Source organism: Lampris incognitus, chromosome 6 (assembly GCF_029633865.1).
Source record: "Lampris incognitus isolate fLamInc1 chromosome 6, fLamInc1.hap2, whole genome shotgun sequence".
NCBI lineage: Eukaryota > Metazoa > Chordata > Actinopteri > Lampriformes > Lampridae > Lampris > Lampris incognitus.
In genome coordinates, this window is record NC_079216.1 from 59534911 (window position 1) to 59606999 (window position 72089).

Below are 72089 nucleotides of genomic sequence, written 5' to 3' on the forward strand. Positions count from 1 at the left end.
TGCAAATCGTGCTTCTCCGCTAATGCACAGGGTCAATGCGCTGGCAAATGAACCATCTCTGTAGTCTCCTCATGTGGAGGAGGCCCAGGGGAATCACACCATGCCCTGCTGCCATCATGCCCAAGTCGCATGACAGAGAGAGCTGTCACCACCTTGTGAGGTGTGACGCGACAGAGAAGAGCCGCCAGCGCCTCCACTCTCTGTTGAGACAGTCTTGCTCTCATGTTGACTGCGTTCAACCCCACTCCCAGAAAAATGACAAGCTGAGAGGGAAGTGGGGAGCTTTTCTCCCAATTTATTGTGAAGCTCAGACTTGACAGATGCAACACTAATACTGTCATCTGCACAGCGGCTTCCTCCCTGGAGTGGGCTAGCAAAAGCAGGTCGTCCAGATAAAATGATACTCCCTCCCTCTCCCCTTTCCTGCGTAATGGCTCCAGAGCTATCTCCACACATTTGGAAAAGGTGCGTTGAGCCCGGGAGTAGCCACGCGACAGACGGTTGTACTGATATTGTTCTCCCTGGAATGAAAAACACAGGAAGGAAAAACACAGTGTTTTGGCATGATGGAGACGTAAAAATACGCATCTTTCAGGTCTATGGAAGTGAACCAGTCACCCCGGTGAACATCTTCCAGCACCTATTTGATTGTCAGCATGCGAAACGGTCTACTCATTATCGATCTGTTGAACAGAGACAGATCGAGAATGTGCCTCATTCCCCCTGTCTTTTTCAGGACCAGGGAATAGCGAGAGTAGAAAACCTTGATTTTCCTTGCCTTGAGGAACCCTGGAAATGACGACTTTTATCAGTAGCTCTTGCAGCTCCGATATGAGAGCAAGGCAATGTTGCTGAGATGACATGGTTGTTTCTAGTATCCCACTGAGGGGGTGAAGTGAACTGTAGAGTGTAACCTCTGCTGATTAGCCCTCTCATCCAACAGTTCACTGTACATATGCACCGCCACTCAAGAGAGCTCTCCGGTGCAGCACATTGGGGGGGGGGGCTTGCATTGCATTGAAAGGGCTGGTTGGAACAATCCAGAAGCTATGTCGTGCACAAGCTCGCTGCTGGCGGTCGCCGGGGGGGGGGGGCGTTCTGAGCAGAGGCTGCATCATCATAAATTTACCATTCAGGAGAGGAAGACTCATAAATATGATGAAATTGAGCATTCGCATCCAGAAGGGGATGGGAGGAGATGCTGTTGACAGATGAAAGCGTGTGAGCGCTGTCAATATGAGGCGAATAGTCGGCACTCCTGGACTCATCATCACACATTTCAGTAGAAAATATGTGTGGAAAAAAACTCCGATTGAGAAACGGAGGAAATTTGCTGCATAGGAGACGTGAGTCTGGGCTGATGGTCATCCGGAAGGTTAAGGGTTTCCGGCTCACACAGTGTGGGGAAGTGTATTCATCAGCTACTGCTGAGTCGGAAGAACCAGGGGGCAGACTGTTTTAGACAGGATAACAGCTCTTTTTGAGACGATGTTTGTGTTTTATTCAAAACATCAAAACAATCATCGAATATATTAAAATTTAAACACACATCCCCCCCCCCCCCCAAACCGTCATTGTCTCTTGCTCTGCTTCCAGGGAGGCTCCTAGGGAAGGTTGGTCCAAGTGCAGGCCAGCTGTCTGGACTTGGAGCCCTTCTGAGGTGGCAGCTGCTGTGGGGGAGGCTGTGGAGGCAGAGAAAGAGTGGTAGCACGGGTTGAAGCTGCAGTGGGACATCTCTGCCACTGGTGAGGCACTCAGTGTTCATGGTGGTCTCGCCATTGTCCAGAGGAGCGTAGAGGTCACGGAGTTGGTCGAGCCCAGTCATTGTGCCCTCTGATGGTCTCCACTTCCTCCAAGGCCGACTTCATGGTGTCCACCACGTTCTGAAAATCTGATCCAAAAAGTCCATCCAGACTGATGGGCGTTTCAATCAGTTCTTTTTTCAATGCCTCTGGGATGGAGGATTGCTGCAGCTGCAGATTACAATGAATCATGGTCTGCCATGCCGCAACTCTGGCCTGGGAGACCGCAACAGAAGCATACAGTGTCACAATGGTGCTGGCGGCCTTAATGAGCGCCTCTGCTTTCTTCGGGGGCAGCTAAGGTGTCTGGATGGCCAACTTAGTCAATATAAACGCCAACAAGGAAATTTTGTTCACCGCTGCTGATGCTTGGAAGGCGCACTGCTGTGCCCAATCCGCCAAGTGGGCCGTCAGCTGGTCCAGGGAGAAAGATGGTACTGACCTCCGACTGACGACCAAGTGGTGTGTTTTTTAACCCCAAAAGAGGTGGTCAGCTTGGGCTCCAAGGCAGGGACAAGAGGAAAGCCATGCTCCAAAAAGCCCTCCACTTTGGGCATGTAGGTGGAGACGGGTGCCTGCAGGTTCCTTGGGTCCACTGCCGCCCCACCCTGATACCGCTTGACAGCCAGAAAATTTGGCCAGACAGGGTCCCGTCTAACCGCCTGCACCAGAGGAAAAACCCCATTAATGTCATCCGGGGGAGCGGTCTCCTGCTCCGTTGGCACAATAAGGCTCTTGTAGGCCACCGCTGTCTTAATAAGGCCAGGAGCTCGCAAACAAGGCCTCCTATCACCAGCAGACCGGTGGAGGCAGAGAGGGAGACCCCAGGATCCCCTGGGCATTCATCCAGTGGACCGCTGTTGGGACTCTGGGTCCTCTGCCTTGAGGAGGGAGGTCAGGGGTGACCTGCATGGTGATCCGTGAGTGGAGAGGGCGGAGTCGTCCGACTCCGGCTCATCCATCAGATCTAGGAGGTCCAGGGCTTCATCCACCAAAAAAGTGTCTGGCACCAGCTACACATCTTTGGCTGCAACAGTGAAGGCGTCCGCCCTCCGCAGTTTCTCTGCCTGTGGAAGATGTGCGCGGTAGGGGCACGTAGTTTGCGGAGTGAGCGACAGGCCAGCGTGCTCTGGACCCAGGCAGCTTTCACAATGGCTGTGCAGGTCAAAGCCCATAATGTATCCATATTGTATCTATATAAATGTAATCCATTATTATTATCATTATCCTGTTTTGCAAGCAGGACACAACCAGATGCCTCTGTCAAGATATCTTCGCTTTCTGCTTTTTCTTCTCTTCTAAACTCTTCTCCAGTGCTTGCAGCAGTACATTCATTCATTATCAGCCGCTTCTCCGGGGTAGGATCGTGGTGGCAGCAAGCTAAGTAGGGCATTCCAGACGTCCCTCTCCCCAGCAACGCCCTCCAGCTCCTCCTGGGGTATCCTAAGGCGTTCCCAGGCCAGATTGGACATGTAGTCCCTCCAGCGAGTTCTGGGTCTACCCCAAGGTATCTTCCCAGTTGGACGTGCCCAGAAAACCTTGAAAGGAAGGCGCCCACGAGGCATCCTAAACAGATGCCCGAACCACCTCAACTGGCTCCTTTCGATGCAAAGGAGCAGCAGCTCTACTCCAAGCTCCCTCCGGATGTCCGAGCTCCTCAACCTATCTCTAAGGCTGAGCCCAGACATCCTATGGAGAAAACTAATTTCAGGCGCTTGTAGCCACAGTCTTACCCTTTCAGTCACTACCCAAAGCTCATGACCATAGGTGAGGATTGGAACGAAGACTGACTGGTAAATTGAGAGCCTTGCCTTCCAGCTCAGCTCCCTCTTCACCACAACAGTCTGGTACAATGTCTGCATTACTGCTGATGCTGCACCAATCCGCCTGTCAATCTCCCACTCCATCTTACCCTCACTCGTGAACAAAACCCCGAGATACTTGAACTTCTTCACTTGAGGCAACAACGCATCCCCAACCTGGAGGTAGCAAGCCACCATTTTCCGGTAGAGAACCATGGCCTCAGACTTGGAGGTGCTGACTCTCATCCTGGCCATTTCACATTCAGCTGCCAACCACCCCAACGCACACTGGAGGTAGTGTTCTGAGGAAGCCAACAAAACCACATCATCTGCGAAGAGTAGAGATGCATTACTGCTTGCAGCAGTAACTTAAGAAAAATGGGAGCCGATTATACGGCCTTGATTCAATATATACATAGATGAGTTGCGGCTGTAAGTGGAGCCCACAATTAGGTGAGCTGGACTAAAGTTTTTTCAGTGCTGCATGGGGGCGCAAGCGATAAACTCACTAGTGATAGCCTTAGAGGGCAAAGCCTATATGAAATAGAACCATGTTTGCTGCTGCACCAGTGTTCATCCAACACATTGATGTATTAAACAGCTGGTATGGGCTTAGTGGACAAACATAAAACCGTAAGTGACATAATGTGATGGCACTTAAAAAGAATTTTTCCCATAGAGATACTATGGGAAAGAAAGACATCAAAAAAGTGCAAAATCAGCACTTTGAATTATCATTTTTAAAAACATCATGTCTTTGTTTTTTAAGAAGCCACTTTCTATCGTGAACGCACATGTAGTGAACGCTACTACATGTGCGATACACCTGCTCGGTATAGCACTTCCACTTCTGTTGTTCACAATGCTGTGATTATTAGAATACATTTATCAGCAATAATTTCATGTTTTTTCCAGTCACAAATATAAATATTGTGGTACTAGCAGGGTTTTAAACACCCTAATAAATTTTAGTGGGTTTAGCTGCTGGTTCCTGGAAGAGTCTCTTCCATTCATTTCACCCGTTGGGAATTTTTCTTTTAACATTTACTGCAATAATACTCAACACATATGCAGGATTCTCCTATGATACTATTGTGTTATTTTATGACCATAGGTTGTAAAGGCTCTGAGAAATCAGATGTTTTCAGTCGGTATGTCAAAAACTACGGTATCCATGAGCCTTGGTGGCGCCTACAATGGAGAATCCACTACTCCTTCACAGAATAAACCACAGGCAAGCGGTAGAATGCAGAGGCAGTTTAAATTATAGTGGAGACTGTTCACTCTATCAGTTTACAATAGGACAATTTGAAACACTAAAACTGTGGTGCTGACAATGTACTAAAACCGTCCAGAGTCAAGTTGGCAGGAAAACTGGCCAATCAAAGCACCTTTGTCTGCGTATCACAAAGAAAGTCTGCCGATCACACGTTCAATATTCAAATCTTACTGTCAGCAGCGTTTCAAAGATGGTGCCCCCGAGTGAACCGGCTTCATGTAGGGGGGCTTCAATAGAATGCACATCAGTGTATTTCAGACCAGTAGCGGCAGTCAGATACAAAATAATACACCGTTGTTGAATTGATTGAAATTACTGCTGAATTATTTCATCTGAAGAGCTTAATGCTTCACCAGCATAGACAACATAATGTTAGGCCATGATTGTGTAACCCTTCTTTAATAAGCATAGAATTTTACCTCAAGGTCAGGTATAGTATGAGTTGACTGTGTGAATAATCTGGACGAGGCACAAGGTAAGTAGAGTTGCATGGAATTATACTGTAGATAGATGTAGTGAATAACAGTATGTACCAATGTTCATATGATGGTTCGCAAATACAAAAAAAAGAAGAAGCAAAATACAAGTATGAATTATACACTGATATGTTGCAGCACTGCAATACCCCTGTTGTGCACAACGCCCAAATAAACAAAATAATAAACAAAAGGAGATATCTCGTTGGGGCCCTTAACTGGAAGTTTTACTTGAATAAATCCATGAAGTGAATGGCTACTGGAACAGTCTTACTTGAATAAATCCGTGGTGTTTCCTGGCTCACAGTTCATCGAGTTCGCCAACAGGAGGCGCTACGCAGTCAATGATGGACGATTTAGGAAGGATGAATCTGCTTGACCACATCCGGTCCCAAAGTAGAATGGCGGGAAGACGCAACCTTAATGGCTAGGTTGTGGGCCGTGTCCAAACACCAGTTCGCTAATATAAGAAATAAAAAAGTTCAGGCCAGCTCGCATAGAATGTAATGCAGAAGAGTACAAGTTTAACTGCTACTGCAAAATACATACTACGATTGAAATTAACATTAAGGAAATTATCACCTACAACATTTTCTATTCACAGAACATAACAAAACAAACCTAATGTGAACATTTGTAAACATTTCCGAAATACACCAACCTCTAGAAGATATTAAAACCACAGTATAGCAAAGAATTACATTCACTTGTTGCGGCTAACGCTAGCTAGCTACACATAGTGTGGTGAAGGCTAGTAACCGTAGGCTAGTCACATCAACGTTGCAAATATATTTATGAACAACGACATCTAAACTTTTACTTTTCAGGGTACTTAAGATAGTCAAAACAAAATATGTCACACATGGTACTGATAGGTTTACACATGCTTACCTAATATAATAGATAAAAATGTTCAGGCTGGCCATCACGGTAACGACTGGTGATCTGCCAGCTCGCACAGAATGTAATGCAGGAGAGAACCGCCCAGCAAGCCCGACCTGTAGAGTCACGGTCTCTTAAAGTGACAGTACCGAATTAGGCATAAGTACCCATAAACGTAAATGAACTATTGTAATATGATAGGGGATTACATTTTGACGTTTCTTAAACGCAGTGCCCCATTGGGACTCTTAGTTCACTTGTCTGTTATGTACACAGTCTTGTACCTTTTGCTTTTTTTTTTCAAGAAACCCGAATTTTTCAATGCAGTTGCTAATTGCTTTCACGGATGACTCAACCAGGACTTTCAGCACCATCCAACTGTTAGAAACAGCCAGTCACTTGATGCTGTCCATGGGAAAATTAATGGGATTTTTTTCCTCCTGGAACCAAGGCTCCCTGAAATAACTCCGCCCACTTCTGAAAAAAGTCTTGTTGAGTCTCATGGCATCTCGTGACTTGCAGTTCCAAGCTCGGCCACTGAACCAGACCAGTTTCAATCAATCAATCAAGTTGCATTTTTTTAATAGCGTTTTTTCTAGCTGCAACAGCCACTCAAACACTCAAAAGCGCTCTCTCCCAAGACAGACAATATGCAATGGATGTTGTGGTTACACAATTTACAGAATACAACATTGAAAGAGGATAAACAGAGTTATAATGGAGTTTGTGCTATGGCTGTTTCTGGGAGCCTGATTTTCTCCTGCTGGATCTAACGGATGCTGCCATGATGTCTGCAGCCAGGTACCTCTGAGCCCTGTCCCATCAGGTTCCCGCTCTATATTTCGACATTATTTTCCCACCTAATCTATTGTTTAAAAAACAGCTATTACATATTAACTGTTAAAGAAAAAAAACCCATCTAGCTATATGTAAATATATATTTTATCCACCTATTCAAGTTCAGACTTCAGTTACATCGCATCATCACGTTGGAGAGTGGTCTCACCCGCCACCATGACTGACAGACGTATGATAATAATTGTATATGTAGTAGTGCTGAAACGATTAGTCAGTTAATTGATTAGTCAATTGATAGATCGTTATAGGGATGCTCTAATGCTATTTATACTTATTTATTTGTTCAGAAGCTGTCTACCTAACGTTAAAATGTGACCACGACTGTCTCATTACCTGAAGTCAGGCAGACTGGCATGCTCTAGCTTACTGGTTTAACAAAAGACTACAAATGGGCAGGGCTCAAACAGGCTGTCACTCAAATGCAAGGTCTGCTTCTGCGAAGTTGCGGGGAATTAGCAGTAGTAGCTTGCAATAAGCAAGGTTTTTGTTATGCAGTCTTTGCTGTAATTTTCATCCATCTGAACACATTAGTCTTTAGAAGGCCAGGAAGTTGTGGTTCTACAGTGAACCAAATATGTATTCCCTTCTGTGGCGCTGATACTCCTTCACCGACTAAATAGGTAGTGTCAAACTTAAAGCTGCATTAAGCAATATTTTTGATCTTAACAGTGAATCAAATTACTTCTTGTAATGTAATAGGATTGTTAGTATTGAGAATCAACACTGCAGACACAGTAAGAGTTTTCAGACTTTCAGACTAGACAGACTTTGACTTCCGTTTTCATCTCATTGTTGACAAAATCCGGACCATACAAAGGTGCACCCCCACCCACCCCATCCTCACAGAGAAGAGAGGAAGCAAGAGTGATAACATTCAATTATGTATGAAGTTAGCAAGATCTTAGCCTCACATGTCAGCAAACAACTATGTGCTTACACATCGAGAACACAGAGGAACATCAGTGTCTTCATCAGTGTCTTTATCCAGTTGAAAAAATGGGTCATGAGCATGTTTCTTGCACTTCGGCCACCGTAGAGACAGAATGGGATTGGTGAGGAGTGAGTGGCTTTGTGTCAAACAGAAAAAAAAATCTGCCTACTCAGGCAGTATCCGGAGGCAGAAATGCAAAGTTATATCCATGGGTGGATTACCAAACGGGCCTACCGGGCCCAGACCCAGGGGCCCAAGAGCTCAGGGGGCCCCTAAACCAGAAATTCACAGTAAGCCTACGTGAAGTTGCCGTTATTAACATTGCATTTCTTGTTGCATAGTCAAAGGGCTTAGTCATTCATGTCAATAACAGAGCTCCAAAAGTCCTACCGAAAAACTGATGGAAACTTCAGGTGACTGTATGTCTTAGTTAATATGCTGTTGGTGTTAATTGTGTGTATGTGCGCTGTAAATCCTGTTGAGGTACAGGTGAATTTATTAGTTATCGTGCTGTTGGCTGCAAGTCAGTGTACCTGCCCTGCAAGGGGTGTGGGGGCTTTTACGGATCCGTGCCTAGGGGCCCGTTGTCTCATAATCCGTCTATGGTCATGTCCCAATTGAATGTTGGCATAAAATGATGCTTGCTAAGGTACCTCCATTCTGCCAGTTTTTTAGGGCAGCATAGATGTATCCTTCTTATGATATCCCACAATTCTGAGCGTCTACTCTGTTGGACTTGGATGAAGAAAAAATGGAGAATATCGCCAGCTGCAACCAAACGCCCAGGTTTGTCCCTAAATGTAAGTTATTTTTAATTGTTTTAACTTTGCATTTTTTGTACCGAGAAATAGGAAGCTTAGTCACTGAATATTCACTATGTTTAGATCCCCAACGCTTTTAGATCTACTACATGTAATAAGAATTCCTCATTTTAAGAGCAAAAAATTACAAATGAATTAGAAATAGTAAAAAAAAAAAAACTTACGTCAAGTGACCTGGCAGTTACTTTTCCCAGATGCTGCCCCGGAGAGCAAAGCTTAGCTTATTCTTCTTCCAACTCTTCAGTTGTTTGGTGTATTATTAATGGGGGGATGATTCTTTTATTATTTTTAGTTTCAACACTGTGACGTTTCTCTTACATGAAAAAATATCATGACAAGCAGGTGTCAGCAATGAGAGCTGTCGACTGTCAGAATCTTGGCAATTTCGTAAGATATCGCTGCGTAGGAAGACCTTCTAAAACCAGCTTCCTTTCTAGGTACCTTCATGCAAAAATGATGCCTCCTAAGTACACTAACTCACTAGATGACAAGGCAGCTGGTGGCTGATTTCGATTTGAGACATGGCCAGTGTGTTTGGAGTCTCAGTAACCCTGGTGTCTGCCATCTAGCAGGCAGAAAAAGCACTTTAGCGTTAAGTCAAGTCAGTTTTATTTGTATAGCCCAACATCACAAATTATAGATTTGCCTTAGTGGGCTTTACAGCATTACAACATCCTGTCCTTAGACCCTCGCATAGGATCAGGAACAGCTCCCTAAAAAAAACCTTTAACAGAGGGAAAAAAGGGGAAGAAACCTCAAGGAGAGCAACAGAGGGATCTCTCTCCCAAGACGGACAGACGTGTAATGGATTTTGTGTGCACAGAATAAAAACCATTTCACAGAATACAACATTGAAAGAGGATAACAGAATTATAATGGAATTATGAAATATATGAAGAATATGATATGAAACATATTGTGATACATGGCAATACTCCACATAATTTACTGAACATTTAAAAATATAGCTGAAAATACAACTTGCTGTATACCACCTGGGTAGTCTAATATTTATATCACATTATATTTTGATAGCTGACAAATTGAGTCAAAACTATTTAATTCAAAATGTCTATACCAATTTATTAGAACGGTAACAAAACATATTTACTGTGGGTTGACTATCCACATATTTGACTAACAACATAAATAATACTAAACACCAACCAAAAAGCTCAAATCTAGTGAGGAGATTTAAGATCTGGGAGAGGTATTGAATTTTGGAGTACAGAATATATCTGAGCTGCTGAAATAGGGCTCTGTGATGGACTAGCGGTCTGTCCAGGGTGTCACCCCGCCTGCCGCCCAGTGACAGCTGGGACAGGCTCCAGCATCCCCGCGACTCTGATTGGGATAAGTGGCTTGGATAATGGATGGATGGATGATGAGGAGGATGCCAAGCAGTGTCCAGATGAGTTAAGGTTGCTTCGAAGGAACACGCTATTTTTGGAAAATTACATATTTACACCTATGATTTCTCATCGTTTGGCTAAGTACGACAGTGGCAAACCATGGCCCTGGACTTTCAGTAGGACCACATGTGGCAATAAAAAAAATCAAACATAGCAATACAAATAATAGCCAGAGCCCTGTCACATGGACGTACAGTATATTAAAGGTTTCTTTGCCCTAACTGGCTTCACAACACACGAAGGTGATTCTGGAAAACCTTATAATCCAGCTTCTAGTATACCCCTCTGGTCAATCGTTTACAAACACACTAAAAATAATTTACAGATGTCTCATTAGAACAGCAGACATCAACAAAAGTTGCATAATTTCGAGATAGAACAAAAACAGAGAAAAAAGCTGCGTACTCACCAAATGAAGATCACTTGAAAACAAAGTCCATCCTGCGATCCTTTTTTAACAAAGTGTGCAATTGCTAGGTCGTACAGTTTGTCCTTTGACTCCAACTCCATAAGAAGTTCTTTCTCAACTGAGATTAAAGCCAAGGCTGACAGACAAGCCTGTCCAGTGCTGTTTCTTGTATATGTTTTTATCCTTTTCAGTGCTGAGAATGTTCTCTACACGGAAGCTGTGGACACAGGGATGGTTAAGATCAGGCAAGTGAGAAGGTGGAATTGAGGCATTCTTTCGGTCAGTCCCTTTTGCCGGAGGAAGTGGAGGAGATCAGAAGGGCTCTGTCCTTCGAAGTCAGACGGGCTATGTCGCAGTGGCACCCATAACTTTCCTCCAAACTGCAGAGAGCCGTGTTGGGGGAGCTCTGCCTATATGCAGTAAACTGCTGTGGGTTTCGTAGTGTAAGAAACAAGAATCTCTCATGGTCTTTGAACCTGTCCCTCACCTGTGTGTGCAGGTTGTCCATTATCCCACTGTGTAGTTGTTGGTAATGAGTGTGCACGTAATACTACGCTCCAACCTGCCGCCTTCTGGGTACCCCAGTCTCACCAACCGTTTCCTCATAGATAGCATGGAAGCTCACCTTCTCCCTCTCAATGGTGTCACACAAGTCACTAATCCTCTTCAGACAAAACTGCATCTCCAACACTTCAGTCTGCAGAATGTCAAACAGTACATCCTTGCACACCAGAGTCTCATACTTCATATACTTGTCATATCAATACACATCCGAGTGTGCAAAGATGGAGTTGAAGGTAGCCAGAAGGAAACTGAACTTGAAGCTGGACAGAAGGTTGACATACCCATCTGCACAGCAAACAGTCAGCATCAAAGTACTCGTGATGATTTACAATGTGCTCAAACACCGCTTTGTCCTGGGTAAGACGTGAAACTGCAACGGCAGGCTGTAGAGGGGTAGCACCTTACCTCAGCAAGGGCCCTTTGGCTAAGGACGACGTCCCTGCTGATAGATCCGGTCCTCATGCATGCCTGTATGGTACTTCCCATGGTGCCCAGTTCAGCCAACACATTGGGATAGGAGAAGGGAACTCTGAATTCAAATCCCCGGGCACAGTCTACCCAGCTGTCAGTACCCGGTAAGGGTAAACCATGGCGGCTCCGCTCAGTCAACTTGGCAGCGGTTCCGGCAACCAACAGCTCTGTTTGTCAACTCGGCAGCAGTTCTAGCAAAAAGCAACAGGATTCTTCTGCGGCCGTCTCAGCTACACTGTGCCACCGAACAACAGAAAATCTTGCCAAGGGACACTATAGAGCACCAAACAGTGTCATCATCTAGGGTGCAGCCTCACATTTGAATATGGAGACAGTGAATCATGATAATATCTTTGTATTAACTTGTGTTTTACTTGTTTCAGGTGAAGGCGTGTGTGTGTGTGTGTGTATGTATATATATATATATATATATATATATATATATATATATATATATATATATCAAAACCTCTCATAGCTCTTCTCTCCCCTCATACTGTATTGACCAAGAGAGATGAATATGTCCACCATGATGGGGCAACTCTGGGTAGTTGGCGCTGGCATATGTCATCCAATAATTTTGTGCATTTCGGTGATCTTGAGAAAAACACTGCCAGGCCATTGAGATGGGTAAAAAAGATTTTGCATTCCCTGATCTTTGCAGCACCTTGAGACATGACCAAATTCAGTGTGTGCGCATAGCAGTGAACGAACAGTGTCTGTGGGATTGCTTTCTTTACCCTGGCCTGAACACCATGTAGACCAGAGGCCATCACCGCAGCTCCATCATAACACTGAGCAACTACTTTTGAAGTGCATCCGACCTCGTTAAGAAAGGCAAGAATGTGAGCTGCAACAGCCTCCGCCCGCTTGTCTGCAGTGACATCCTCGAATCTGAAAAAACTCTCCTTCACGCCACTGTCAGTGACATTACGTAACACAAGTGACATCCGTGCTGAGTTACTCATGTCAGTTGTCTCATCAGCCATGACCGCTACAAATGGTGTGTTCCTCACCTAATGTCTCATTGCATCCCATAGCACCTCGGCAGTGGCACTGATCAGGTCATTATGGAGTTTGCTTGACGTACCAGCAAACACCGTAGATGTTGCCAGGTGGCATCTCAGGTCACTGTCATATTCAGCTAAGTAGTCCAACAACACCAAATAATTCCCCTTGTTTGCTGATTTTCTGCTCTCATCATGTCCTAAATGGTAGTTCCTGCTCCCCCAAAAACACCACAGTGTGGATGAGCCGTTTCAAAATCTGCCTGTTCTCTCACCTATGGGCTGAGATATGTGTCACTAGAAACTGAATATGAATCATTTATATTTGAATGAATTGCTCAACTTGAACAATTGCATTTAAAAACCGAATTTGAATCACATAATTCGAATTTGTATTGTTTAATTTGAATAATTGCATTGAAAAACTGAATCTGAATAGCATAATTTGAAAGTGAATTTATTAGTTTGGAACTGAATTTCAATAAACTTGAAACTGAATGTAATATTGTGAAACTGAATTCATTTCATCGACCAACTGTCGTTTGCTGAAAACGTTGCATCGGTTGCTCGCTCCTGCAGATTTCTCCTCTATAACATCAGGAGGATTCGCCCATTCCTCACCGATGAGACGGCACAGGTGCTCATCCAGGCTCTGGTCATCTCCCTGCTGGTCTACGGCAAGTCCCTCCCCGCTGGCGCCCCGGCGTCGGCCATCAGACCTCTGGAGCTTGTTCAGAAAGCTGCAGCTCGTCTGGTGTTCAACCGCCCTAAGTTCTCCCATACAACTCCCCTTCTCATGTCCCTACACTGGCTCCCAGTAGCTGCTTGCATCCAGTTTGAGACTCTGGTGCTAGCCTACAGGGCAGTGAAAGGAAAAGCGCCTTCCTATCTCCAGGCCATGGTCAAGCCCTACACCCCCGCCCGACCACTTCGCTCTGCTGCCTCAGAACACCTGGTTGCCCCGTCTCTCAGAGGCCCTTGCTGCCGATCGACCCAGTCATGGCTCTTTTCTGTCCTGGCCCCACAGGGGTGGAATGACTCCCCACTGATGTCAGGACAGTGGAGTTGCTGCCCATCTTTCGGCGCAGGTTGAAAGCTTACCTCTTCAAGAACTACTACCCTGTTACTTGTTCTTAGCACTTACTGTATTCACTCATTTAAAAAAAAAATCTTTCTTGCACTTTTACTTTAGCACTGGTTTTGCTCTTAGATGCTTGTTTAGATGCACTTATGACCTCTGATGACGAGTAGTTCTCCTGATTTCCTACGTTAAATGATGCACTTATTGTAAGTCGCTTTGGATAAAAGCGTCGGCTAAATGACTAATGTCATGTAATTTGCTTTTAAACTATTTGATCCTCACTGAAAATAAGAGTTGAATTTTCAGTGAGGATGAAGATCAAGCCTGACTCAAGACATTTTGTGATTTTTTTTTTCAAGGTGCCAGTGATTTTTTTCCCCTTTAAAGGTAGCACTGGTGCAGCAATTAATGGACGTTTAGGGAAAAAAATGTTTTCGGTATCTGACTGAAACTGTTTTGGTCTGAATGTCAAATCATATGCTGGTGTGGCACATCTCTGCACATCCTCACCTTCTGGTTGTGTGCAATAGTCTCTACGTGTGTTTCCAAATGTTTTCAGAAAAACAGTGGCGCACAGGTGTCTGGGGGTGGACTGAAGTTCCAGAGCTGCTTTAGTTAGGCAACTCAAGTTATTAAATCCCGTGCTGGACCAGGGCCTCTTGTCGGGATTGAAAAGCAAGCAGTCCCAACAGTACAGCATGTTCGTGCGCAGGCTGCCCGTTAGCCACGGATAGCGACTGTAGCTGCTTGTTTGAAAATGCCCGTGGTAGCTCCCGGTAGCTTGCACCAATCCTAGCAAGGCGGGTGATGGACGTCCTTTCTGGATTATTTCTAGTTTTTCCTGAAAAGGCAGTCTAGAAAATGGAGTTTCTATTAATTCAGCCACACGGTCTTCTTCTTCCCTAACTCCCGCCATTTCGCTGCTCTCTAAATCTTTCATTGTCCTTCTGTTGCCTCTTTCCCCCCTTGACTACCTTCGCTGGTCACTTATCAAATTCACGAATACCCATAAGATGTCGGGATATTGTCCCGCCCACAACTCAACAAAATATGATTGGCTAAGATAACTGTCAAAATCAAATTCATGCCCGCATTGACTTGAATTACACAGGCATTCGGTTAAAGCTACCGAAGGTCCCAACACGGGGGAGTCACTGACTCACCCAGATACCATCGGAAGAAAAATTGTGATTGGTCCATTTCCCCATTATATTAACCCACTGTTTGCCAAGACATATTAGTGCAAGTTTATAACGATGACCGAGAAATTATTACTATAATTTCAAGTGAATAAAAATAATTGAAAAATATTTATTAGGAGTACAAAAATTCTTTCAATATTTTTTCTTGGGTATTTACTGAATACCTTGGAAGATGCAGAGGAAGATGCAGAGAAGAGGAAGAGATGGAAACGGATGTGGCGACCCCTAACGGGAGCAGCCGAAAGTAGTAGTACTAGTGCTTTCTTTAAAATACAATACTTTGTAAACTCTGGTACAATAGTTTAATGTTTCCAATCTGACAGTGCTGCCCATTGCACCGTGCAGGGCCCAAACACAAGGAAGACCTTCTTTCCAATGTGGCCATAACTTAGCCTGATATCCTATTTAAAATAGGTTTTCTTTAGCTGTTAACAATATGTGGATGTGATACGAAATCTCCCCATTAGCCAGCAAAAATGATCATCATCAAATAACGCTTAAACATTACCATTCAGACAAAGATGGCCTTCAAATCAGCCTAACTGGGATCTGATAAACCAAGACCACATGGGCTGCACTACATTGTGATATGATTGATTAAAATAAAACGAAATGTTAGAATTTATTGAACATGTTCAATTATTGTATTAATTCAGAATCTTTAAAACCTGCTTGTGAGACAGATATAGTATTTATATTTAGTATATTATCGGCCCGTATACTAGTTATAAAACACAACATTCAGCATGCATGCACATCAGCCAATCCCCGTGAATCAGGGCTCCTTGAACCCACAAATCCCAATTTAACCCCTGCCAGTCAGCATTACGTAGCCTGACTTAATGGCTCAGATGAATGAAATTACAATTTATTAATGGAGAAAAATCCCAAATTTCAGCTAGTTCTTGGCTACAGTATAAGTAAGATCAGCGCATTCTGTTGATGGGGGGCGGGGGAGAATATGTGCAGTGCAGTAGTTGCAGTGTAGTGGGACAGCTGTCCCCTGTATTACATTAACAGTACATGATATGGTTTAAAGCCCTGGCTTCTCCCAGCCCGCATATGAATTACATATTAGCTCATGTAGCGTTGGCAAAATCATGTCAGTTTGATCCCTCCGTGATTAAGCAGCCTCCATTAACTCCTCGGCAACAGTTAACGGCACAGAGTGAGCGCAGGTAGGACCTTGTTTTGACAGACACTAACAGGCAAGTTAATTTGAATGATCAGTTGATAATTTAGTGGTCGGACGATGATTTTAATGGAGCACTCTTCACTAATTATGGTATGATGCGAGTAATATTGAGCATGCATGGAGACTCGCTGCCTGCTAATTCACAGCAAACAAACACAGCCGGGTGTTGGACGGATGCTCAGTGCCTACTGAGACAGGGTTGTAGCTGCACCCCATGTCCTCATCTCTGTGCTCTTACACGGCACTCTCAGCACTGCCATGGGCACGCCGCTTTTGTCATAAGCTTCTCTCTCTCATTTATTACCAATAATGTAAATTCATAACATGGTCTGCTAGGCTTGGGATTGTTGAAAAGTGCTAGAGGATTTTTTCAAGCCAGGGCTTGCCGCAAGTTTGGCTTGTGTGATAATTGGTTCATCATCATATTGGTTGGAGCTATTTTGAAACCGGTGGCTCTGAGCCAGACAGTGAATAGTAATCGTGTGAAACCCTTTGTCGTGTTATGCGAAGACAGCTGGTTTAAATTAGACTTAAGTGGTTTCAAGGGCATTTGAAGATGAAAAAGTGAGGGAGAAATTGTGCACTCGTCCACGCTTTTTTGCTTTAACCCCTATACGGGGGATTTGGCAGATGTTCTGTCTTGTTTGTTGTTTTGTGCCCTTTTGACCTGCCAAGCATTGTCATTCTCGTCTCTCTGACTCTCGTCGGTCCCCACACCTCTCTGAAGACTGTTTGTTCTTGGTTCGTGTGAATGAGCTGGTGGAGAAGTGTGAAAAGTGGAAAAGTGTTAGGATGATGGTTTGAACGTGTGTGTGTGTGTGTGTGTGTGTGTGTAACATCCAGGTCCTGCAGCCATGAGAATCATGGGACTCGATGCCTATTGGAGGCTGTACAGCCCTTCCTTGCTTTCACAGCTAATCCACCTGGGACTCCCTGTCACTCATTGTTTTTCTCATTTCACTTTTCAAGTGTCCCTCTTCCCTGATCCTTTGTCTCACCTGCCATCCGTCATCCTCCTCGAGTTTCTCCAATTCGCAGCTGCCATCTCTGAAATCTATTTTCAGCTCTCAACCCTCTCTCTTTTCTGGGTTCTCTCTATCGTCCCACCTTGCTAAAATTTTTACAACCTTGTTAAATTATAGATGAGTCCTGCTTGATAGCTTGTTTTTGCCTGGTAGAAAAATGAGAGACTCCTGCAACCATAGGAATTTGCTGTTGAAAAGCACAGTGCTGAATTGAGTGGTGTTTGTGGTTTATTTTCTTTTATTTTCCTGTGGAAATGTCTACTGTGCCTATGTAGTAAATGGTATAGCACATCAGGGACATGCGTCAGAGCTTTTGTTGGATGAATGTTGGATGAATGGAAACTTGTTGATGATGTATTATCAAATATTTCATAGCCCTGTTTTTGGGAGGTCATAAACCCTCCCCTGAGCCACTATCCATCCGTACGCCACCAGTCATTTTGAGGATAGAAATAATTTCGGTGGATATTGCCTCTGTAAACTAGCTTACAAAGAGGATTTTCGCTCGAAAGTCATTCTCTACATCGAAGACATGCTTCTTTTGAGGGAGCTAACTGGCCCCCTTCAATATGTGCATTACTGAAGGCTGTGCGTTGACTGGAGCATTATATTTCAGGTTAGAACATATTACTCAATAGAGGAGCAATTTTCTTTCCCTGTGCGTGATGGATATCATTTTTTTCCTCTTACCCTGATATTGTTAGCTTTGGCTGTTTAACAGCTCCAACAATATCCAAGCCCATTATATCCGAGATGTGAGCGATGAATCAAAAATGAAAGTAAAATGATGGTCTTGGTGTGCTTCACAGCTAAGGTCTTTCTACAGTCTTTCTAGGTTCTCTCTGGTGGATGGTGATGCGGGTTGTGGAGGCTGTGCACCAATCTGCATTTTCATACACTCGCATAACCTTATTTACGAGTGTGTGGCTTGCATGAGACGTTGATCTGAGGTCGGTTATCTGTCTACCTAGCAACCCATACACAGCTTTTGGATGACTGCCATATGCCTTTCTCTGCACACATTCCCATGTTAACTGCTTGGTTTCTTCTGGTTGGTTCTACAAGGGAAGACTAGCATATTGGCAGTTGAGTGTGCTTGACATATGCTGCATGGCCATAAAGAAAGCAGTCTGTTCAGTTGGGACGGAGACTGAACTATTGTCGGCATGCTTGCGCTCCTGGTGTCACCAGGAGCTGACCCAGCTGCTGCTGGTGGAGAGGAGAGGTCCAGCTGGCTGATGCTTGGCATGCTCATTTATTAGATCTGGCCAAGCCTTTGATGGAGGCTGCACCTCCTGTAGGCCACCGAGGCAAATCAGCAGAAAGAGGAAGAAGGGAATGGGGAGGAAGCGTGGGCTGTTAACAGCCATCCATAGTCCAGTGTATTGCCTCCTAGCCCTTTGCCCCTAGCCTTTAGCTCCGCTCGCCCCTTGACTCAAGCGAGCCTTTAACAGGAAATAACCCCTCAGCCAAGAAGAAATTCAAAAGGACAGGCAGAGCCAAGGGAGCTGCTCGGTGTGTTTTACTCCTATCTATTTCCTGGGACGGAGAATCCCAGACCAGCCTAGATGTGTATCAGAGCATTACTTTCATGGGAGTGGGCATGGTGTTCGGTTGGGGGCGGGGTGGGGGGGCTGATCCGCTCTTCATCTTCTTTGTAGCAAAGTGTCAATAGAGATTACCTGTGACACACGTAAAACACCTTTAACAGTAATGAGCTTTTCCAGTAGAATGCACTCAGGGGACCTCACCTTTCAAAGCCTTAAAATGGCCATTATTTCCATGGTTACAGCAGGTCGCACTCTGGCTGTTTGAAATCAGGCTGATACAGGACTTTCTAGAGGCTTCTCTCTGATACGCCGCAGATTGCCTTAAACAGGCAATTGGCATGTAAATCTCCGGGTGGCTGGAAATGGTAATCGTAGAGAGGAACGACACTCCACGGCAGATCTGATTTGACTTTGATGAGTGTTATCAGGGGACCATCGGCTAAAGCACTGGCGGCACACTGCTCCCAAGATAATAGGAGAGGCATTTACATTTGAAATTAGTATAGCAAAAACAGCTTCAAAGGACAAATCTGAGCTAACCTTTTGTTTCTCCTTCTCTTTCTCATCCCCTCCCTCTGCTTTGCTCAAGGGGAAGAGAAATAAGCCAGGAGTGGAGACAGCAGACACTCCAGACTCGGCACGTGGGCGTGGGGAGAAGAAAGCCATCAAGTAGGTGCCTGGTAACTAGATGGGGTAGAATGACATTCAACTTGATTTAGTTCAACCTTGCACCCCCCTTCCCTCCACCCCCCCCCCCCCCCCGTAGTGTAATCATGACAAAAACTACCTCAACAAAAGTCAGGGTACAAGGAGGCACCAAAGAATTGTTCATGATTCAATCAGTATAGATTTATCCTGCATACCTCACCTCTGCCAATGAAACGTTGGCTGGGAAGAGTCCGGACGTGTTATCTGTAGTACGCTGCCATTATCTCTGAGCTGAGAGGTATGACCTCAAGTACACGTCTCTGTACAGGTTACAGTGGTACAAATATAGGGAAATGCAGGAGCGGAGAGGCATGTGTATTGAGCTATTTTTAAAAAAAAATTTCCTCTTTAACACTTCTTTTACAGTGACTGCATGAGGAGAGGGGGTGTTTTCTTTTCTGCATGAAATGAGGTTATAGGTCAGTTGCAGAAAATGTCAGCTTTGTAATTTTAAGTCCCAATACTCAATTTCACAAAAATGTCCTTTGAATGTCCTTATTACCCGCTCACCACCTGGTTTACGTCCGTAGACTGCTGTTGTCTGAGTTATTTCAGGGATTGCTGTGCCTGCATATTATTGCAAATTTTTTTCTGAACGCAGACAGTTCAAGCCAGAAGGACGGCCCTCTGGGATTTTTTTTTTCTTGGCTCCTCAGGTCTCCCTTTAATTTTTGCATTTTCTTCCTCACTGATATCGACAGCGTTGATGTGCTCTCTGTTCGTCATTCCAGCTTCAACTCCTCTCTTTGCGTGCTGCATTTCTCTCCCGCTCTGCCCCCCCCCCCGGCTGCAGCTCTGCCCACTGCTGTGTGACTTCACCGCTTTTTGCTGTTTTCTTTCCTCTCCCCTTCCAACTCTTACTGTCTGTGATTTACCTTTCTGCCTTGTGTCTTTTGCTCTCTCATGCTTTCTTGCTTCCTCGCTCCAAGGATGGGGGCCGGGCGGGGGGGGGGGGGGCAGACGTCTTCATGTTCACTCAGATGTTGTATCATTAGTGGGTCTGTGTCAGATGACCAAAATACAATCACATACTGACTATGTTTTCCACAATGACCTTTTCTCTTCTTTCTGCCAAACCCTGTCTGTGCTGAAGCATGTCGCTCTGTGAATAGCTTTGGTGAACACCTTTTTCCCCAGGCTCCCCTTTTTTTATTCTTAAATCAAGCCACCGTGGTGATTTAACAACTTCAGGTGCTAAATTAAACATTAACCTGGACATGTATTTGTTTTTAACGTCCCTTCTGATGCAGCTGTAAGAGCAACCCCCCTCCCTCAAGCCAAGGCCTCTCGTCATCTCCAAAAGGAGGAGTGCCTGTCTGATTTTCCTGTTGTAGACTTTTCCATGCGTTTGGATGGGTGGATGGATGGTTGGTTGATGCCAGGCTGTCCACAGTTGTGTTGCTCTGACCTGTCTCTCTCTCTGGCCACAGCGATCTAGACAGAGACTTTTGGAATAACAATGACAGCAGCACAGTGCAGCAGAGGTGGAGCTCCTATCCGCCCAAGGAGTTCGTACTAAACATTTCTCCCTATGCCCTGTATGGAGACCCTCACCTCACTCTCAAGTGAGTCTTGGTCCAAGGCTGGTAAGAGACTTCCCCATGAGCAGGGCTGTAACGAGGCGGGGGCACCCATACACCCCCCCCCCACACACACACACCAATCCCTCCACTGGCTCTGCAAACACCACTGGTCGCCATCCATCATATGGGAGCCTCAAGGCATTATGACTGTGTTTTATAAAAAATGCATGTGATAATGCCTGCCAACTTACATTACATCCACCTAGTTTCATAGTCTTGCACACAAGGAGCCTGAGGACAGAATCTTTTCATGAGCATGCACAGATATTTGACCCACGGCCTTTCGAAAAAGCCAATTCTATAAATGAGAAGAAGCTACAATAGGTACAGTATACATCTCTAGGATTATGATTGCCGCATACACAATTCGCCAACAACAACAGCGACTATAATAACAATCCATCTACCGTATTCTCTGTGGGGGCTACAGTGGTTACTCACGATTACTAATAATCTGCTTGAAAAATTCTAGTGTTTGGGAAATGTCATACAAGCCCATTACAACATTTCCATGATCGACGTTGAACCATTACTGTAGCAAAGCAGTAAAGCCCTCTGACCCCCCCACCCCCACCCCACCCCACCCCAGGCTAACTCTGCCCCTACTGTTCACTTCCTCTGGCCTGTTAATGGACATGAAATGCACATGCTCAGATGCCCCCCATTCCCTACAGCCCTGCCGATCCAACTAACTCCTAACCTCTAACCTATCACCTCTCTCCCATGGGGCGTAACCATGGAGACGGACAACCCTCGTAGCTTTCTCCTCCGAGTGACGTGTGCACGCCCTAACCCAAAATGTTGTAATCTATCAATCTCTCTGCCCCCCCTCCCTCCCTCCCCCACCTCCCATCCCTTTCTCTCTCTGTGAAATTGAAATGTTGTTGTGGAGGGTTGACCGTTGCGCCAGGTTTTGACGTGATGCCAGTGTTCACCTGTGGTTTACAGTGCTCCATCTGTGGTTGCTCTCTGATCTCCATCCACTCAGTGTCTGATGATCACCGTGCTCAGGATGTAGCACTCTTAACTCCTACTGTCATTGTAAACAGAATAGGCATTTTTTTACTCGATGTTGTAAATGTAACGTTTTTCATCCGTTCCTTATTAAAGGGATACTACAGTACCAGGTTTTCAACAGTATCTCCATATAGGTCTTAAGGATAGCACCCCACAAGCAGCCATTATAAGCCAAATCAGACTGTAAAGCAAAGGCGAAGGAGTGACTTCTGTGTGGAAAACTGTGAGTGCAGCAACAAATGTAAACGGTAGCAACAGCGTGGTAGAAAAGTAGAAGAAAAAGTACCAAACGGGGGTAGGAAATTCCACGGTCTTGTTTTGTACAGAGTTGTAAAGTTAAATATAAAGGTGACATTGGTATCAAGGCCGCCTCCAGTCAAGCCGACAATGTAGTTGGTGTACCTGGAGATTTGATAGCTCAGACCGGATCGGGAAAGCACTGCTCGGAGCGCAGCATCTATGATCACATCTGTGCAAGGCGCTTTGGCATAAGTGAGTTTTTCTACAATATTGTATTCAGATATTGAACGGCGTTCGTCTGTTCTCACCCTTTAATGTCCCAAGCGAGCGCAGCTACACCGAATTCAGAATACCGAGATATCAGTTTATTTTTCTTTAACAGCAAAAGGAGAGCCTAAAAACAAGATTGTTTACAATTTTTTTATGGCAGTTGTTCATTTTTTAATATACAGTATCTTGGCTGATTATTCTGTATCGTAGCCTTTTATCCTCGTCCTTCTGATAGATGGACTAATGAGTTGGGAAGGTGGATGACTGTACCGAGTCTAAATTGGTTCACTATGCTGCGAGCGTATGTAGCTGGGCTACCGGCATTGACAACAAAGATTAACTTAGCATTTTTGTGAAAACACATGAACAAATGTGACGCTATAACCTCAAATAAGAATGTGACTCACTGCCAAGTGTGCGTGTCGCTTCCTTTGTCGTCCGTTTATAATTGCTCAAAAAAAAAAAAAAACGATGAGCGTGTGTTGGTTTCTTGTCAACAACACAGCGGATCCAGAGCCTTATCTACAAGTTGGCCTATACGGAGCGGTCTTCTGTGTGCCTCTCCAACGCCGCCACAGTTATGTGGAAAAGTGTCCGCCAGTGACATCACTGGTGGACAATCCATGAATCTTTCTATGGCATAATGGTGGCATTCACTGCAACAACTGTACATAGCGTTGTTATTCAGATTTTCTTATCCACTATTGCTTATTTTGATGTAGCAGCGAACCAGGAAGTAAGGATTGTAGTTTTCACATTGTTTTTTCTGGCTGTGAAATCACTGGCAGACATTTATCCATCTACACAATTTTGGAGACACACTGAAGACCACTTAGAGTTATGCTGTTAATGGACTGCTACCCGTACGAGGTTTACGCGGAGATGATGTTGAAAATCAGCGCTGCTTCCCTTTAATGTACAGTTATGGAAATTCTTTGGCCGTTTGAGTCAAATGAGGCTCCAACAAGGTTACGCCGACACCCCCCCCCCCCCGAGCACCGAGAGGCTCTAAGAGTAGACCCAGATTTTCAGAGACATACTTGTCTGGAAAACTGTCTAGTAACTGGTCATATTGAGGAGGCCTAGCCGTCAAGGGCCGCGTGTGGTGAATTGCCTGGAGAAAGGAGGCTTCGGTCACCCTTTGAAGTCAGTAGATGTATGGATTACTGTCTGAAAACCCTGCCCGAAGATGATGGCTGCTGATCTCTGGTCTGATCTCTGCACAAAACAAAATTAGGAGCAAAACACAAACATTCATTTACAGTTACAGAGCAAAGCTGTTTTGTTTGTTTTTTACGATAGCTGTTTTCCTCAGTTGTCACCGTCGAGCGATTGACATGGGATGACAATCAGTCGCTGCAAATTTTTGAAAATGAGGTTTCATCAGAGGGAGAGACTGAGCGATGCAATGCCCTTAGATATTTTAACACCGTTTCCATTCATTAGAAGACAGATTGTGAAGGCTGTTGTTCAACGAGGGGAGGCAGGGAGGTGTTGAACCCAAACTAGAATAACCCCCCCCCCCCGAGGTCACGCCCAACAGGCGGCAGAAAAATCATTTCCCTCCTCTGATTCTCCTGAGATCAGCAGCTTCCAGTCTCTATGGTGACATAAGGCCTCATTTATCAAGCAGGTTAACTACTCTGCGGGGTCAATCTCCATATTTAGGGATTTATTGGCTTTGAAGCTCAATACTCACCATGTCAGCACAAGCCATGACGTAACCTGTGATAGATGATTTAAGTAATTTGACACGCCTCATTTATTAAGTTCACTCATTGACTTTTTGTGCTCTGCCTTTATTTCTGCTTCTCTGTTTATCTGAGTCATATTATTGAAAGCAAAAACTGACTCATTCAAATTCCAAATTATATTATATATTCAAATTATAGAATATATATATATATATTTAAAAAAAATGTATACGGTTGGTGGCACGGTGGCCCAATGGTTAGCGCTGTCACCTCACAGCAAGAAGGCCCTGGGTTCGAACCCCAGGGTTGTCCAACCTTGAGGGTCATCCCAGGTCCTTTCTGTGTGGAGTTTGCATGTTCTCTCCGTGTCTGCAGTGGGTTTTCTCTAGGTGCTCCGGTTTCCCCCGCCATCAAAAACACATGCATGTTAGGGGTTAATACTCCTGTCTGTGCCCCTGACCGAGACACGGAAAGAAGAACTGGAGTTGGTCCCCGGGCGCTGCATGGCGGCTGCCCACTGCTCCTAGCTGCACAGCTAGGATGGGTTAAATGCAGAGAAAGAATTGCCCCACATGGATTAGTAAAGTAGAAAAAACAAACAAACATATATATATATATATATATAGCTAGCGGACCCTTTAGTCGACTGGTTGTAGTCACTTGCGGTGTGGGAGCCACGGGTTTGCGTCCCGGATGCGACATCCCGAGCTGCTCCCCCCCCAGAATTCACTTCATTGGTGTCAGAAGTGGGATGGTGAGATCTTGAAAGACTGTAAGGCCATCGGAAGCATTTCCCGATGTGTGTGTGTGGGGGGGGGGTTGTGTAACGTACACAAATAAGTAGACACGTTAGTGCTTGGCTAACGGGTCAGAGTCTTTAGTCGACTGGTTAACGTTGTCGCCCGCGGTGCAGGAGATACGGGTTCGCGTCCCGCCTGTGGCGGTTCGGCCGAGCTGCCCCCCTAATTCGCTACATTGGTATATATATATTCTATGGTTCGTATTCTATGGTTTTTCCATTGCAGAGCACCCGTTTAGTGTCACAGTAGTCAACAATACAGTACACTTACAGACATTTGCCACACAAATATGCCTGCAAGCAGGTAATGATAATCAGTGGTCCAATCTGCTTTTTATATTCTTGATTGTAGTGAAAAGGCAGCCCCCTTTTGGAGTTAACCGGATAAATGAGGCCGATGGCTCTAGATTTGACCGTCGCTCCAGCAGTGCCAGGGTGATTGATGCTTTATCTGCGCGTTCAGACAGGTCAATTGGTCAGGTTTATATGTGAAAGGAGGCTGACCTTCAGAGGACGCACAAGTCGCTTTTGCGGCCCCACTCTAACGCGTCACACCACAAACTCTCTTCCTCGACAGTGTGCGCCTCGTGCTTTGTGTCTCGTGGTGCCGGAGCACCTTGATGCACGCGTTCTGATGTGTGCTGCATATTAATGGCGTGCGCTCGTGTCACCAGAGGGCACTGCTGTGCTGCATTTTTGATCATCGCTGCTGTCAAAGTAGAGACGTGTCGTTATAATTCTCCCGAAAATTGTAGGAACAATTCTGAGGTGACAGTGGGTCAGCTATATGAACAGCAGCTATTCTAGACCCCGCACCTCTGTGGGAGACCTTTGTGAATAAATTACCCTTCCAGTCCTTTTCATTACAGAAGCTTTCATGAGTATATAACTGTTCCTGATTACTGTTCCTGATGCAGAGTGCAGATCAGGGAAAACGATACAAGCTCTAAACACTGAAGTTTGTCTAATTTACATAATAATAAAATAAAATAAAATACAGGCTGTCGTTGATGGTGAGAACGTTTGCTGTACTACAGCTACATGGACACCTGTACTACAATGGATTTCCTCTCAGAAGCCTCCCCAAATTGTGTTTTTGTTTTTTTTGCTCACCGAGCAATACAATTCAATACAATACAGGCAATTCCCCCTCTTTTTAAGATTCCACCATTGGGGTTTCCTGTGTAATGGCACCTTTCAAGGCCGAAGGGCCCAAACGAATAACCCAATGAGAGCTGAGCCCAATGAAAAGCATCCAACCCCGGCACGGTCGCTAGTGAATGCTGGCAGCTCTAGTAGTGGTCCTCCAGTCTCAGGAGAGTGACCCGATGATGGTCCTCAGCCCTCCACTGGCTCCCAGTGAATTCTCTTTCTCCTCCTCTTTCTCCTTGCTCTCTTCCTCCTTCTTCCCCACCTCCTACATTCCTCCCGTCCTCCAACACTGGATTCCAGACCCTCTCATCTACCTGCCTGTCTGTTGGCCTGGAAAAACTGCACCTCCCTACCGGCACACTCTACTGATCTGCCTCACCTCTTTAGACACGTGTTTGCTCAATCTGTTTTCCTCTGTGTGTGTATGTGTGTGTGTGTGAGTGTGTGCGTGTGTATACGTGTGTCTGTCTCTCTCCCACTTTTTGGTGTTTTCTCCTCTCCTCTGTCCCCACACCCCCGGCCCCTAACTGTTCACTGTCTATCTGCTGTTGCATCCCCTCTCCCCCACCTCTCTACCCCAGTGGGGCAGTATCAGGGGCTCAGAAGGGGGCAGCGAGGGGGCATGGGGATGATGGGGGGGGTCCTTGTCGTAGTGACAGTGTGAAGAGCATGGTGAGTGGGGGAGCGAAGGCTGGGAGATGGCAGACGGTCCAGAGCCACGTGCAGTCCGGAGGATTAAGGCCTAACAAGTGAGTTCAGTGCCGAACAATGCATGAAAGTGAACGTAGCATTCAAAGTCGGTCTATGGTCGTTAGGATAATGTGTAATTTCTATGCAAATGTACCTCATATACCGCATGTTTTTACATCACCGGCGGTCATGATTATGCCGACCGGTGTCGTAGTCATTTGATCGTCAGTGAAACAAGCAGGCGAAACAGGCAGGTTAGATGGAGCAGGGTGGCGAATGGAGCCGAGGTGTCAAGGTGAGTGTGTGGGCAACGACAGGGGTGTGATGACTGTGGGAACGTGATGAAAACTGCATGCCAACTCTGTTCACGATAAGCTAACAATAGCTGCCCGTGCTATACCACACTGACTCACAACCTCAAGCTGACACAGCCCGCACAACTGCACTTTGCGACTGGGGGGGAGAGTAGGCTATTAGTTTATATTTTCGTGACCCATGAAGTCCCACCGACCGCACGTATGCAGGGACACACGCAGAAACACGGCAAATAGCGCGTCCCGCATACGGGCATCGAGTCGTGACCGAAGTAGCGCGTCAGAAATGACCTGTGCCGCCTCCCCAACACACAACCGAGTCAGCCACTGTCCGCACGTTCCCGAGGACTCGTCTCCTCAAAGCATGTCCAGCGTCAGCGCCAGCGGGCCCACACGAGGCGGTTGATTTTTACTTCTCCGCCTCCTTTTTCCCCCCCTTTCTTTTTCTTTGCACTTTTTTTTTTTTATCACATTGCAGCTGTGATTTCTTCCTCCCGACTGCTGTTGCACTTCTCATTCGCCTCCCTCTCTTCCTCTTCTCATCTTTCTCTTTGCCCCCCCGTCTATAATTGGATTCTATTTTCGGGCCCGTGTAAGTGTCTGCGTCTCTTGTGTTTGTGTCTCGCATCCCTGTTTTTTCCTCTCCCTCTCTACTCCGCCTTCCTCCTCATCCTTCCCACCTCTCTCGGTGTCTCTCCGTCACTCCCGCTTCGCCCCACGTCTTGTTTTATTCCTGTTACTGTATTTGCCCTGAAACCGTTTCATTTCCGTACGACCTTTCTTGACCCCCACACCCCCACAACGTTCATTTTTTTCAGTGAACATTTAAGTTTGGGCTGACTGACAGCACACTGAAAGCCTCGTGTGTTATTGTATTAAATGTGTAGCAGAGCAAATTGCTCCTAATGGATGGGAATGGCTTTCACGACCTAATTTGTGATACCCCGGGTTAAACAGCAATCAATGAGAGTGGAGGGATATATTTAGAGACTTTCGAAGACCTTAAAAGCAGGATACAGGATGCTGCAGAGGCCACCTTCAACCAGCAAACAGGGTAACGATGTAGACATCCTCTCATTGGACATATCTGGAGTGCTTCCTTGGGATATCGTAACGACGAAACCCAGCAGCGAAGAGTCTGAGAACGGCGACAAGCTAATTGAACAGTATTAGTGAAGGGGTGGAGTGGAAAATGAGAGTCGGTGAGGGAGGGAGGGAGGGAGGGCGGCATACTGTAGGAGTTGGTTGGCTGGTGTGAGGTCTCCGGGGGTTCGGCGTGTGTTTAAAAGAGGAAAAAGACTTGGAGAGGAAGGACGAGAGGCTGACACGCAGATGGGAAAAAAGGTGTGAGAGGAGTATTGGAGGAAATGGGCATCTCTCGCCAGACTAAAAAGCCCTCGGCCGGAAGACCCGGGGGCAGCGAAGCCGCAGCCCGCGCAACCCGACGCGGCCGCGCCGCGCCGAGCCGCTCCACACCCGTAAGGACGGTGCACATCCGACCGCTGCCGACGCGCGGCGCGGCCGCGCACAAACAGCACGCGCGCGCCTCGCAGACTCACACGCCGCACACACACCTGACGCAGACGCACACGGCGGGGTCGCAGCCGGCGCCCTGCTGCCCGACACGGCCCTGTGACCAGCACACAGCACACAGCGACCACTCGGCCTGCACCTTCTACTGCTACCTCTGCTACTGCTGTTACTGCTGCTGCCTCACAATGCTCTCCTTCTCTCTCCTCCTCCTCCTCTCCCCCCCTGCCCGTGCCCCCCCCTCTGCTGCCACCCACACCTCCCTCTCCTCAAATCCCTCCTCCTCCCATTTTCCATCGTCCACTTTTTGCTTGGATGGGCTTTCCTGTACTTGCCTTGACGTCAACCTGACCTCCTCTGTCGCGGCCTCCTCCTACTGCCCCGTACCACCTTGTGTCTTATCTGATCACGCTCTCTCTGACCCCTCACCTTCCCCCTCCTCCATTTACACCGCATCTGACTCGCCCACCCCCTCTTGCCACGGCTCCTCCCCACCCTCTCCCTTGGCCACGTCCCCCCGTCTTCCTTCCCTGACCTCTTCCTTGCCTGCCCTACATCGTCCCCTCCTCTGCCGGCCACGGCCCTCCTCGCGCTCTCTCCCTTCCCTGCTCCTCTGCCCTCCCAGCTTTGGCGACCAAACATTGTCTTCTGCATCAACCCTAGAGCGCATCCCCTCTGGGCTCGCCCGGCCGCGCACACTGCTGCGCCAACAGAGTCTTCAGCAGCCTCTCATCCACCCGTCAATCCCAGGTGTCAGCCAACCCCCGACCACATCCCAGAGCCTGGGGCAGTTGCACACTCCACCCGGCCAGGCCGGGGGAGGTGGGGGCACTGCGGGAGGAGGCGGAGGAGGAGGCGGCGGAGGGGGAGGAGGAGGAGGAGGTGGCAGTGTTGGGGTAGGGGGTGGAGGCGCAAGAGGGGGTCCCAGGGGTGTACGGGGCAGTCCAGCAGGGGCTGGTGCGTCTCGCTGTAGGGGAGATGGAGCAGGAGGGCGCTTGCGCTCCAATCCCGGCAGCTGGGATTACATGATGGGCCAAATGCGGACTCGTGGCCTGGATGTCAAGTCGTTCCTGTGAGTTTCTCTACCTTTCGCTCTTTGTGTAGTTGTTTGTACTGTCCATCACTTGCCTTCTTTTCCCTGTCCTCTGGTGTTGTCTGGCATAATGCCATGCTTGCACGTGCTTTTGTTTAGGCCTTTGGTTTTGTTGTCCGAGTGTTTTAATCTGTGATGTTGCAAAGTTTTGTTCATTTTCATGTATAGATTGTTGTTTAAGTTTAACAACTAATCTTCTTTTACCTTGACAGTGGAATTTTAAACAGTTTTTTAGTGTCTCCTCTTTGACTTGTGATTTATTTTTCAATATGCATCTGACATCCAGGGAAGGGCATTTTTCCTGTTTAAAAGTCAATTTTCACTATCATAGTGTGTGTGTGTGTGTGTGTGTGTGTGTGTGTGTGTGTGTGTGTGTGTGTGTGTGTGTGTGTGTGTGTGTGTGTGTGCCTTCAAGTATGAGCATGTTTGCACATGTGGGACCATATGAATGTGTGTGTGTGTGTGTGTGTGTGTGTGTGTACAGGCATGTGAATGTACAATTGTGTGTTTGCAATGTGTGCACATAAATGCGCTGACATCAGGTGTGCTCAGCATCCAGCAAGTTAAAGTCTCGGAAGAAACGGCATCACAGGCCATTACACCGGCCAGTTTTTTAAACCATTTCCCCCTGCTGAAGGACGCAGTTAGTCCAAATTGTAGTCGCTGCCTTCCAAGTCACTTCCCACCGCCCCGTCTGCAGAAGTTAACCTTGGCTCACATTTTGGCGTTCTGTATCGGAGAGTGACGTTGCTGGAGTTTTTCGGCATCGAGCCTGTGTGACGTAATGTGGCACATCGCTCTCCCAGCCTCTTGTCACATTTCTCGTAAATAGTCAAACATGCCTGAAAATGTTCTTACGGGCAGTCAGTATCGCAGTCTACTTGTCCGTATATTTACATTACATTTACTCACCCCCTAATGCTCTCATATTAGCTGTAGCGCTGTCCCACGCCAACACCTGTGACGACAGCGTGGGGTGATGCAGTTAAACCATGAAGACCAGGCCGGAGGTTTGACAGTCAGCATACTTGGAAAAGCTTATAAATGCGAATAGGCTAGACACAATTGATCGGTCTCTCAACCCTAAATCCCAGTGCGGGTAGAAGATGGATTATGTCAACTACACTTCACAGATCATTAATATCGACAACTTAGACCGCGTTGTTTACATTCTACTCTGTGCGCTACAAACATGTATTTGCTCGATATACCTTATGGTACTCTCAAATGACAATTAAAAATGGGTCTTCGGGTAGTGCAGCGGTCTGTTTCGTTGCCTGACAACTCGGGGATTGCCGGTTCGAATCCCCGTGTTGCCTCCAGCTTGGTCGGGCATCCCTACAGACATAATTGGCCGTGTCTGCGGGTGGGAAGCCAGATGTGGGTATGTGTCCTGGTCGCTGCACTACCGCCTCCTCTGGTCGATGGGGGCGCCTGTTCGGGGAGGGGGAACTGGGGGAGGAGTAGCATGATCCTCCCACGTGCTATGTCCCCCTGGTGAAACCCCTCACTGTCAGGCGAAAAGAAGCAGCTGGCGACTCCACACGTATCGGAGGAGGCATGTGGTAGTCTACAGCCCTCCCTGGATCGGCAGAGGGGGTGGAGCAGTGACTGGAATGGCTCGGAAGAGTGGGGTAATTATTTGGCCAAGTACAATTGGAGAGAAAAAAGGGAGGAAATCCCCCCTCACAAAAAATGGCATCTTAATTGAATGCATCACAAACAACAATACATTTGACATTTTACTTCTTGTTTAATATTTGTGTGGGTAAATACACAGTGAAAGTCAACTGTGAGTTTAAATTAAACACTTTATTAAATCAAGTGCCTCCATTTTAACTGTTGGGTGAAATGTGTTAAAAGAGTGCGTTCTTTTAAAAGGGCCGACACCCGTGCTGACGGAAGACGGAGAGGAGTTTCGACATATTATGGGCTATTTCTATCCCAATCTGTGATGAATTGTTTAATGTTTACTCCGAACGCTCTGGTAAACACAAACATCTGTTTGGCGAGAAGTCAGCCAGCCCGCTGCAGTTGTGTTCAGATGACAGTGAAAATATTCATAATATTCATGAGGTGGTGTCAGGAAAAGTCAAGATATGTTTTATATTCATACCATTGCACTCAATTATATTTATTTTCGAACACCACGCTTAGAAGGAGAGACACCGGTAGACCAAATCAATATTCCATGAGCATTTTTCTGCTAAGATGGCCCCTCGTTCCCCAACCTGTAAACTTTGGCGCTAATGGCTAAAGGTGCAGCGTTTATTTCCCCCGCTGGCTTGTGGGGGGTTTTCTGTCAGACTGTGTAAACCGCATAGTTTATGTGTCGCCTTGCATCAATACAAACGGCGAGAAGTTTAGCAGCTGTCTGTACGTTCATGTTAACCCCGAAACATCGATCTTCTGTCGGCCGCGCTGCTAATTCTACACGAGATTGTTACTCCGGGCCAAAAGAGGTGGCGGGGGAGGGGTGGGTGGGAGGAAGGGGAGGCAGATAGGAGATCGGGGATGGTGGTGAAGGTGTCAGCCGTGACATGCGTTTAATGACTTTCAAAAACCGAAGCCACTTTATGGGGGGTGAGGGTGGGGGGGGGAGGCCCTTTCTGGGCGTTTAGCTGGACCTGTGCTAGGTTGGTACTCTTGGCAAACTGCCAGCACACATGGAAACTAGAGAGGTTCATGAGGATATCTTGTGAAATGAAATAATCCGCCCCCCCCCCCCCGTTAGTGTTACGCTGAGCACGTTGTTGCGTCCTCACTCTTGCAGTAAGAAGCAGATAAAGATGACTGACGACGGCGGAGCGCGGTAGTAGACGTAACCCAATGTTTAAGAGAGTTCATTTCAATCTTGGCACGAGTCCACTTGATGGTAAATCATCGCCGGCAGACTCTGCTGGAGATGTCAATGACACAATCTGGCCAAAGGAACCATTTGACCGGATGAATCTCTTAAAGACTGGTCTGTAGGCTTCTCTTTTTGGCCTGAAATCAATGTTTTTATGTTGGTGTCGTTAATGTCCATTTACCACATCTCCCGTACGTCCTCGCAGTTGGCTACTCTTCTTAAATTGGTTTGCCAATATTCCTGAGTGTCGACGGCCATATTTAACCGGTCATTGGAGAAGAGGGACACAATAACCATTACATTTAAAGTGACCATATGAACACCACCTCATTAGACCGTATGGAAGTGTAACAAAGGTTGTTAAACGGGGCTTCGCGGTGCAGCGAGACACTCATTAGATGTTATATAAGGGGGACGGGATGAATGGAGTCAAGGACGGTTTTGCAGCACCGGAGCAGTGTTTTCAAAGTGAGGGGTCTGTGTGAACGCAGTTAAAGGTTTAAGCTAAGCTAAAGAGGGTGTGTGCGGGTGACGGGGAGGAGGGACAGAAGGAGCGGCGAGGAAGCCGAGCGATGGCTAAGAGCTAGGGAGTCGGGAATATGGATGGAAGAGGACGGATTTGGAGGGGAAGGGTGGCAGGGATAAAGATAAAACGAGAGTGCGTCGCAGACAGAGAGGGAAGGCAGTGACCCAGAAAAACGGCGACGCGCACCGAGCACCTCAAGATACCGTGACACTCAAATAGAAACAATTAGTCCAGATCTTCTTAATGAGGCTTAATTAAATGTTGACTCTGGAGAAAGGAGGCAGGCATGTTAGATGGGAATGGTGAGTCTAGAGGGAAAGCAGAAGGCAGAGATTAAATATCCGGATAAATTACTGTGTGCGTGCGTGTGTGCGTGCGTGGGTGGGCATGTGTGTGGTTGGGGGCTGAGTATATGTACATGTGGGCTTGCATATTCCTTTGGCATGCATGGTAGTCGATGTGCAAGCTGTTGAATATCAAATTCATTAAGACTAATTAGGTAATAATCATCAATTCCGCCAATTCCTCTGAAATTTATTTCCGTCTGCCATGTGAAGGCAGTGTGCACCTGCTGTCATTGTGCTGTCATTACGATCATTACGCTGATACCGAGGTGGCCTCTCCATCTTGGTAGCTTCTGAATGTCCTTCCCTGGATCAGAGAGTTTACTGTGGGAGCAGAATGTGGCTCGGTGGACTCCCTCTCCTTGACGTCTGTTTCTCTCTGAATGCTTCCTGTGTTTGGGCTCTCTACTGTCTCTCTGTTTTCTACCGTTGATCCTTATAAATGTATGTACACGTGACTGCTCTTTTCTTCTCTTCCCCCGCACCACGTCTTCTGACTCCTCCCGGTGTCCCTTTATGTTCGATTCTCCTCCTTTTGTTTTGTTTTCTTCTTCTTTCTATCTCTGTTTCTGTCTCTGTCTGTGGTGTTTTTCGGGGCACCCAGTGAAGGGAAGATGGTGGTGCTGTCTTTGGCCATTGGTTTGGCCGAGCAAGATGACTTTGCCAATATCCCTGACCTGCAGGAAACGGTGCAGGCAGCGCCAGCCAATCAGGAGCCCCCTCCTGAGAAGAGGTACCGGACAAAAGTATGAGAGTGCTTGGTATGCGAGAGAGAATGGTGGTACAAATGAGTAGCTGTGGAGGATTGAAGGGATAAAGCAGGTGGTGTTATAATACAGGCAGAGGAGAGTAGCTTTCCGAAGGTTTTTTTTTTTTGGATGAGTCATTGCGCTGAAGTGAAGCAGAGTCAGATAAGAAGTTCAATATGACACTCTGTTGCCCTAAACAACAACAAGAGCCAACTACTATACCAAAAGTAAGGCAATACAGGGAGGAAAAAACCTACACCAGTGGTGCTGAAATGAGCGAAGGTGTGAGAGCTAACCGGTAAAGCGGTAATGAGCTCATTAAACACATCAGTGATATTCGCACCTGCAACCTCGGAAACTTTCTACCCCTGTTGTTTTTTTTTCTTTCTAAAAGATTAGACAGCCAAATCAGATACTTTTGCCTTGTGCCAGTAAGCCCACCCCCCACCATGCTAATTATCTCCATCCTGCAACGACACCCTCTTCTATCATTAACATTGGGTTTTTTGTGTGTCTTCCAGGTATTTGTTGTTTCCTTTGTGTTCTCATGCCTCTGTTATTCAATCACTTTGTGCAACCGTGTTCTCCTCTGCCCCCCCCCACCCACCACTACTCATTAGCTTCCTTCAGTCGCCCTCCACCGCCCTGAGAGCCCCGTCTATGTGGCTCCACCGAGGGCCCAAAGAATCTCCTCATTATCCCACAACATGTTAGCCACTTACGTAAACATGCCGCTAAAAATAAAACCTTTTTCCTCGTCAGCCAGTTTACACATCATAGAAGCTCAAATATTTCCACAGATCTATAATGATAGACCCCTCTCTTGCTCGCTCTCTCTCTCTCTCGCTCTCTCTCTCTCTCACCTCTCCATTCCCGAAAGTTATTTTTGTAATCTGCTGAGTAAACGGGCCATGTTTGGGTTGCTCTCTCAGAATAACAAATAATTGCTCAGGCTACCTCGTATGAAACTAATAATCCAAACTACAGCACGCTTGTTTGTTGCCGTGCATTTCGGTTTGCAAAGGTTGGGCTCGATTAGTTCTCCATGTTACGCCGCACAGAGCCAATACCGTATTCATGTAGTATTTGTCCAGCTTACAGCTGATGGGACACACTCGATTCTCCCCGTGGACCAATTAGTCCACTTCAGCTTTCCTTTTTTTTTTTGCCGTGACAAATTGGAGACACTTCGGCGATGCATATTATGACGCATGCCTCAAACGAAAACGGCCACTTGTCACACCAGTTATTTTCCGTGCATATATATTTCATCAATTCAACGCACGATTCATAACTAAGGGCCCATTACAAACATTTACCGTTTGCCTTATCTACCCTACACAGCCACGGAATGAAGCCTACACTGCGTGGTCTGCACCACTCGGAGGCAATACGAAGCATTAGCGAAGCACCTTCTCTACCCGTACAGAGGGGCCGAGTGTTAACAGTCAGGCAAACAGAATTCATGAAAGGGTCAGCGGAGTATCCTCTAATGTCATTTGTCAATCCAGAACTAATAACCACTTTTATTCCCCATGCTGAGTTCCCTGAGCCTCCTCTGGCACTTCCTCTCAAGTCAAAACAGCACTGCGTTGAGTTACGAGGAAGAACACAAAACGCTCTTTGACGGAGAACACCGTTTTTATGAACCTCAAATGCTGCGCGGCTTAACTCGTCTGCCTATACTTATTATTTCCGGATTAGCGAGAAAGACAGAGCCATAGGATTCTTTTTATGTATTTACTGCGTGCGTTGTGCTACGCTTTCCGGCTTTGCCGTTTACCTGGCAGTGGTCCTCAATGGGATGTGACATCAACAAATAGTGCAGAGTATACAATAAACAGGCGTTGTCGTCTTCTGCACATCATCCCCACGCAATTGTACACAAACATGAAATTCATTCAGTTTCTCTCGACCGAAACTGGCAGCTTAAGGTGTGTAAAAGGGAATCCGATGAGAACGAGGAAGTAAAAAAATAAAAAAGTGAAATTAAAACTGCAGTGAAGGCTTCGAGTGTCACGGCCTTCCGGTTGAGCTGTCTGTCTATCCCTCTCCTGAGATGCAAGAGTCATCTTGAGACCCTTATTGTTTTGTTTTTTGATGGCAAATTGCAAATCTAAATGTATAATGAATGATTGTGCTACACTCTAATGGGAGGCTAAATTTAGCGGCTCGTATAAAAAGTGTGAGTGTATTAGAAATGCACGGCGTAAGCTAGCAGAGAGAGTATATCATTCCCAATGGTGTTAGTGCTGACTTAACAGATGTCTGACAGTGATTTAATCAATCACATCCTTGGCATATTGCTTATTCCGAATGGGGCTCTCGGGTCCAGCTCCAGCTGGAGACAAAGCCGTTCTGTCTATTTTCCAGACCCAGTCCTATTCTTTCATTGTCCTTCATATGCCCATCAGTCATTTCCAAACATGTTTCCCTCACATCTCACGTCTCTCTCCCCCATATCATATTATAATGTCCCCACATCATGTTCACACTGGCAACCCCGACCCCGGATGAATTACATCCAAAAAAAAAAAAAGAGATTCAGCCTCTCCCATGTTAATAATGGTATGTATAATTCTCTCACTGCTAACGTTAAAGATCAATGTCAGATCAAAGTCACACCTCGTAGGATTAACATTTTGATTCCTCGCTGCCAAAGTTTCATTTCTCAGCCTGCAGTGGGTAGAAATAATCAGGTTTCTCTCACAACTGATCGTTGTTGTGTCCTGGTGTTAGTCTAAAGTCTGCTGGTGTAAAGGAACGACTTTAGCCCTTCACTGCAATTAGGCAGAGCCCCTTGGATCCAGAGTCGCTTTTGCAGTGGAGCAACAAATTGCAGCAGGGAGGGCAGGCTTCGCTAGATTGCTTCCCATTTACTCTTCAGCGGGGTATATTGTTTCATTATTGCACTGCAAACACCACATTTTCCCTAATGGCCTCGTGAAAGTGGGGTAGTGATACAGATAGCCGTCGTTGACCTTGTGAGCGCATACGTTGTTTGAAAAGGGTCCTGTGTGGCCATTTGGTCAGTGCTTCTAGGGAAAGGTCAGAACCGACAGGGTCGGGCTGTACAAAACTTAGCACTAACAGAGACCGAGAATTCGATCAGACATTTTAACAAAAAGAAAAACCTCAGCCGGGAGGGAAGTGATGGTGTGCTAGAGGAACTGGCTTTGATTGCTCGCAGTAATAATGTGTTACGTGGCTTTGATTCTGGGTCACATATAATGGGATGTTTATCTTGTAGGCCTTCATAGGTTGTGGATCTCAGAAAGCTTAATTGGAGTATAAGAGCAGCTTATTAAGGCCTCAGTGGATTTCACTCAAAGAATTCAGTGACTATATAGGTTCTTCACCACTGTTACTATAAAGGGAAGCCACAGTCCCTGTGAGCTTTCCATTGCCTGATCCCTCTCTGAACAGCAGGCTGAAGCCCAATGAGGAGGGAGGATGGAGATGAAGAGGGCGGGACATATCCTTGTGGCACATTACTGTTCAGTCCACTTGCCTGCAGTCTTTCAATTATTCATCGATGCATGTTACATCGTCCTACGTAAGCCAACAGATTTCTTTCTTGTTTCAGTAGTCCATATACATGGACATATACTCATACATACATATATATTTATATTAGTACATATTCCTTGGTATAAATCTCTTCGCCTTGAAGATCTGTTTTATCCAGTCACGATGTAACTATAAATTGTTTTTGTTGTGTACTAATGATGTTTTATGAGTTTTGTAAGATATGTGATTATCGTGCCTCACAAGAGGCAACGCAAACACAGTGGTGGACAATGATGTCTTTTTGCACTGAATCAGTATGTTTACGTTGCATGCCTGGGTTGACCCTATTTGTGCACAACACAGTTGAATCAGACTACAATTACATTATGCTGTATATGACGGAGACATATGTTGGAGGATATTTGATTTTAGTTGTCATGACAAACAAGATTAGATGAACGCATACATGGGAGTGTGCTGTACATGCAACTAGCAAGGAATGGCGATGCCTTGCCTTCTTTCACGGCGGATCTTTTTGTACGTCTAAACCTGGTCTTTTAGGGCACATTTAAGATGTGCCTGTAAACACATAAAGCGATTATGTTTTCTGCATTAGTCAGACACAGCGCTCCTCCTGTGACAGGGGCTTTGCAGGGCCGACTAATCATCAACGTCCTGGGGGACTCTGGTTAAGACCGTCCCTGGGCCCGTGCTCCCTGCGGCCACCATGCTCGTTCACACACCACAGGGCAATGAGATGTATTTATCCACATGCAAAGAAGGGGGTTGGTAGCATGAACGAGGCAGAAAGATGAATCATGATGAGAGTGCAGCCGTACATTCATCCATCCACATGTCAGAGTAGCAAAAAGTCCAGAGTGCACATCCATCTTCTCTCTCAGATAGTGGTAGGATGTGCTTATTTTGCTTTGCACATTCATGCGTTGTGGGGGCAGAAGGAGGCACTCTCGTCAGCAGGTACATATCAGTAGACATATATCCAGATAGATGGATGGTGGTGGTGGTGGTGGGGGGGCTATTAGGAACATTAACCTGGGAACCATGTAGCCTGTCTCAGAACAGGTGGCACATCTGCAGCAGCCTCCGCCTCTGAGGCAAAGAGTCTTAATTTTAGTAGCTATTCAAAATGTTTGGTAGATTTGTGTTGGCATATTTAATGGACTCTTTAATGTTTTGATGATTTCATGTTGGCAGATTTCCCTTAAAGGGTTTGGGTGTTTGTTTTAATCAAGCTCTGAAATGCCACAGCGAAATTGCAGCGTACCGGGGAGTCTACAAACAAGAGGGAGGGCTCTCTGAACCATTATAGGCAGAGTGGATGCTGAGAGGTACGACGGTAGATCAGAATCGAATCAGAATCGTGTTTATTGGCCATGTAGGTTTGCACTACTTGGAATTTGACTCCGGTTTCGGGCTCTCTCAGTGTACGTAACATAGAATAACACCACTACAACTCAACAATCTTCAGATATACACACAAGGATTGACTTATACAGGCAAAATAAGAGGTGATAAAATGCAGTGGTGCAGAGAATATATCAGAGATGCTGAAATAGATGTCAGCAGGTTACTTACATACATGCCTGAGGTGATGGGCATAACAGAGTGTACCAGTATACGTACAATGTACAGTACAGTATATACAATGTAAACAAAATGGTTGGATTTATTTGACAGTGATATAGATACTCTCCTTTGAATTTAGAAGCATCATTTTTTGCATCCATCTATTCTAGGGTCCATGCTATCCTGCCCAAAGTAGGTGCCACCCAAAACAGTAGTAGTAGTAGTAGTTGTCGTAGCACTAGAAGCAGTAGTAGTATGGTTTCAGTGGGATATTGTTCTACTTGAGATAGCCTGTCACATCGACGTAATATTTCTGAGGCATTTCCATCAAAAGATTACTTGGGGACATGTTTTCCCCAAGACTTTTCCTCCTGACACTGATGCAGGGATTAGATGGTACTTGCATTTAGCTGGAGGCTGTGCCGGTGTGCCCAGTGAACTCAATCAATCAATCAATCAATCAATCAATCAAAACATTTTATACATTAAAATGCAATGCACTTTATGTCAGGGTGCACAGATAAAGAGCAGGTAATGACAAGAGAAGAGAAGCAAAGGCAGATAAAACAGCTGACTAGATGAGTCTGTTTCCAGTCTGAGTTCAGTGAATGCAACAAGACACAATAGGCCGCGTTTTGTGCCCCCCTTGACGCGCATTTGTGAAGTAGTATTTCGGTATGGGATGCTACTTCTGAGCTTATTTCCACTTGCCAAAATCTATACTGCAGTTAGATATCAGGAGAAACCCCTGCGTTTAGGAGTCACCGCAGACTTGTGATTATAGACTGAAGATTCAAGGCCCACAGATCGACGGCTCGCTGTAGTGTGAATGCACATGTGCTTCACGTGGAGGTGTGTTATGTAATCTGCTTCAGGACGATGGCGCTCTGCGTATGATCATGTGCAGTGTGCTGTAGCCCCTGAAAGACGGCAGATCTGGAAGGCAGATTAGACGTTGAGATACACCAGTTGACAGACTCAGCGAGTGCGTTTGTGTGAGTGTGGCGTGTTTGCAAAGGAGTGGGGAGGTCTGGGTGTGTGGAGAAAAAAAAAAGGGGGGGGGGGTTGGGATGGCTTTGTCTCTCGCGTCTCTCTCCAGCCTTGAAGTGGAGTGCATTTCCCTCCCTCTTTCCCCCTCTTCGACCCGCTGGCCCTCGGTCAGGTAACAAAATCAAGGATAGTATCACAGGACGGTGAAACCCACAGTGGCCCTGCCTGCCTCCGTATGTCTGTTTGTGTCAATATGTGTGTGTGCGTCCCCACGAGGCTCTCACCTGTACCTGTCATATATCCTACCTTATCTTTGTTCTTTGTGTTTTTGCCTGTTTGCTGCCCCAGCCACCTTAATCCACGTGCACGTGTGCACACCCCTTCCCAGACTGCCCCTCCGAGCCCCTCTTTTCACAAACACACACACCCAACACCCCAAACCCTCATATGTATGGTCTATGTTTCCAGAGCCGTTGCTATGCCAACAGCCCACTTTCATTGCTTTGGCTGTAGGAGAATCTGATCAGAACTTTAGTGCACTCTGCCTCCCACTGGCTACTGTAGACAACTGCAGGCTGCAAAAGCATTAACTTCCATACCACTCCTCAAGGGGTCATTCTGAGACAGCATTAGCAAATCAACCTAGTACTTACCTAGTACTAGTATACGGGCAGTATAAAGCAGAATTGACCAAAACAATTGATTGGTTTTATAACTTTTGAGAATAAATATAAAAGATCCAGTGATATTATATATATATATATCTCCAGTGAGTCAAGTAATTATTTATTTTGCTATAATAATATATTATATATAGTTGCATGTATATATGTATATATATATAGATCCAAAGTCTGTTTGTAGGTTTAAGCACTGGCATCTGTGTTTCAACAGCAGCACTCAGCCAGGTGGTAGATAGAAAGTCAGGGCAGGTAAAAAGTCCAAATTACCACTTTCACCTCTCAGCCCCCACCCCTGCCCCATCCTGTCCTCCCCCCGCCCCCTCAAATGCACTAGCTCTTACCTGAGAATGTACCAAATTCCTGAATGAAGCATGAAGGAGAATGAATAATTAAGGACGTTCACTCCCCGTCAATAGTTGGGAGGTGGAGGAGGAGGGAGTTGCCTGACTAGACCTTGGCCCCTGAGTCTCCCTGTGTTTCAGTGCTCTTCTAGCAGAGTTTAATGTTTTACCCAACCGTATCCCCTCCTCTCAGCTGTCTGCCTGCAGTCTCACAACCAGGCTCTCTGTCAGTGCATTTTCCCTCCGCTGGGAACTAATACAGCTAACACCAATTGATGAACATCCTCCCTTCTGGAAAACACGGTTAACATCCCTCCTCCCCCCTCTCTCGCTCTGGTTTCTTTGCTGGTTGAAGTGTCCTTTTTGCTGCCCGTCTTGTTTGCCTTGTTGCTTTTTCTGTCTGTCTATTTGTCAGTATATTTTCCCTGGTTCTGTCTGTGTCTTCTACAAAAAAAAAAACAAAAAAAACAAAAAAAACCTACACATTATTACATTAAACATTACGTGTCATGCAAATGTTGTTCAGTCTAGCATCCACAAAAAACAACAACAACAAAACAAAACCAAACAAAAAAAAAGAGAGCATAGAGTCCAAATCCACCACCAAACAAATACTCTCTCGGTATAAAGAGAGAGTGAAAATGCTGGCCAGACAGACAGACCTGCTATGAGCCCTTTGTGTTCGGCCTGTCCGAGGCATTGCCTTCACTCTGTGAGTGACAACTACTTGCATATGTGACATATGCACATGTATCCAATGCCAGATATGTGCTTTGGCCTTGTGTCCCCAAGCCCCCACTTTTAGAGTGTTGTGAAATGGGTGAAACATCAGGGTGGAGTATTGTATAAAGTCAGCATGACTTCACCGTGACTTATTTGTCACATTACCACTAGCTACACCCTTTTAAACACTCTAAATGTGTGAATCCCCCCCTCCCCAGTTTTACTTTTCCCCCTTTTTATGTTCACAATGATATAATAATACTTTTGTATGGTATATCTAAACCTATACTTTTCTCTCTCCAAATCTTCTCTCTTTTCTTTTGAGTTCTCCTCCTAAAGAACAGTGGTTCTTGCTCTCTTGTTTCTTCCTGGTGACCAGTTGTGTGTTTTACTTTTTTCCTTCTTCTTCTTCTTCTTCTTCTTCTTTTCTTGGCTCTTTTTGCTGCCTTTCAGCATACATTTGCCCCTTTGTCTCCTGTGTGAGATGTTGTGTGTGCATACTTATTTCATTTCTATCTTTTTTTATTCTTTGATACTTATTAGACTGACCAAACTAAGCCTCTATGATGTTTCCAGGCTTTTCCTCCTTCCTCCCAACCCCTTTCCCCACCTCTCTTTCTTCACTCTTCATCTTTTCTCACAGCTTTCTCTCTCGTTCTCTAACATGCTGGTGTTTGTGATGATCTCACTTCCTGTATGATTTGGTTGTGTAACCGTCATGCTGTTAACACCGGGCTATCTCTTCTAATACAGATAAATGTCGTGTCTCCGGCGTGCTCTCTTGTTTCTTACATTCTTCTCATGGACTTCCTAATTTCCTCTGCGGTCCTTATAATTTTCCGTGTACCTCCTCTCTGTTGTTTGCTTGCAAGTTCTGCATCCATTGCACATGGCCCATTTCTCCTCTTTAACTGTTCTCCCACTCCGGTCTTGTTCGGCCTACCATTTTTTTTGTGTGTGTGTGCTTTTCATGTTGTTGCCTAACAGTGTATAAGTGTTCTTGCCTCTTAAGTGTGCCTTGACCAGTGTTGTTTGGACTGCTCTGTCCGCAGTGTGTCACGCTGCATTAGCCAGGACTTCCTCATCAACTCTCCCAAGTTCTCTCTCCCTATAGTCCTTTCTTTTTTCTCTCCTACTTGATTATTTTTACTATTGCTTTCTTTTATTTATTATTTTTTCATGATGTACAAAGGTATAGTTGCTCTCTGAATGTTTTTGCCCTTCTGTAACGTTTTGTTTCCTCCTTTTTAACAGTCCTCTTGTGAAAGGCACTGAACTTCATGTCTGTTAACAGTTGTACCTAAGTAGCAGCGCCGCCTGGGAGACCTCAGCTCTCTCACGTCTTTTTATTTTATTTTATTTTATTTTTTGGTTACTGCTGCTGATTCCCACTAACTGAGAGATTCAAACACACACACACACCTTCCAATTTGTGACATTAGCTGTCGGTCCTGTATATGTTGCTGTACATGTTTGTCTGCTGTGCACAATGTAATGCGCACATGTCATTATACATGTGTGTCTTGTTTGTGTGTTTGGGAAGGGATGGGGGGGTTGTTGGCACTGTATTGGGGGGTTGACTTAATTTGTTTTGTTTTGTTTCTGTCAATCGAAACTAAACTTTTACACCTCATGTAAGTGTTTCAGTTTTGCGTTCTTGTTAAACATGCTTTGCTTACTTGTTGGGGGTAACTTGTTTGTTTGTTTTTTTTTGGAGATATTTGGATGCTTACTATGGTGGACAGATGCTTGGTCATCTCAGATTCTAACAACCATCAAACAGGACTTGCATCTACAATCATCCTTAATTCTACCGCCAACATTCAAAAAAACTTCTTTTTTTTTACATTTTGGCGGTAATAGCTTTAATCCTGATATCTAAAGGAGGCACAAGCTACTCTGAAACAAGAGATCTACTCAATCCAACCAAACTTGGATTCATTTCTGATGGTATGTCTCAAGTGCCGAGCAGGTGGAGGTCGGACTCACTATGTTCTCAACCATTAAAAATCTGTCACCATCTGTGGAGAGTCTCAACACGTGCCTTTACCATTGTTTACTCTTAGTCAACCAACCTCTCTTACCTTCAGGGGCAGCAAGCCAGGTAACAGCCCCAAGGGCCACCCCCCTGACGCCGATGGCCACTCCTCTGTTACCGACCTAGCCAACTCCCTTACTGGAGACATGGTGATGGTAAGACCCTCCGTACCTCTACCCATCTACCCCTACCCCCACCCCCACCCCACCCCACTGCTTTATGAAGTGACCCTACTTCATCAGGTTGGGTGAGATCAAGTCAATTCATCTCCCCACACAGGCCACATTGACTTCAAGGTTATTTTGTTTGTTTTTTTTTACAACCAGGGTCTTATTTTCAGTTTTTGCCATCGTAATATTGGTTATGATATCATATTACTCACCAGCTTCATTTTGGGAGATTTTGGACATGAGACCCTGTAGACACAGTTTTACAACTACATCTTACAGGGCAACTGAAGACAAGTCTTACCCTGACCTCTCAACAACAACAGAAAACCATAGTGTCTCAGTATCTATGACTTCTCACTTGAGCTAGCCAGGTTGTTAGTTGATGGCTACTACTACCAACGGTAAGTATAGGCCGGTTATTCCTGCAAGTTAACCCAGAAACTAGCTCAGCAATATGATGGACCTTTGTTGAAAATTATTGGGACATCTCAGGTAAAATTTTTGAACTTGCACTTTCATTTTCACTTCCACATACATGGTTTTGGTAATTGGGCTAGGTGGACTTTTCGAAACATATCTGACGCTCGTGTTCCATGGCACTCTAAGATGGCGTCATAAAGCTGTGCCCACCAGTGGTCTCGTAACCAAAATCTTGACAATGAAGCTGATGAGTAAGATGATATCATAACCAATAAGCACAATGGCAAAAACTAAGAAAATAAGATGCGGGTTAAAAAAAAAACTGAATAATCCTTAAAAGGTGCACAGGTGTGTTTGAGAGACATGGCTGAAAATCACAGCAACTGGCAGTGGCTGAGTGATTTTCTGAGACAAGCTACATTAAGTGACTCAATTGTTTGATCAAGATAAGAATAAAAGCCTGTCAAAAGTTGGAGGTATGACTCATTTTGAGTCTTTGTCATTTGACAATTGTTACCTCTGAAAATGCAAAGGTGAAACTTCTGTCGGTGAACTTCAGTGAACGCTCCAAGTGAGCGTTTGCATGAAACTGACCAGCTCAAAGTATCGTTTGAGGTAGGTTTTGTGAGCAGTTCCCTTTACTGCTACGTGATCTAATTTCCTTCCCCCAATCTTGCCTCCTCATTTGTGTCATCCTAACACAGAGAGGAGGAGAGGATAGGTGAGATGGAGGATGTAGCCACAGTGAGAGCAGAGCAAAACAGCAAAAGGAAAAGGACGTTACAAGCGCAGCACATCAAACTGTGCTTCCCTGCTCGTTCTCTCTATGCCCCTCACGCAATACTTACTCTCTATCACTCTCACTGTCTCTCTTTCCCTCCCTCTCTGTTTTTGCCTCTCTCTCTCTCTCTCTCTCCCTCTGTCTGCAGCTTTCTATCAGATAGCAGCCTTTTAAGGCACAACAGTGATAAAGCTGCTAGAGAATGGCTGAGAGAAAATGGGTGGTCTAAAGCTCCCCTATCTCCAATCTGAGCACCTCCTGCCTCTTAAGAACATTAGTGAGGAAATTAAACTCAGCTCAGTCTGCTTAATGTCAGGCCGATCTCTCTCTCTGCAGCTCATTTGTGTCTTCATAGAAATGCAGCTTCAAAACCTCTCATGCTCTCGTAACATCTCTCAATTAAGCTGTGCACATTGCTTTTTGTACACACGTATGTGCATGTGTAATTGGACAGGGTGACAGTTTGCGTATGTTTTCACGCTACCTGTGCATATGGCTGCATGCATGAATGTTTTTATATTACATTTGATTCTGCTGCTGCTTGTGCTCGTATCATGCAGCTGTCTCCGGGGTCGGAAGATGACGATGGTGAAGGGCCTATCAGTGAGAAGCTGGGCCGGATCCAGTTTAGCATAGGCTACAGCTTCCAGGACTCCACCCTCACCGTCAAAGTCCTCAAAGGCCAAGAGCTCCCTGCAAAGGACTTCTCTGGCACATCTGACCCCTTTGTCAAAATCTACCTGTTGCCAGACAAGAAGCACAAGCTGGAGACCAAGGTCAAGAGGAAGAACCTTAACCCCCACTGGAATGAGACATTCCTTTTTGAAGGTCAGTGGCACTTCCAATCACCCACAAACTGATGTGCCATTGCAGAAATGCAGGAAAGAAGCAGGTGATGCTCAACTCCCTAAGTGAAGAAAAAAATCTCCTTGATATAGATTGCAGAGTAGATTCAGGTTCCTCTTGGCCGCTTTTCAGATACACCTAAACATTTCAGGGATTTTGATTTACAACAGACCTGCCCCGTCTTTTGATCACCTCCTCTATTGTCGTCTATTTTTGTACATTGATCTTGAAGATATGACCTTAGAGCTCGGCATGTAGACTAGATTATTTAAATGTTATTACCATTATTTGCACATTATGTTGTTGCTTTATTGTCACTGTTATAGGAAAAGGAAACAAACCTAAGTCACATCCTAGATTGTGGGGATTTCTTTCAACTTTTGAAATTTTCTTAGAATTTGGTTAAAGATGGGGTCTAGTAAAAAGGCTTTTTTTTCTGTAATTGGTACCATCTAATGTCTTTATGCATGCCCAACAATCCAGGTAAGAAAATCAAAGGAAGTTGAATCTTCAGTCTGAAGAGGTCACTCAGATGAGTGATGAAACTTTTCTGTCAATAAACGTGTCCAGATGAACTGATTCAACTTTCTTTGATTGGTACCGTTTAATGGCAGTTTGAGTTGAGAATAATCCACTGGGGCAGGGGCGGAATGAACAGTAATTCAGGCTGGGAATTTGACTCCATCCCAGGCCACCCTGTTCACGCAAACCACCACACCGCTAATTTTGTAGGCTAAAACTGATATAAGACTCGCCCCCATGTTCATCTGGGAGGAAAGTTATCCAGAATACAAAATACAAAAATTTGGGACTGACCAACAAGTAGCCCAGCTAAATACTGAGTTTTCAAGATATGCTATGGGTGCCCTCTCAAAAACTCACTAGGAATACATCAATCATAGAACATACAAATGTACAACGCTAGACACACAAAGCAATTAGCCTACACTTTTTAGAATGAGATACGGTGTTAGCTCAAATGTTCAAACAATTATCTTTATATTCAAGCATCAAGCATATCAAAAAAAATCACACATTCACTGAAATTGAACATAAGCTACAAAGTAGGTATAATATAAAAGTCCAAAAAAAACCACTCCACTACAAAAAAGTTTAGATTGCAATGTTCAGTCACTGGTGTCCATAAATGTCGCTTATTTTGCGGCATTTAGCAGCATATAGCAAGGGCCTTTCTCTTTCTTATTCTCTCCCTCTCTGCTCCACCTTTCCTCATCTTCTGACCATTGCCAAGAGACGTGATGACGTCATTTTTGGCGCACGTACCCTCGCGTCGGGAACACTGCGGTGGGAGTGAGCGTTGCGCCTGATGCATGGATTCTGAGCGGTCCGTCAACTCATCCCTGCTTTCTTTATTATCACCGGTCAAGTTGACTGTTCATGGCAGGCCAAAACGAACCTCAGGCTGCCGGGAAATGTCCCGGTGCTCCCGACGGGCTGTCTGCGTGTGCGCCGAGGTCATCTTTCATTCTAGCCTTGTAAGCAAAATGGCTCTTGAATTCTGGCCCTATCACAAACTGTGGCTTAGGAGAACCTTTGTTACATAAGAAAGTCAGTTGGATTTCAGTTGGCTGAATTTTTGGATGTAGTTATACTATGGAACATGATACAGCACGATGCTATGGAGATAAATAGTGACCCTGTAACATCACTTGCGAGCTACTGCTAGAATCTATTACAACCCATCCTAACATGTAGCAATGCAAGCCAGTGCTTTTTTTAATTGCTTTCAGTACTTTTAATTAATTAATCTGTCTTAACGCATTCTGTTCTACGGCGAATAGGGCAACTCAAGTTTTGTTTGGCTGAGAAATTGCTTAACTCTTGAGCCAGTTTCACTGATTTGTTCCAATGGAAATGATGGGGGAAACAAAGTCAATGCCCAATCTGGAAGATTACTGGTTCCAGGTTTTGTGAATCTGTGACTCTATTGGGTCCTAGCTGGACACTTTAATAAGCAAAACTGCCAGGCATTCACTCACTCACGTTATGTTAAGAACCAGTGTCAGTTGCTGTAGGTACAAACAGCATGACAGCTTGTAACACTAGCCAGCCAGCTAATAGATACATAGACAATAACTCTCATAAATTATGCCCTTTTACCAATGCCAGTTCACCAATGTCCTGCAATCTCCGAACTGGAGGCAGATCAACTTCAGGTTTGTATTTTGGGTCTGAGTCTAGCTCATTTTGATAGGGCTGGATAGCTGTCATATTTCAGAAAACGCGAGCTAACATGTTAACTCAGTAATATGTGAAACAATGTGGACGTGTTCTCATTTTGCCTGTCAATCAAAATTTGAACGGGAAGGTCTTATCATGTTGGGCGTGCCCACTGCTCAAACAGGCTTTTTGGCTATATAAAACAAGAGTTTATTTTAATAATCCTTACTGAAATTTAGCTAAAGTAGATGAATTGCCATTAGGAAACACAACTGCATCAGTGTTTAGTAGAGTTTATATTCTGAGCTGCTACACCTGACCTTTAATAAGGGTGGTAGCATGGTTAGCTCATCTGTCTCTGTCCTCCAGCATTATCTGTTTGTCTGTGTCTCTTGTCAGGATTCCCCTATGAGAAAGTGAGAGAGCGCACTCTCTACCTTCAAGTGTTGGACTATGACCGCTTCAGCAGGAATGACCCCATTGGAGAAGTGTCAATCCCTCTTAACAAGGTGGAACTGGGACAATTAAAGACGTTCTGGAAGGAGCTAAAGCCTTGCAGTGATGGCAGTGTAAGACAACAACGGAAAATGGATAAGTGAGCTGGGGGGGTGGGGGGTAGACCATCGTTTGGGAAATCTGAATTTTCCAGTTGGTGCAGTTTGACTGTTGGGGCCATCATGCCGGTTGAAGACTCGATTGACTTGCTGACTGATAATGCAGTCATGAGGAGATAAAGGCCGTACTCCAACTTTACAAACAGTCATGTATATATCTTTACCTGATTATCTTTAATGAGGTATGGCCAAAATTGGGAGTAAAAAAACGCATGACTAAGGCAGGGTAGCACAAACAGAATGGTTGCTCAATCATTTTACATGTTAGCACATGTATAGAGATAAGTTGGCTTTCGTTTTGACTTTTTTAAACTGCATTTAGAGGTCACACAATGCAAAACTGCTAAAAGCCAATTAGGTCAGTAAACGCTGAGGCAAACGGTATGCCGGTGCAAACTGTGCAATTAGCACTGTGACCAGTTACATCCACTTTATGCCCTGGTAGTGTCGGCGGCCCAAACAGTAAACAAGTGAAGTACTTCATTTTCAAATTTTATCACAAATAAACAATGGAAAAGGCATGATTGGAGAGAGGCAGGTACCTCCCTTGATAGATTTCATTGCAGGATCATATGTCATTATAAACTTGCAAAAATATTTAATGCAACTTGGCAACACTACCTATTAACCTTACATAATTTATATAAAATCTCTTTGTCACATTGCTTTTTTTTAACATTGGTATCTTAGTAATGCACCTCTCTCCACCCACGTATCTTCCTCTCTTCATTTGTGAAAAAAAAGTTGATGAAGTTATTAAGTTGTTTAAAGTTGGAATCATGGACCCAGACATGGCATACGATGATCATCACTGATTACAATGTCAATTGATTAGTTTGCAATGGTATGCTGTCTTTTGCTACATAAGAGGATCAGGTTAGCTGACCAACAGCTAACTCATACGGGATACCTAGTAGTAAAACTCATATTATGGTGTTCTGCAGTAATGCTTAAAAACAATACAAAACACAAATTCAGGCAGAGAAAATTATCCAACTTGCCCGAGGGCTCCTCATGACACTGGCAGGGACTAAAGGATGTAATGTAAGACGTGCCTGAGACCAATAATTAAAAGAATCCACATATACTTGGATTTTAAAGAAATTGTGTCTCTTAAAACCACATAAGCCCTTTAAACAAAATATTCACTAACTGATTAATGATAATGAACTTTATTCATACAGCATTTTTCAAACCTACAAAAATGCCACTCTAAAAAGTGAGTCTTAAAAGCTTTTTCAAATTACTGATTGTGCTGATCTGAACTCTCTGGGAAGCACGTTCCAAAGGTTAAAGGCCCTGACATCAAATGCCTGAGCCCCTCAAATAGGAAGAGTGGCTCTGGGAGCAACTAAAAGAGACTGTCCCATAGACCTCAAACTATTTTCAGGCTCATATGGGGCTAAACGATCTGAAATGTAATCTGGGACATGCTTTAAAAGTGATAAATGGAATTTTAAAATCATTTCTGAAATTGATAGGCAAGTATACTAGGACAGGGGTTATATGCTCCTGTTTCTTTATACCCATCAGCATTCTGGCAGCAGCACTTTGGGCAAACTGAAGGCGTGAGATTAACTTTTGGGTAAGGCAGGAATAAAGGGAGTTGCAGTGGTCCAGGTGGGACAGACAGGAATGGTCTGATTTTAGAAATAGTTCTGAGCTGAAAAAAGCATGTTTGAGCAGTTTTCTTGACCTGCTCCTCAAACTTAAGATTTGCATCAAAGATCATACCTAGGTTCTTGGCAAAAGGCTTTACATAAGGACTCGAGTTATTCTGAAGAGAATTGTTGCGGTGTGGTGGGCTGATCACTGTCGCAAATTTCAACTGCCAACGGTTTTGTGACATCCAACTTTGAATGTGCATCAGACAGTTCTATAGGGAGACTAGTCTATCAGGGTCATTAGGTATGATGACCAAATACAGCTGCGTATCATCTGTGTAGCAGTGAAAGGAAATGTTGTGTTTATGAATTATGCGACCTGATGGGAGCATATAAAAAGAGAAAAGTATTGGACTTAAAATTGAGCCTTGTGGCACTCCACATGTAATGAGGGCAGTAGAGGAGGAGTAGCTACTAAGTCCTCCAGAGTGTATTCCACCTGACAGATAGGATCTAATCCTTGGTAAAATCACTCCACATAATAAGCACATTGGTTTTCATGTAAACTTACTCAATGTAGTACACAGGGTAAACTATAAGCTTTTTTTGAGAGTTGACACAGCCATTAGTCATTGGTCTGTGTGTATGTTGTGCATGAAGTCAAAGGGCTTAAGTGTTGTCAGATTTTGCACCAAATTAGCATTAAGTTCACTGTTTGACTATCCCTGATGAAATGTGCATAGTGCATGGAGTGATTTATTTCCTGTGTGTTTATGTATATTTATCTGTTCTTCAGGGGAGACGTGGAGACCTGCTGGTGTCACTTTGCTATAATCCCACTGCCAACACCATCACTGTGAACATCATCAAAGCACGCAATCTCAAAGCCATGGATATTGGGGGAACCTCAGGTATAAATTTAGTTGTGCTTGCTTTTCATGGTCTCTCTGCAAACCTCTTTCCCCAGTCTCAACCCCTCCTCATGAAACTACCACTCCTTTGGATTTACAGATAAATACTACATAACCATTTACCTCTGTCCAGACATTGAGAGGTGACACTAAGAGTCCCTGGATGGATCTCACCAGACTGCAGCAGCAGCAAGGTGACCTTCCATCAGGGATCTCTCTCTCTCTCCTTCTTTCTCTGTCTCACTGTATATCTAGTAGGATCTTTGGTAACACTTTAGTATGGGGAACATAGATGTCACTTTAGTATGGGGAACATATTCTAAGTAACAAAAACTTAATTTAGAGTAATTTAACACTATTAACACTTGTACTTTTGTGTTTTGTTATGTAAGAACAGACCATATTCATTACATGTTAGTAAGGGAGAATAACTCTTCTTGTGGTACTACCACCTTATAAAGTACGCACCTACTTAATGGTGTATATGTTCCCCATACTAAAGTGTTACCGGATCGTTAGCTTCCCAGCTACATGTGCATATCAGCTCAATTCACTGGTCTGTGCCAACGGCAGTTAGCTGGTGGTTTTGTATGGTATTGGGGCTCATGGTGAATTGCGCAGTGGCAAGTTTTTGAAACATTAGAGATTCCTGGAGAGGCAATAATTAATTGCTTCTCATACTACATTATTATGTTAATGTTGTTAGAGAATTGGTACAAATCCCGGACCCCGTTACTATAAATATATCCTCATCCCCATGTTTCTAAACTCAAGGAAAAAGTTGACCTTGCGTTAGCTCTAATTAGGTATTCACTTCCTTGCCCCCTTTCCTTGACTTTACCAATCAAGAGGGTAATTGCAAAACTGACCCCAAATAAGCATTAGTTGGCAACTTCATCAGACTCTGCATCCTGTCAGCAGCACCTGTGACTCAGTTTGTTTCTCTTGGTTTTTACCCATATTTCAGACCCTTATGTGAAAGTGTGGCTGATGCACAAGGACAAGCGTGTGGAGAAGAAAAAGACGGTAGTGATGAAGCGCTGTCTCAACCCAGTCTTCAACGAGTCCTTCCCCTTTGACGTGCCAGCCCACGTGTTGAGGGAGACCACAATTATCATCACCGTCATGGACAAGGACAGGCTCAGTCGTAACGATGTTATTGGCAAGGTAAGGCTCGACCATGGCGTGGTCTCATTGCAATGTTTGGCAGCAATGTTATTTTAAGGCTGTCTCTAGTTTAAGTTTCTCTCTTTTTTTACCCCTCTTCTTGTTTTTTAATGTCTTTTCCTCCACTCAGATCTATTTGTCATGGAAGAGTGGACCAGCAGAGGTGAAGCACTGGAAAGACATGATAGGCCGACCACGTACCAATGTTGCCCAATGGCATGCCCTCAAGGCCTGAAAACCCCGCCCAAGTTCCCTCGTGCCCCCTCCCCCGGTGTCCCACCTTCTCATCCCCTTCCTTTCCACTTCCATCCTTATGCACAAGACTGACTTGCTGCCAGGCTGCGAAACACGGGTACAATTAGCCATCTGCTCTCTTAAACCTTTAATTCTCGATTCTCCTCCCAAGCACTCTTCTCTCACCTTCTCCAATTCTCTTTTTTGCCCCTCCTCATTTTGCTCTGTCTTCTTTCCTTTTGTCCACCACCTTGCCAATAGTCCCCCTGTTTCTGACTGTCTGTATGTCTGTCTGTCCTTACGCACCTCGCCTGCAGAATCTGACGATCTGTTCGTTTCTTTGTCAAGCTTTCCCGTTTGCGAGACCCCCTGTAATCGTGAACTGCGATGCAGCCCCTGACCTGTACAAGGTGCCAGTCCCAAGGTATCACAAATAATCTTGAGCATGGCGTAACGATCTAATCCCATGTAATGCTACTGTATGATTTTTCCAGGTGAACAATACTATACAGTATGTTCTGTATTTACATATAAATAAATGTTCCATAGGCATAGATTGGCAGAGTGCCCCTGAACACAGTAGAGATGTATGTTTTCCCCAATCTGTGTCATTTTCTATCAAAGCCCACTTTTGCGCTCTCTTAATCATTGGTTTGTGTTTGTCATCTGTCTCAGTTGTACTCCTGCCCTCATATTGGCCCTTATCTCATTTCAGTGGAAAGTGGTTTGATTTTCAGTTGAAGTTGTAGAAAGCAATCGATGTACAGTTTGCAGTGACTTGCCTGAGAACAACTTGACTCAGAATGGGACTGTTGATAGTGTTGTCTTTCTCCCATCTCTCCTTTTCTCTGTGCCCTCCTCTATCACCATCTTGTTTTTTTCCCCCCTCTCTCTTTCTCTGGCACAATAATAGTGAATCAATCCCCCCTTCTCTGGACCCCTTCGTCGTCTGTGTGCTGTCGGTGCTGTGCTGTAGCTCCAACAAATATAGAGATTAAAAAAAAAACATAACTGAACTAACTGAACTGGGATTGCAGGAATACAATAAACTTTTGAAATGGACAGCTCCTGGTTCCCAGACAGAAGCCCTGACATGGAGAGAGAAAACAGAAGATGAAAAAAAAAAAAAAAAAAAACAGATCCCCAAAAATGCGATGATGTCACTTTTCACAAAATTACTAACCGAAGAAATCAGTTAAAACGCTGTTCCATTCTAAAGGTTGAAATAGAAGCGAAAAGTCTGTGTCTTGAGCTATGCCATATGTATATATATATATGTGCGTGTGGAGGCCCGAGTGTAATTTTGTGTACGCTATGAATTCTCTGTGCTACCCCGCTCCTTGGTATTCCCCCTGTTACGCCAACGGAAGGAGTAATCTTCCACAAGATTCCTCCGCAATTTTGACTTTTTCACTTGTTTTTGACCTACAGTATGGCTGTGTTTACCCATGTTTGTGTGTGTGTGCATGCATGTGTTTCCATGTATTTGTGTGTTCACTATAACGACACACACATCAGATTTGGCGAATTTCTTCTTCTCTTTTCTCTTTCTCATCTTGCGCTGTTATTACTCTTCTTACTGCCATTGTTTCCCCATCCTCCTTTACCGCCCTGCCTTTTGGACGAGGGCATGGGGAAGTTCTTATCTGCACTTTTTGAAAAACGCAATGACAACAATAACAATGACGTTTGTCTTGATTATGATTAGTAATGGTGACGGTTGAGGGAGGAGTGTCTGAAAGGGTGAGCGGCATTTGGGGTGGAGGCTTTGTTTGGTCTGTGGTCTCAGGGCTCTGAGATGGGACAGAGAATGGAGAGGATGGATGCAGGGCTCTCACTTTCCTCTCTTTGCTCCTCTCCCATTCCTTCCTGTACGTGGTGTGTGTGTGTGTGTGTGTGTGTGTGTGTGTGTGTGTGTGTGTGTGTGTAAGCAAGTGCTTGAATTCGTAGTGAACAAATTCCAGGCTGGCTGCGGGAGTCTTTAAAATTCCACTGGCCAGGTTGTTCATGCTGCAGGGAGGCAAAGCAACACAAGGGTACTGTTATGTGGCCATCAGCCACACAGCACGGCCTGCACGGTTAAAAACTCCGATCAAGAGTTTTATGTAGCTGTTGTGAAGACGCTGGTACACTGGTGCCTATCTAAAGCGACGCGAGACAGACTAGAAAGAGATCCCGCTTTCACCCTGCTACAGAATGAAATACAGCGGAACGAGATGGACTGTTGTACTTTCTGACATTTTACCGGCGGAAAATGGCGGACAGCTATATGTCGAAACAGAAGGCGTGAGAGCGGATGTGTGAATGAACTGTACGTGTAAGATCGAGGCAAGCACAGACATCAAATTGTCCTTGGGTTCATGAGAGGAGCACAGAGTCTGCTGGTACAGCTGCTACACTTGTTGGGCACGGTCGGCTCCACTGGGCATTTCTGTAACCTAGATATGATAGCCATAACACTGCAATACTGTAAGCCATTAAGATCTACACACAGAAATGTAGTCTTCTGACTCTGTATGTTAAAAATGACCAGGCGTGTCACAAGTCCTGCACTTTTATACATTACATGAAATGATCGGTAGGTGTTAGTGGAGTAGCTACTCTAACAGGGTGTGTAGCGTTGTCCACTGATGTGTATCGATCCACTAGCGTGTAGATAGTGTATTTTCAAATCCATCATGATGTTTTTAAACTTCGAGGACATTTGCAGGGGCCTGGTGCAACACTGAGGACTAGAAGAAGTTATGCCTGCACTTTAAAGCAGAGGCCTTTAAGCTATTCAGGATTTTAACCACAGCTGCTTGTTTTGATTTTTTTTTTGTTATGGGGGGGGGGAGAAAAAATTAAGATGAATCTTTTCAGACATCTTTCAGGTTGGACTAGCTTTGCAAGCAAACAGCCATCTTCTGAATTTGGGCAGCTGCAGTTTGGTGTTTGCTTAAGCCTTTATTTCTTTCTGCTTATACAGCATACCCGTCCTATTTGCTTTAATCAACTCTCAGCACTCGCCATCCAAGATGCTTCCCCTTGTTTCGAGTCTCATTTTATTTGGTGTCAGAGTTTTGTGATCTAACTACGATGACTTGCACAGCGTGTGACGGACACAAGAAGTGTGTATCTGTAGAACACCTCCTGGTCTGTGGCCGCTCAGTAGTGATGCAGCGTACCCAGATGACCGTCCAGGCTACACGATACGTACCGCGTGCGGCACGTTAGTGTGTTCTGGGCACCGTGTCTCGCGGGATACTTGGCGCTAGATGCTGTAATATGCTGATCTACTGCAGCGTCCTTCAGAACAATTCTCCAGCCCTAGAACACGGCCCAATGTTATGACAGCCATTGCCTGGGGTGTCACAGCACATTTAACTCTCATTATGCTGTCAGAAAAGAGCAATATCTCCTCCCTTGGGCCTTGAGTTTACATCTTTGGGTAAGTAAAACTAGCTAAGGATAATATGAAGAAAGGGGTTCATTTATTAGCTATGTGTGACCATATACATGGTGGACGAGGAGGAATGCCCAGTGGTCCAACGGAGAAACCGGATCAGTGGGACAACACTGCTGAACGTGTTGGTGCAGTAGCACTCATTAAAGGGGCATTGCGTATAGTCTACTGCAGTATACCGTGGTTTCTGCACATGAACTTGGCGTGCAGATGACTCAACGCCATGCTTGTGCCATTGCTTTTCACCAAAACTGAATGTGGCTCGAGGTATGGTTAATCGCTATAAAGCAGAATTTCGCTATTCTTAGTCACCGATGAGTCCACATGCCAGAGGGAATGGCTTTATTCTTAGCAGCATGAGGCATAGTATGACTCCGCTGCTCCTGGAAGGTAGACGGGAGCAGAGAACGCTTCTTAAGAAGAAAATAGGCGGCGCAGCTTTTTTGTTTTTTTAAACTCGCCTCCAAAATAATGGAATAGCCTACCAAGAGCTATAAGAGATGCAGGCTCTGTTAATATTTTCCCATTTATTTGATTTGGCTTTTAATTGTCATTCTTATTTATCTATTTATTTACTTATTTACTTACTAAATCTCATATTTTATTATACTTACCGGTCTCTGATTTTACTTTCACTTATATATTTTATCATCTACCGTCTTTTTATTGTCTAATTTTATTGTCTTTCCATTTCCCCATGTTTCAATTTGTTGCATTTTTACTTTCTATTTTATTGTAAAGCACTTTGAGCCACACCTCTTGTATGAAAAGTGCTCTATAAATAGTTTATTAATATTATTATTAAAGTTCAAAATTATACCCCTGAGTGCTCTTTAAATCACAGCCTTGTTCAGTCAAAATGTGAACCTAATGGGTTTCCTCATATCAGTTCTACTGTAAGAGGCGTGCGTTACCCCAACCCTTTATAAAAGGCTGGATGGCAAAGGGGTAATTAGAGCACGGTAACGCTTTCAATAACTCTGAATAATCTTTTTGGTCCGGCGCCAGAAGCATCAGGGAACACATTACAACTCCGTGCTAAAACATGTCCTTATATTTCGCGTTAAATTGATGATCTGCTCAAGTTAGCTGACACCTCAGGCAATTAAAGCGGAGATTTTGACACGTGAACAAGTAAAGGGCAGGGCAGTTAGTTATAACATGTACACATGGCACCCACTCAACAGAATCTTGATTTATGTCGAAGAAGAGGTTATTAACACGCTAGATAAATCATATCCAAATGTGCTTGCAATATCTGTGACGGATGCAGATACTCGAGAGCGTGAGCTATGTCACGCTAAGCACCCGGTGTATGAAAGTACATCAGTCATGGACGACGCACAACGCCATTAACTATTAACTAGGCGGTCACTGCCATATTGCTCCCTGTGTAAATTAACAACCGAACAAGCAGACGGTGAAAACAGAAGCTAAACTGCACAAAGGAGATTTGCAAACATTTCTAGGAGCTTTTTGTTGTGCGGCCCCACTTGTCCCACTGCTTGTTGTCGGCAATGATGTAGTCGACAACCGATAAACCAACATAACCAAAATATACAGTCAACGTGTCAGTTCACTCCGCTTCTTCATCTATGTTGTGTCTCTTTCACCACCTCGTCGGTCCCTGACGGAGCCAGTGGACTGGTGTGAATGTGACTAGCTAGTGTGATGATGATGATGATGAGTTAGTCTGGGACTGCTTCATTACAATGGCCTCAGCCAACACTGTCTTACAACTTCACAGAGCAAAGTCATTTCGGATTGACTATGCAGTGCCTCAAATGCCAGTATTTTTCACACTTCGTGTCCATTTTCTTTCGATCTACATACGCTGCCCAGTTTCTGTAAATACATGTTACACAATAGTCAACCTAACCAGCTTTATGTTAGCTTGCTCAGTTGTTCAGAGTGAGAGAGAAGGTCAAGACTGTTCCCTGGATCCCTGACTCCTCTGAGGTGTTTACTTGTGGGTTTGTCCCCCAAATTTATCATTGCCACACACACACAGGCCCTCCCCTCCTCCCTGCGAGTGTACTCAGCACATACCCCTGTCTAAATAAGTAAAAGCTTTATTGGCTCAAGGGGTCGCAACTGTTTGCCAAGAGATTAGCGAAATATTCCTCCGTTATTCTGTCCTGTCTTGTTCTGGGACGTCGGTCGTCCTTGGTGGATGTGGCCGTCGGGACGCAAAACCGGCGAGTCAGCACATTGGACGTGCGCCTGGATTGCCATAATCTCTGCAATATCGGATTAAGGGTTCACTGTGCTTCAAAACGTGAAGGCAATTTTAGGTTTGTGTGTAATGAAGGCAAGCCTGTGTTAACGTCATCTTGGATCTGCTGCAGTGGTTGTCGTTTGTTTGTTTTTTCTTAAATGATGGCGAGATTTTAAGAAGGGTGAATGGACCTAGAAATGTGGGTCATCTTTTGTCATCCGGCCGGTAGATTGTGAGTTTCGCCCTGCCCAGTCAGACTTGCCTCCCCAAAGCTCACCTTTTTCATTGTTTTAAGCATCTGGTGGAAACCAGTGCGACTTCTCCCAATCAGGGTTTAAGTAAGCGTTATTGTGAACGGAAACACAACAAATAAGGGGGAAAAAAACCGATAATGGATAATTTTCTTTTTTTCGTTTACATCGGTTGGTCTCTGTGTACACGTGTGTGTTTGATTGGTGTTTTTGTGTTGGATTTATTTCTTTGCAACAAAAAAAAAACGTGAGAAGAAAATCCATATTGTTTTTGGAAAACTTTATGTAAATATCATTGGTGAAAATTATTGACATTTGTTGTACGCTGGGTTTTTCATTTGTCACTTGAACGATGAAGAAAAACAACAACGCGTTAATGATGCTGAAGCTGATTATACCCGCCCTTCTTGAACAAGGGCTTTTGATGTCCGCTGTATTTTTGTTGGAGGCCTGGCGGGACGGGGTTAAGAGTTAAAAAAGGGAAGGAGTGATACCCGACACATCCTTTTGTCCAACTACAGCAACACTGCCACATTTCCTCCATTAGGACACCCCCAGTGCCCCCAAAAATTATGTGATTGTTGACAAAAATAAGGACGGCACATCGTAGACACTATGGGATTTATGCGCTGCAGGGATGACACGCCATTAGCAGCCGTAATGCTGAGGCCGTGCGTCTCTGAGACACTGCCGAGATTGTGTCTGCTGATGACATCACTGGCGGATGATTCGGGAACGTGAAAACTTACTTCCTGGGGCGTCCGGGCAGCGTGGTGGTCTGTTCCGTTGCCAAGGCTCAGCGTTTTCGGTTTTAACCGATTTTCACCGGAAAATACCCAGATTTTTTTAAAAGGAGCAGATCGGTTTAAACTGATTTTCACCCGCATTTTACGTTTCCACGGATCCAAAAGTTGTTCCTGTTCGTGTGAGGTCACGTCACAGTGCCCTCTTGTGGCGAAATTCGGCATGCTGGATGGCTTTGAAAAATAAAAACCGAAAACGCTGAGCCTTGTCCGTTTGCCTACCGGCACGGGATTGCTGGGTCGAATCCCCGTGTTACCTCCGGCTTGGTCGGGCGTCCCTACAGACACAATTGGCTGTCGGATACGGGTATTTGTCCCGGTCGCTACACTAGCGCCTCCTCTGGTCGGTCGGGGCGCTCCTCGGATCAGCAGACGGTGTGGAGCAGCGACCGGGACGGCTTAAAAGAGCGGGGTAATTGGTCAGATACAATTGGGGAGAAAAAGGGGAAAATTGAAAGAAAAAAAAACTTACTTCCCGTCTTGCTGATCGGTCGTTTTGTATAGTAAGAAAAGTGCATATCACTATGCTACATACAGCTGTATTAGAAAATGTGAATAAGAACCTTACACGGTTGTTATTCGCACTTCCTTACACGATGCGGCCCGTCTGCAAACCAGGATGTAAGCGTTCGCATGCACAGACTGTCCACAAGCGACGTCACTGGTGGGCACGATTTCGGAGGCATTTCAGAGACACACAGAAGACTGCTCAGTGTTATGGCTGCTACAGGGAGTGTTATCCCCACGGCATATGTACAGAGATGATGCTGAAAATCGTGATTGTTTTCCTTTAATGTCGGTGGAACCAGTCTCCGCAAGGACAGCGGCGCTCCTTGGGGGCTGTGTGTGGAGAGAATAGGCCTTCTCTGCCTTTAGTGGCTTGGCACGCCGTCTCATCCCTATTGGCTCATGGGCTCTGGGATTTACTGTAATGCTATTGTGTTAGAGGGGGATTGGCCCTAAAATGACACTGTAATGATGCCTTCTCCATTGAAATTTGGATTCATTTCACTGTTTTGAGTCCACAGATAGCACTCGACATGCATGGAGGGAGAGGGGTTCAGAAGACAGGATTTACGCCATTGCTGCGACCCTGTAAAGAGAACACGCATGTCTCTATATGGAGTTATTAGTAAGTGGAGTGACGTGCCTCAGCCAGCATACAAGTAGCTTCTTTCTTGCTTATACGTAAATGCAGTACGCACAAACAGGATTACAAAACTTAGAATTATAAACCACACTTTTAAATAGAGCAGGGTAGAATATAATTCCCCACATGTCCCTTGCTATCTTTACGTAAATATATTTAGACCAGCTCCTTACCCAAAAAAAAACATGTGCCGGGGTTTTAGTCTTGTCATTTTTGCCCCAGGTGACAGTACACAGCCTTTTTTTATTCGTTTCATTTTTCTTTGCCCTGCGTTTCCGACAGGTTCTCTTGCACAGTGCAGGATGGAAGAATTTCAATGTCAAACTACTTTTAGTTCTGCCTGCACCAGACTTAGACACAGTACACCACGCTGCACAGCAGATACTCCCAGCAGCCTCTGCAGCAGCAGCGGCCTCGTCTTCATTTGTAATCTCATCCCACTGTGTCCAGTCCTGGGAGGTCAGCAAGTACAAACACACACATGCACAACACTTATTATATGCAATCACACAGACACATATTGTACATGCACACACACACATGCAGACACACACACATGCAGACATGGCTAAGAACACCTCTATTTTTTTTTTTAATAGAGCTGCTGAAACCTGATTCTGCCCCCTCTCTCAAAATGCAGACGCCTGTCAGTGTATTGTTATTCTGTAAGAATGTGAGCTGAAAGTTAATCTGGAGCAGCCAGCAACCCCCTGCTATTTGTGGACACGGGCAAGTAACGACATCAGCAATACAAGAAGTCCTCCAAATGCCAAACACTGGGTAGACATTTACCATGACCCGCTGAACCAAAACATCACTGGGCCCCGGCCTGATTTGTCAATGATTTGCATCGGGATGTGGAGGGTAAAACTCCTTTTTTCTGCACCCCCCCCCCCTTTAACTCACCACGGCCCACCTCTTCAACAAAGAGTGCTCTAACTTTAAACACACAATTGTGATGTGTACAATCTAATTTAATGTATTTATTTATGTATTTTTGCCAACTTTGTATAGTGTACAAATATCTATAAATATATTAAAGATGACAGTACTGTATAGATTTTAGCTGCCTGGTAAGGTTAATAGTATATACTTGGTAGACTAAAAAGAAATGGCGTAGATCCGTTCAAAAGCCAGTTATTGACGACTTGTTTTCTGTAAACCTTGGTGCCACCGGCTCTTTTTATATTCTAGGTTTTGTTTCTGGTATACTATTATTTTTTGTATTAGCCTGTGGGACCCAAGATGTGTGTTGTTGTTTTTTTTTTTGTTTCGTTTTTGTTTGTTGACTGGTTAATTTGTTGGTTGTTTTTTTTTTTCTTCCTGACAAGACACAGCAAGGTTCTGGCAGCCAGGAGAGTGCGTTGGAACGCAGAATGGGACCCTGTGCAGTAGTGTGTGTGTGTGTGTGTGTGTGTGCGTGTGTGTGTTGCTGTAGGTGTTTGTCCGTTCATGATAGTACTAGTGCTCTCTGTGCAGTGCCTCCCGTGTCCCCTCTCTCTAGATGTGTCATGTGGTTCAGTGTACGTTAAAACCGTGGGTTGACCGTGGGCGCTGTAGCTGACAGATGCCCTCTCTTCCTTTCCCCCGGCCCGCTCTCCCCATTCGCTACAAGCCGTGCCCCACAAAGGTACAGATTTCAAATTCGTCCGCATCCATGTGTGCGTTATCCTCCCCGTGGACTGCTGATGCACAAACCGGAAGAGTCGCACTAATTCTTCAGTAATACACACGTCCTCATCTTTATCCATTAGCAACTTCAGCTCGGATTCCCCCGCATCTCTCTCTCTCTCCCCCCAAGGATATGCACCCACTCCATTACTGTTTGAACGCCATAGGGACGCTCTGTGGACCGGAGAACAGTTTAAAACAGACCCTCTCTGAAACAGAATGGAGTTTTATACCAAGGATGTGCCCAATCTGGCTTCATGCCATCTTGTTTTACCTTCTGTAACATCAAACCTGTGGGACACGCTGGAGTAGGTGTTATTAGACGGGACCCAAAGCTCACCGTTCCCTCCCATATAACAAAACACAAAGGAGAAGGGCAGCTGCCAGCACAAGACGATACGCAGAAACCCAACGTGATGATTTTGAGAGGACAAGCAAAGGATTTTGGACTCAAATCTATGCTGAGGTGGTCAACGCCACCCACCATAGTCCTATTAGTAGCAAGAGTAACAGCCAGGCTTTACCCGCTGGCCTGTCTACATCAAACTGTATTAAGAATGGGATGTGTACATTTGTAATGGAATATTATTACCTTCCCTTTCCCCACAGCAAATTTATTAATCGGTATACTAAAGTGTTGCTTGGTTGCTCTGTATATATGTGTAGTACTTCCGTTGATGTCAGTGTGGGAGCATATAAAAGGGTTCTTACTGGGCTGGCTCTGTAGACTCCCTCTCCCTCCTGTGCCTTCTCATTTCGTCTCATTTGAAATTTCAAACTTTCAAATCAAAGCCCGACAACAGCAGGTAGGCTGTTTAGACTTTGTGTAAGCCGGGGGAGGGAGGAGGCGCTGCAGAGGGGCTGAACTGAAGACATTTCCATTGGAGCTATGATAAGGATAAACACAATTTGTCTGTGTTCATGTCCCTCTGAGAGCTTTATCCTGGCTACTGACAGCACACTCAATGTAAGGAACCCTCACGTGCACCTCTCTGCTCCTTCAAAGCTGCCCCTGTGCTGACCTCATTGGCGACGAGAGGTCGCCGGGTCACTCGCCCCACTGACTAGCTTAGGGAGTCACCAGGCCTATCTCCCTGGGTGGTAAGTGCATGGCCATGTGTCTACGGGGACCTCCTGGCCCCTCATCTCCGGACCCCTCAGTGGAGGCTGGGGAATGAGAAGAAATGGGGTGAAGTCAGAGGGTAGAAGAGCCCAGGGGAGGTGGCAGGGAGGGTTGTCTCCACTGGCACACCCTGATTCAGAAGGACAAGGAATGAGGGAGTCTTGAGCCTAAACCCAGTAGCACTTTGGTTTTGCGTTCCATGTTTTTTTTTTAAGCCTCTCCTGATTTATGGCCGAGCAGACTGTGATCTTACTGGTTGATTTACTTGTTCTCCTCCACCCATCTGTGTTGTAGGGTGTATTGGGTGGGCGGAGCTAAGGAGCTGAGCTCTGATTTTGTTCCATATTAAAGAATTGTTTTTGCTACACCTTTGCTGAGAGTTTCATGGGTATTATTGACTCATAGTTCATTTCATGGTTCAAGGAAGAAATGTGGTCGAAATTACTACTGGCTTTTTGAGTATTTTCACTGGAGGTGTCAGAAAGATGAACACACAAAATACTGTAGATCAGATAATTAAAAAAGCATTGTGATGCTCATTTCAATTAAGATACAGGTCCATTCACTGATAATTTAAGGCATACATTTGCAAGGTTCAATATTCTAATCTTGGGAGAACAATTTTTGCACAAATAGCTTTTCTGACAGAAGACATCTACGCTAAGACAATATCCAATATGCAGGCAAATTAATCACATTGTCACACGTTGTACTCTGGAGAGAATTCTTTACATATTGCCAAGATGGAGACAGGTCCTCTTATGTATCTTAATTAACTTGCAACTTCAAACTTCTTACAGTTTGTTTTGTTTTGATAGCTCTTAATTAGTTTGGTAGTTGTGTGCTTGCTCAGTGTCAGATTGTACAACATGTAATTTGATGAATATTCAAAGCCACTTCATAGAACAGCCACATTTGATGATCAAATGCTTGTATTTTTTCAAGAATACACTTTCTCGTTCTTATCAAGCAAAAGAATAGCCTATCTTTTACAAGATGCCTTTGCTCATTCTTGAATCCTGGTTAATCCAGACTGCTTCTCTAGAACAGCATGAACAAAAGTGATTGAAACTCAATTGAAAAAAAAAAAGATGTGTGCAGTGGAAAAAGGAGGAAGCTCGGGGGGGGGGGGGTTAAGTCTTGTAACAGACGGGCACCCAAGCACAGAGTACGTCTGAGACTTGCCACATAAAAAAGGACTTTGAGCTTTTAGCTCTCTGAACGTTCATATGATGTGCAATGGTAGACTTAGATGCAGGCTATTGACCTGACAGAGAAACCATGAAGATTTCCTCTCCAGAGCTGGAGAGGATGAGGGTGTGAACAGCAGAGCTGAGCAGAAAGCAGACGGGCTCGCAGACGGACGATAAGGCAGCCAGGCTCCTGCAGACAAGGGCTGAGGTGTTGTCCTTCTCTCAACTAAAACAGACGGCTGCAGGCGAGCTGAGCGCCCCACTCCACGGGAGACCCTTGCTTGCATCACCTGAGTCTATTTTTAGAATGACTGCACACACCTTTTTCTTTTCCTCCTGTTCCCTCCACTCCCTAGGCGTGCATGACAATTGCGACCATTTATTTGTACCATCAGTGCAGTAGTGATAGCCTTCAGCGATAAATGCATGAATTCTTATTATCATAGGGTGAGGAATGTTAATCTGCACAGTGAGGTTAAGAGGAAAAAAAGCAGAAAATTTGACTGTCAGTTTCAATGATCCAGATGTTTCTCGGTAGTTATACTTGGAAAAAGATAATGAAAAGTTCCAGGCTTGGCATGACAACATGTCAAAATAAATAAATAAAAATGCACAAGAAGCATCTTGGTAATGATAAGGACCATCAGCTTGCATGCAGCACTGGAAATAAGATAGACCACAACGCGATGTGACTGAGATGGGAAGTCAGTTTAAGTCCAAGGGCATGAGAGGAAAAAAAATTGATCATTTGATTAAATGGAAAGTGTGCCCTAGAAATAATGTGAATATGCACTGCTAACACAAGTGGTAAACCTGTCCAACAGTTTAGCAGATTTTTTATCGAAAGAACCAGGTAATAGGTAACAGGAATGATTTTTTCATGCTATGATTCAATATGCCATCTAATAAAATGAGGAAAGAATATGCTCGAGGTTTTAAAGATTGTATTAAAGAACTGATACTAAACACAGCCAATGTGGCATCCACTCTGTGGGACTGTGTCTGATAGTTAAAGCCTCTTTCCACGCTCCACTTAGTCCTGGATCACTGCTAGTGGTAGGCTAACAGGAATGTGGGTTCATGTGGGTTCAGGGTCTAGAGACACCACCCCATGCAAATGGGACTCCCTCTCAGAATATTGTGTGCAGCTCAGACAAAATATTTATAGTTATTCCAGATCTAGACAAACTTCAGTGTACTGTATGTGATCCCATTAGAAGGTTTTAGAAGATTTTTACTCATGTTGACAAGATAAAATAAATGTAGTGAGAGCAGTGGTGATCTTAAATCTTTATTTGTTCTGTGCTTTTCGGAAACAAAGTTAGAGAACTCTGGCAATCATGAAAAAGGACACATAAATCAAAGTAATATGGGTAAGAATGGTTATCCCTAGCACATCATATCACACTGATATCATAGAGCAATAAGCACCATCCCAAAATCACCAAATGGTTAATGCACCTTTTTCCTTCCTTATAATCAATCATTCCTATACATTACTTCTATTACAACCAATACTGACCATTTCCATCATATAATAATAATAATAAAAATAACTTTTTTTTGTGGCTTTTTCTCCCCAATTGTACTTGGCCAATTACTCCACTCTTCCGAGCCGTCCCGGTCGCTGCTCCACCCCCTCTGCCGATCCAGGGAGGGCTGCAGGCTGCAGACTACCACATACCTCCTCCGATTCATGTGGAGTTGCCAGCCGCTTCTTTACAAGTGACAGTGAGGAGTTTCGCCAGGGGGACATAGCACGTGGGAGGATCATCATGCTATTCCCCCCAGTTCCACTTTCCCCTCTGAACAGGTGCCCCGACCAACCACAGGAGGCGCTAGTGCAGCGACCAGGACACATACCCGCATCCGGCTTCCCACCCGCAGACACGGCCAATTATGTCTGTAGGGATGCCCGACCAAGCCGGAAGTAACACAGGGATTCGAACCGGCAATCCCCGTGTTGGTAGGCAACGGAATAGACTGCCACGCCACCCAGACGCCCTCCATTATAAATTCTTTTTAATCTCCCATCTGAAATATCACCACACTGTAGTCTGTTGATTCACATACTTGTCTGTTACCCTGCCCTATCGATTCCAAAGCAATTAGTAAGCTATTATTATTCTTATTGTTAGGTTTTAATATTCACAAAATACATGCAATAAAACAATATTTTCAAGATTATAACACATTCCAAATTAAATACAGTTGGTTTGGTAGACAGGCAATGAAAATAAAACATCAGAAAGAGAATTTGTCCTTACAAGAGTCTACCATAATACCATAACTTAAATTATGAAGACGAAATTATGATACCTTTTACTTCAACGGTGTTTTTTTCCCTTTCTGGAGGTTATAAATATTCCAGTAGTTCCAGGAGAATTGCCCCTTTGAGAAAGGACAAAGTCTCAAAACATTTAAAATTACCGTAGCACAACGCTGTCATCTAGTGGTCATATTTTAACACTACATGTGCCAACGGCGGACTGGCAATCTGGAGCATCGGGAGTTTTCCTGGTGGGCAACTTGACAATTGGGGTCGATGCAACTCAAAATACAAATAACCCCAGCCCCCAGATAAATAAAAATAATCAAGTGTGTGTCTGACTGGCCCAGGCGAGTGGACTGCCGGCCCACCACGGCTGGGTATTAAATCGTTCAGCCTCTCTCTCCAAGCCAATTACTTTGGTCTGGTCCATTCTAACGTTTCCTGGGTCCCGCCCTTTTCCCGTCTCTTAAGTGGCGACATTTGGATAAATTGTGGAGCGGAGCAAGATGGACAAACAAAAAGAGAAAAAACGTAAAGGTGGTTAAAATTATTTCTTTTACTGGCCAGATGGTTCCAGAGATTCTTGCCACCTTGCTGCCAGTGCCATCCATCCATCCACGCATATCAATAGCTCCGATAACGACGGGCGCGGCCAAACATCGGTACACAAAAGAGCCACGCATATCTATGGCTGTTAGCGACGGGCGTTGGTAAACATCTGATCACAAAGAGCCACGCATAGCAATAGCTCTGACAACGACTCCAAAGAGGATACATACTGAGTCTCATCACCAGGCAGTCGGACTAGCTTGGTCTAGTCAGAAAGGCACGAACTGAGGAAGCCTCTTGGATGAGAGGCGAAACGTCTTCACGGGTATATACCAAGTCCAGTTGCACTTGATTCAACTCCTTTGGACATCCATCCATCCATTATCCAAACCACTTATCCTGCTCTCGGGGTCGCGGGGATGCTGGAGCCGATCCCGACATTCATTGGGCGGCTGTTGGGGAGACACCCTGAACAGGCCGCCGCCAGGCCATGCCATCGTGCCAAAATTGGTCCCTCTAAGCCAGCCACCCCCTAGGAGCAACATGTTCCCCTTGTCCTATTTAACATGTATTTTACTATAGTTATTGTTATAAATATTGCTCAAAAAACTCGTTTACATAAAGTGTGGCGTGGTTTGTGTGGGTGGTGGTGTATCGCTTGGGGGGGGGGGGTTGTCGTCGGTCTGACTCAAAAAGTCCAGGGCTATCTTTCATTCCCTGTCCGCCCCTGCTTATCAGCCTGTAGTAATAGTTTTAGTAGTATAAGTAGTAATAGCTTTAATAGTAGTAGTAGCAACCTCTCCTAGTAAACCTCCTGATCACATTAATATCTGTGCCAATGTAATAAAATATGAGCAATGATATCTCCATAATAATGAACTGTTTTTTATAGTTTTTCATCTTTTTAGTTATGCAGCAAATTATGATTTTAATCACCAGCATATTGGTAAATGGGCCTGTTATTTTAGCATCATTTGACTATACAACATACGTGAGGTGATTCAAAACACAAATTAGCCTTGTGCGCGCACACACACCATTTCAAGCCTGCCATTTGTCTTCTACCTTACCACCATGGACGGCTCTTTACATTTACACGGAAACTGAAAAGCTCAATATTTCATTATTATTAATCTCAATATTTAGGCATACATGGTCATTTTTTCTCACATACTGAGGTTTATTTGTGAGATTGGAACGCGATCTTCCGATACACTAGCCAACAAGGATAGAGCAGGCCAGCAGGGAGCAGTGTCTACTCCATGTAGTGTCCCCACGCGTGGTTCCACAGCCAGTTCACCATCGACATCATGGAGTTCAGTAAGAAGCTCCAGCTCTATATATTCACCAGGCCACTGTGTCTGGCACGGGCTCATAGGACATGGGCCCATCGAACAGCATGCCTGTTCATGGGTGTCTGACAGGAACCATACTGATACATGTCCTCCCAGACACATACCTGGTGTTTCGCTGGTCGAATAGACATTGGTCTTCTCCATGAAGGGGATGCCAGCCAGAATATCAGAGTCCATTTTCAACTGTGCCCATCTCTATTAAACTGTGTGCGTGTTTCCCCTACCACTCTTAGGAGACAGGAGCCGTCAGCCTGATGGGCAGATTGTGTGCTGCTGGTAACTCTGACCCCCAGTCTGGTCGCACCTGAGGCTCTCCATGATGTTGCCCGTGGCACCGCTGTCAATGGTGAGCCACATGGGGGTGTGGTCATGGAAAACCGGATAAGCACATGCTGCATGAAACTGCGTATGGTTATGATATCACCCTCACAGTCATCTGGCTCACTCTTGTCATCTGGTGCCTCAGCCAGCTGCCTGGCTTTAGCAATAAACACTATAGGGATGTCTAGTGGTTATCATCCTGGTCTGTCTGGGATTGATTGGTCTTGCATGGTACCCTTACTTGAGATGCGATGTTGATGCACAGAGGCAGTCACACTTATTTAGCTCTGGGACTGAAGTTTATTTGTATGTTTGGTTGTGTTAATAAACACCATTACCCAAAACAAGCGTCTCGCTCATCATGACACGGTGTCAGAACTGAAGGACTTTAAGCCGGTGAAGTAAGGAAAATGCCGAAATTCAACCCACCGGAACCATTTGATTTCTCCCAGCCAGCTGCGTGGCCAGTTGGGAGACAGTGTTTCTCCCGTTTTCGAGTAGCATCGAAACTGGATAAGGAGACCAGCAAAGTGCAGTTGAATTCATCGCTTTATGTGATGGGAAGGGACAGTGAACCTATCTATAATGCTTTTCAATGGGGTGATGAGCAGTTCCACTATCACACAGCAATCACAAAGTTTGATGACTGTTACGGCCCTAGTGCCGTGTGTCTATGATTTTCCCTCTCCAGGCAATGCCCTGCCTCCTGCTACAGGATGATGCGGGCGGTTTACCTCACCCAGTGTATTTCTTCTCTACCAAGTTCAAACAGCATCAACTCAACTACTCCACTGTTGAAAAGGAAACCCTAGCCATGTTACTTGCATGACATTGACGTTGGTAGCGCTGCTCTCATCAAACAGCATGCCTACCGTTGTTCTACTGTTCTACTGACTTTTGGAAGGTGAATGCAGTTACGGTGCCAGACTCTTTTCCACCACCCCGCATGGAAGATTGTATTGATAATATCGGCCCCACTACTGCTATCACCAAACTAGATCTCCTAAAAGGATATCGGCAAGTTCCATTAACCCCCCGAGCATCAGATATCTCAGCTTTTGTGACCCCTGACCACTTCATGCAATACACTGTAATGGCGTTTGGCTGAAAAACGCTCCTGCGTTTGATGCACAGGGTGTTGGGTGATGTCCCCCATTGCAATGTGTACCTTGATGATGTAGTCGTGTATTCAAATGATTGTACAGACCGTGTTTCTAGCCTGAAAACGGTGTTTAAAAGGCTCAAGGATACAAACCTGACACTCAATCTCTCCAAGTGTGAGTTGGGCAAAGCCACGGTTACTTACCGGGGTAAGCAGGTGGGTCATGGGCAAGTCCGCCCGGTAGATGCAAAAATCACTGCTGTATTAAACTACCCGGTTCCCACGACCAGACGTGAACTCCACTGTTTTCTAGGCATGACTGGCTACTACCGGTGTTTTTGAAAGGAACTTTTCGGTGGTAGTTGCCCCCCTCACCACTTTGTGTAGCCCGGCTGTTCCTTTTGTGTGGACGGCTGAGTGTCAGCACTCCTTCGAAGTTGCAAAGTCTCTCTTTTGCAGTGCCCCTGTTCTAGCTGCCCCTAACCTTTCCTTTCCCTTCCCCTCAAGTTGGAAGTTGACGCCAGCGCCTCTGGGGTTGGAGCAGTATTGCTGCAGGATGATGCGGGCGGTTTACCTCACCCAGTGTGTTCCTTCTCTACCAAGTTCGAACAGCATCAGCTCAACAACTCCACTGTTGAGAAAGAAATCCAAGCCATGCTACTTGCCCTGCAGCATTTTGAAGTGTGCGTTGGTCACTTCCTGTGACTGTGTATACCGACCATAATCCCCTTGTATTTTTTAATTCAAATGTACAACCACAACCAACGATTGATGCATTGGGCACTTTTGGTACAGGGGTACAACACTGAAATCAGGCACAAAAAAGGAGCTGACAATCTGGTGGCTGATGCTTTGTCCTGTGGGTGAAATGCCTGCCCTGTTACCATGCACCAAGGTGTGTGAACTTGAAAAGCAGAGAAAAAATGTTGTCACCATGCATACTTACAAGAAGTAAGTAATTAGTAATGGTGTGAATTTCTGAAGAGGATTACCCTCTTAAACTACAAACCCAAGGTTTGCATTTATGAGAGGGGATGTTATGGCCCCAATGCCGTGTGTTATGTGTATGCAATTACCTCTTGTATATAAACCTAGGTTTGTTTTTATGGGAGGGGGCGTTATGGCCCTAGTGCCACGTGTCTGTAATTTTTCCTCTCCAAGTAATGCCCCGCCTCCTGGGGAGCTGCTGGTTGAGCCCAGACTGGGGCGCTGTAAGGGGGGGGGGGTGTTTAGGACGATTCCAAGGGCCCAGCACTGATAGGGGCCCTTCAGAGAACACTATTATTATTTTTATAAGTAAGTGAATGTACTTAAAACTATAATTGTATGTATTAAAAAGTTACAAATGAAACAAACTTGTGTTTTGATTCTCCATTTTTGGCAAAATTATCAGGGTGGCTTGGCCTTATTTCACCCCTCTCTCTACGCATTGCATGGTTCAGTCTTACTGAGCGCTAGCCTAGAACAGTTGATTCCAGGAGAATAACGTTAGGTGAAGACATGAAGAGA

General features: G+C 45.0%; 1 protein-coding gene across 1 annotated transcript; it reads left to right on the top strand.

The window, feature by feature from the left end:
• The first annotated feature begins 28601 nt into the window (after positions 1-28601).
• Positions 28602-53153, top strand: syt7a (synaptotagmin VIIa). Its single transcript, XM_056281873.1, has 8 exons — positions 28602-29836; positions 34183-34311; positions 44252-44354; positions 46131-46398; positions 48997-49166; positions 51612-51726; positions 52694-52893; positions 53024-53153. Exons 1-8 carry the CDS (start codon positions 28602-28604, stop codon positions 53126-53128), a joined length of 2325 nt encoding a protein of 774 aa, XP_056137848.1. The 3' UTR covers positions 53129-53153.
• The last annotated feature ends 18936 nt before the right edge of the window (positions 53154-72089 follow it).

What these genes read in the sequence shown, in the direction of transcription:
- syt7a (XM_056281873.1), top strand. Translation starts at nt 28,602, where the DNA reads ATGGGCATCTCTCGCCAGACTAAAAAGCCCTCGGCCGGAAGACCCGGG. An exon ending in GAGCCCCCTCCTGAGAAGAG is followed by an intron (nt 34,312 to 44,251) that starts GTACCGGACAAA and finishes TCTTACCTTCAG; the next exon opens with GGGCAGCAAGCCAGGTAACA. An exon ending in TGAGACATTCCTTTTTGAAG is followed by an intron (nt 46,399 to 48,996) that starts GTCAGTGGCACT and finishes GTCTCTTGTCAG; the next exon opens with GATTCCCCTATGAGAAAGTG.